General features: G+C 49.4%; 3 protein-coding genes across 4 annotated transcripts; 2 read left to right on the forward strand and 1 right to left on the reverse strand.

Moving 5' to 3' along the window:
* The first annotated feature begins 22,505 nt into the window (after positions 1-22,505).
* Positions 22,506-32,545, forward strand: EPS8L3 (EPS8 like 3). Its single transcript, XM_047082306.1, has 17 exons — positions 22,506-22,536; positions 22,688-22,752; positions 24,105-24,263; positions 24,552-24,701; positions 24,818-24,873; positions 25,277-25,410; positions 25,498-25,613; positions 25,875-25,995; positions 26,083-26,144; positions 26,400-26,474; positions 26,831-26,979; positions 30,056-30,137; positions 30,396-30,430; positions 30,941-31,127; positions 31,333-31,452; positions 31,749-31,822; positions 32,308-32,545. Exons 1-17 carry the CDS (start codon positions 22,506-22,508, stop codon positions 32,543-32,545), a joined length of 1,854 nt encoding a protein of 617 aa, XP_046938262.1.
* Positions 32,546-41,287: 8,742 nt separating this feature from the next.
* On the forward strand, positions 41,288-44,320 carry LOC124515811 (glutathione S-transferase Mu 3). Its single transcript, XM_047084844.1, has 8 exons — positions 41,288-41,351; positions 41,748-41,823; positions 42,176-42,240; positions 42,935-43,016; positions 43,110-43,210; positions 43,532-43,627; positions 43,716-43,826; positions 44,133-44,320. Exons 1-8 carry the CDS (start codon positions 41,301-41,303, stop codon positions 44,229-44,231), a joined length of 681 nt encoding a protein of 226 aa, XP_046940800.1. The 5' UTR covers positions 41,288-41,300; the 3' UTR covers positions 44,232-44,320.
* A 16,834-nt stretch (positions 44,321-61,154) lies between these two features.
* On the reverse strand, positions 61,155-65,837 carry LOC124515940 (glutathione S-transferase Mu 4-like). Of its 2 annotated transcripts, XM_047085019.1 has the most exons (8): positions 65,808-65,837; positions 65,430-65,505; positions 64,920-64,984; positions 64,581-64,647; positions 64,378-64,478; positions 63,500-63,595; positions 63,305-63,415; positions 61,155-61,244 (listed from the first exon to the last, which is right to left on the reverse strand). In XM_047085019.1, exons 1-8 carry the CDS (start codon positions 65,835-65,837, stop codon positions 61,155-61,157), a joined length of 636 nt encoding a protein of 211 aa, XP_046940975.1. The 2 variants fall into 2 exon arrangements, with proteins under 2 accessions (XP_046940975.1, XP_046940976.1); XM_047085020.1 differs by lacking the exon at positions 63,305-63,415.
* Positions 65,838-69,989: the final 4,152 nt, after the last annotated feature.

Here is a 69,989-nt window from a genome sequence, read left to right on the forward strand (position 1 = left end):
GGTGTCTGTAATTCTCTTAACTTGGACTTCTGGGTATTCCTTTAGTAGCAGCCGCTAGACCAGTGCCCGGCACAGAGCATGTGCCCAATAAACACTTGTTAAATGAATGAATGAAGAGAAATAAGGTATTTCTATTAGCTTCTTTAAGTGCTCTCCCTGACTCCCTTGACTCTGCGCTTCCTGCAGCCATCTCCAAAATGCCACTGGGACCCCATCACCCCCACTGGGAGCCTGCAGGGCCTCCCTTCCCCCTGCAGGTAGAGGAAGCACACTAGTGGCCTCTGAGCCAAATCTGGATCACTGACTTCCCCCGTTTGGCCCACACCATGTGTTTTTGTTTTGTTATGTGTTAAATTTGAATTAGTTGCTCAATCTAAAAATAAAAGTGCCCACAGAAAAATCTGCATTTCCAGCTTCTCTGAAGAGTCAGTCAGGCGACATGACAACTGGGTCTGCCTGCCCACCGGACAGTGGCTGGAGCCGCTGGGAGAAGGCCTGCCCTCCCGGAAGCCTCTTCCTGATCCTTCGTCTTCTATCCCTTCCCACCCCGACCCCTGCAGACAGCAGAGACAGAGGCACAAGTCCAAACTCCTACACCAGGACCCCGAGGCCTCAGTGATGTGACCCTCACTCGGGATGAGCATCTCCATCTATCTGTCCTCACTGTCCTTATCCCCGAGGTTCTGGCCACACCATGCTATCTCTAGTTTTAGAGCCCACGCTCTTTCACGACTCTGAGCGGCTGCACAAGTGGGACCTCAGCCGCGGTGCCTGTCCCCACTGTGGGGACTGTGCTGACGCCTCTGCAACATTCGGTCTAGGCTCAAGGCCACCTTGGTGGCAGTGGAGCCTCCAGTTACCCGTCCCGGGTGAACGGCCCCTCTGTGCCACCACAGCCCAGGTACCCACAGCTACTCCCGCCCCTGTCCACGCGCTCTGCATTGCTCCCCGGGCTGTGGGCTCAGGACCATGGAATCACACCTTGTTCTCCCTTTATCTCTGGGATTCCCAGGGCCAGTCTCTGAACATAGAATACAACCCCTTAGCATAGCTCAGTACATGCCTTGAGGGTGTGAATCAAGTAGAAGCCTTTGACATCAAGTGCGGCAGCAGCAGAAAGAAAAAGTCCCCATCAACAAAACGAAATTGAGAAGCCTTTGGATGGTGCCTTATCAAGAGCTGCATTTTGTCACATCTACCCCCAGTACACACACTGCACTGACAGTTCCAGGAAGACACTGCCTCAATCAGGCCAACTCTCGAAAAATAAGAAAAATGGGACATGGGCACCTGGGTGGCTCAGTTGGCTGAGCGTCGGACTTTGGCTCAGGTCATGATCCTGCAGTTTGTGAGTTCGAGGCCCGCATCGGTCTCACTACAGTCAGCTCAGAGCCCCCACTTCATTCAGATCCTCTGTCCCCCTCTCTCTGCCCCTCCCCCACTTGTGCCCTCACAAAAATAAACATTCAAAAAATAAATAAACAAAATGGGACAAGTGTTGTCTTTGGAGTCTGCTAGACACATATTCATGCGCGTGCACACACACACACACACACACACACACAAACACACACACACACAGGCACGCCATTGAGGTCAGGCACGTGTACACAGATGCACAGACATATCCCATGTCGACTACCATCAAGCGTATTTTTACCCACCTATTTTACCTCCAGCTGAGGCCCCGCGCCTGCCTCACATCCCAGGCTTTTCCTGACTCCTCTCCCACCAAAACAGCTATGTCCCAAGTTCTTGGCCTACGCCTACCCTTTCAACCCCGCTTGCTCATTCCGTCACGGAGTCGGCCAGCTCAAGCCTGCAGCTAGCTAGAGATTGCTTTCACACTTGAATGTTGATGGCGACTCCATCTAAAAGATGGGAGCCGTCAGTCTAGGGTCAGATTCTGAGGGGCCTGGTGGGCAGGGTCCGGCTGGGGGAGAGAGAAGGGCCACCAGGAGAGCGAGCGCACGGGCGCACCAGGACCCACACCTAATGGAGCACTGGGTCCTGCTAGGCCCCGGCTGAGATGTGCAACCAGCCCACACAGCCAGCCCCCCCCCCCCCCACTCACCGGCAACAGGGACAGGTCTGCTCCTCATCTGTCTGGCTCTGGCCCTGAAGTCTCATTCTTCACCACCAGCTTCTAAGTGTCATCACCGGCAGTGACGGGCATGACGTTGACAGGGATAGAGGAAATGGGAGCTACTGTACCCACTGAGGCACACCGTACATGGGAGTGGCGTTCAAATGAGCCGTCCTGGCACATGTGTGTATTGAGTGAGGTAACAGTCCTGCGCACCAAAGTGAAACTTGGGGAAGAAGGGGCGGTCTTTCCCACTGCCTCCTCAGGGCGCCCCGGTGGGCTGGCAGAGCCAGGGAGATAACACTGAAGGAGGATGGGGCCCGGGATCTGTCTATAAGTTACCTCCTGGCCCTGTTTCAAAAGGAAGCTCAGGCAGGGCAAGGTGAGTCACTGCCCCAGGCATATTTCCAGGACGGAACCCAAGTCAGCCTGCTCCCGGCCCTTGTCCTGGCTCTGTCCCGTCCCACCTCAGTACCGCTCACCAGGCAGAGAGAGCAGGGCCAAGCCCTTGTGCAGTGCAAGTCTGGGGGGGGGGGGGCATTAGCACTTCCCGCACCTGAGCCCGGGGTAGGCATCCTGGCTCAGGAGACGTGCCAGCCCTCCCGGGCACCCACCCCAACACAGAGAATCTCGGGCTCAGGAGGGTATTGACTCAGAGTTCTGGTTGGCTTCCTCCACTCTGCCTCCTGCTGTTCCAGCTACCATAGCCAATCCCATTAATCACCTTCACTCACCAATTCCCCCAGGAATGTGGCGGTCTCATAAAAGTCAGCCCTGGGTTAAACAAACAACCCAACCTAGGCTTCTAAGTTAGCTGCTGAGAATCTGCCAGGTTTCCAGCCTTTCTTCCTCTGCTCTGCCCTCTGTCGCCCCTCCCCATCCCCCCTTCATTCCCCAACACACCTCAGGACTAGGAGGGAACAGTGTCGCCCTCGTGAAACCACCTTTAGATCAGGGGTAGGTGCGCAGAAACCTGAAAACTACCTCCTCCCTGCCCAGGGCCTCCTCTCTCCACCTGCTCCCACCCCACCACCATCTGTGCCTCCCACTCTCCTCAGGACACACAGGCCCATATTTGGTGTCTCGCACCCCACTCCCCAACCTGGGGCTCTGCAAGCCACCTCTCATTCTGCCCGGGGACCTATACCCACCCTCAATGGAACTGGACATTGTTCTGGGGAGATTCTCCGCAAAGAGATAAAAGACGAGAGGGGTGGGGCCAGCTGGGAGGCTCTGGGAGAGAGCCTCTTCCTGCCCCATCCAGCCTCCCTCCACCCCTCTTCAATCCCCAGGACTCGGCACCAGTAAAGTCCCACTGGGCCTGGCCTGGGAGTAGTAGATTCAGTCCTGCCTCAGGGACTTTTTGCTGAAGAGAGGGGAAAACCACAGCCCTAAGTGCTTATAAACAAAGGCGAAAATACGCATACGCTCCACCCACTCACCAGAACAGAAGAATCCACAGCTGGACAGAAGGATGCACACAGGTAGGGACACATTCCTACTGGAATAAGCTGCATTAAAGGGGCCAAATCTGGAGCTGTGGCTCCTGCTCTAGGGCCCCAGACTTCTAGAGTTTCTCAAGCCACTTAAAATATTTCAGAAGGCCAATGGATGTCCTACATTTAGCCATGGGGAGGCTTCTAAGATTAAGAAAAATTCCAAGCCTTTGCTTTTGGCTTGGATTACATCAATCCAGTGCAGAAACTCCAGCCATCTTGTACTGATAAACATTCTGAGGGTCCATGTACAAGTATCAGATTGAGAAAATGGAGAGAGAAGTAGTAACAACTGCTTGTTTAACAAAATGTTTCCAAACATGGAGTTTGTAGCGGAGGAAAAAATAAAGTGGATCTTAAATGCTTATTTCCTTAATATACAAAGAGCTCCTACAAATCAATGAGAAAAAGATAACTAGCGCTCCCCCAAAACGGGCAAAGGCCAATAACATGGCACTCACCAAAAATTAAAAACAAAAAAAAGTAAAGAAATTCAAATAGGCAGCAAAGATAGGAAAATATGTTCAGCCTTACTCTTAAAGGCATTTAATTTTTTTTTTTAACTGAGATAGAATTTTTTAGCTATCAACTCAGCAAAGACAAAAGTTTGTTAATACCAGTACTGGTGCAGATATAATGGTATGGGCAATCTCATACCCTACTGGTGGAACTGTAAGTTGTTAAAACAGTGTTTCTGGAGGCAATTTGGGAACATACATTCAAATTTTAAACACACATCATATTAGTCAGCTGGCAATCAATCTACAAATAGCACTGTTTGCCATGGCGAGAACTAGACACAGACTAAATGTCCATCAAAAAAGACACGAGTAGCTCAAGTCTGTACAAAGAACTTTGTAGTCATTAAAAATAAAGTGGATACACCTACAGATATTGACATATTATCAAATAGCATGGTTATAACATGATCCCATTTGTATTTTTTTAAAGCACATACAGTGGCTTGTACTACATGTGTTTGTCTATAAAAAGCATATCTTAGAGATAAATAAGAAATTGTTAAAAGTAGTTCCACAGAGAATAGGCTAGAGCTAGGGGCAAGAGTGAGTAGCATGCTTTTAATTTTTATGTACCCTTCTCTGTTATATTATTTACCATCATTTGTATAATTTTTTAAAAGAGGCCCCTGGCAGGATGAGAGTTCCCAGTTTATAAGGACTGGATGACAGGCACCTGGGTGGCTCAGTCGGTTAAGTGTCCAACTCTTGATTTGGGCTCAGGTCATGATCTCCAGGTCATGGAACCAAGCTCCTAGTCAGGCTCCATGCAGAGCATAGAGCCTGCTTGGGATTCTCTCTCTGCCTCTTCCCCACTTGCTCTTGCTTTCCCTCTAAAAAAAAAAAAAAAAAAAAAGACTGGATGAGCGCCAAGGAGGGCCCATGGGAAGGTGTGGGGAAGATTGCACCAAGGCCCAGAAGAGGAGGTTTGGAGGATCCTCTGCAGAGAGAAGGGGAGCCCCGTAAGAGCAGGCTTCTCTTCAGTCTGGAAGAGGAGGTCCATGGAAGGAGGTCTGCCCTCTCAGAACTCTATCCCACTCAAACCGGGGAGACAAATGGAGACCAGGGAAAGAAGCCAACACTTAAATACCCACCCGAGCCTTGTTGGGGCAGGCTGACTTGCCCTGGGGGTCTGATCCAGCCCCACCCCTCTCACCCCGCCCCAAGCCTCCTCTTTTCTCTTTCTCTTTCATCAGAGCCTGGACAAAATCTTTAGAATGTTTCTAAAAGGAAAAGAATAGGGGTGCCTGTGTGGCTCTGTCGGTTAAGCGTCCGACTCCGGCTCAGGCCATGATCTCATGGTTTGTGGGTTCAAGCCCCACATCGGGCTCTGGACTGACAGCTTGGAGCCTGGAGCCTGCTTCGGATTCTGTGTCTCGTCTCTCTCTGCCCCTCCCCCACTTGTGCTCGCTCTATCAAAAATAAATAAAATGTAAAATAAATAAATAAAATAAAAGGAAAAGAATAAGTGAAAAGTCTTGACGAATAGAAAGCTGTTTGAGAACAATTTTTCTTAAGACCTTAACAGCCTGGAGGCCCTATGGGAGAGGAGGACTCCTCTGGTCTTTGTGTGATTCCTCCTATCTACACAGGCCCTGCCTGGACTCCAGGCCTGCGGAGGCAGAGTGGAGTCACATGGTCTTCAACTAGGATGTCAGCTCCTGAGCTTCTTAACTGGGCTGTCACTTTGCTTCCCTGACCCTCTGTCTCTTCGTCTGTAAGTGAGGATCACGGTACCTCGAGGACTGATGTAAGAATCAGAAACAATACGAATAAATATGATAGCACACAATGCCATTCAACAAGGGGTCATTAAAAAGCATACAGCTAACTAACCTTATCGTGGTAATCAATTTGCAATATACACATTTATGAATTCGTTATGCTGTACACCTTCACTTTATACAATGTTACATGTCAACTATATCTCAATAAAGCTGGGGGGGGGCGGGCTGGAGAGCGAATATAACTGTATCTGTTCACCAATATTCTCTGAACACAGCTTCACCTCTGTGCCTTTGCTCATGCTGGTTCCCCTGTCCAGGATGCCCCTCCTTCTCCATCTGGCAAAATCTTGCTAGTGTTTCAAAGCCCAGCTGTAGCATCCCTCCTTTGTCAAAACTTCTGCAGCCCCTCTGCTGAGCAGGCCAGTCTCCCTTCCTCAGAACTTCTGGGCACTTTGTTCATAGCCCTTCCAGCCCTTGCTGTCCGAGTCACCAGAGTCATTTGTCCTGTGGCCTGGGGGCCCAGGGCCATGATACGTGGCTACATGTTGCTGTTCTATCTTTGTGTGCCTGTCCCTAGCCCAGAAGCCACTGGATACATCTTTGTCAGATGCCCACCTGAATGGCTTCCGCTCATTCTGACAACCTTCCCTCCTCCTCTTGAGGGACAGGAGGGAGCAGAGGAATGGGGCTTCTTTCTCCACAAATTCCTGGATTTGGGTGGATTCCCAGGGAGCTGAGGGTACCCCCCAGGGGCCCAATTCAGATACCTCTGGACGCTGGGCCTCTCTCCACCAGAGGGAGCTGCTGCGCATACCAAAGGCAAAGGGGCACAGCTGGAGAGCTGGGCTGAGGTGGGGCCTATGCCCAGAGGAGCGGGTGTTCATCCCAGGGCTGTCCTGTCAAGTCACCCGACCTGGTAGCTTCAGTGAGCATAAACTGGGCTTTCGAAGGCAGGGGCCGGTCTGCCTGCCCCAGCTGTGCACAGCTGGCCTGTTCACTTTGTGCCTGGCGTTCCTCCCTACTGCCAGAAGGGCCACCCCACCCCAGACCCAGACTGAGGGAATGTTGTGGGTCGGTCCTGCCCCCTGCTGGCCACCACGGGAATGGCCCCTCAAATGGTGAGGTGGAAGGGGGTGCAGAGGGAAGGAGGGAAGGGGGCAGTGCCAGGGGCTGCCTGGCCACCCTGCACCGGGATTGTTCTAGAAGATCACCCCAGCCCCATTGTCCTGTGGGTCTCACCATTAGACCTTACTGGATTAAGTGGGTGTTACACAGAAAAGACGAAAAACCCTGTCCTCAACGTCTAGTGGAAGAAAAAAATTGAGATCTTCACCAATATCCTGCATTAAGGTTTCTCACAGGAGACATAAGAAGAGGTGTGCCTTCTCAGATAAGAACCCTGAATCAGCTGAGGGGGAAGGGGAGTCTGGGGAGGCTTCCAGGCAAGAAAGGTGAGGAGGCAGAAGGTGCAGGGAGGTGGGGGGCCCCGGGTACATCTTTGTGGCTGGGTTTGGGGTGGGGAGGGTGTGAAGTGGAGCGGAGGCAGAAGGCGGCGGATCTCAAGTGCCATGGACAAACCTAGAACTTGCTATTTTTCTTAAAGCAATGGGAGCAACTGAAAGATGTACAACCAAGGGAGTGACATGTGTGGATGTGAATTTTAAAAGATCCACTGGGCAGGGGCGCCTGAGTGGCTCAGTCGGTTAAGCGTCTGATTTTTTATTTCGGCTCAGGTCATGATCTCACCGTTCGTGGGTTCGAGCAGGGCATTGGGCTCAGCGCTGACAGTGTGGGTCCTGCTTGGGATTCTCTCTCTCTCTCTCTCTCTCTCTCTTTCTCTCTCTCTCTCTCTCTCTGCCTCTCCCCTGCTCGCTCTCTTTCTCTTAAAGTAAATAAATAAACTTAATTTAAAAATTTCAAAAGTAAATAAACAAAAGGTCCGCTGGGCAAAGGTGGGGAAGGATCAGAAGGAGAATCCTCGGGGAGGAGATCCCACCTGATGGGGCGGCTGTGGTGGAATCAGGGGGGATCGATGTCTCAATTAAGGCAGTAACAGCAGGGAAGGAAAACCATGAACAGATTCTGGAGATTTAAAGAAGAGAAACCCCAGACTCGGTGGCTGCCTGTGGGAGTGGATGGTGGGGCCACAGCTGAGATGGCGACACAGGGGAAGAGCAGGTAGGGGCTGTGGAAAGAGCGGGCTCAGTGTGGAGCGTGTCGAGCCTGAAATGTTTGAGGTTCACCAGCCAAGAGTGACCAAGAGAAGGCATCCAGCTGGGTCAGAGGTGCAGAGGCACTGAGACTCGAGCTGGCAGAGGGAGGCATCTGCAGCTCTCAGACTGTGACTGAAACTGTGGGAATGAACTTGCCCAGGGACAGTGGGTGGGGGAGGGGAGAGAGGCTGCCATGGATCGTCCTGCTCATTTTAGGGCCTGTATCAATGGGGAGACAGGGAAGCAAGAACAAAGTAGAGGCAGCGTGGTTAGTTGAAAGGCACTCACATCCGAGAACATGGGTTCATACCCCAGCTTTTCCAGATATGTAACCATTTCTTTACGTCTCCAAGCCTCAGTTTCTCCATTCATGAAATGGCCCCAGTAGTACCTACCTTATTGTATTATAGAAAGGAAAAGAAATAATTCCCACAAAGTGCATCACACAGCTCCTTAAAAAGAGGTATTCAATAAATGAGAGCCACTATCATGAAGGGTAAACTCGAAGAAGATACGAGGTTCCAGAATCTTCCAAGTATACTAGAGCTCTGGAGTGGAAGCCCGCTTTTGGGCCTCTATGTGCCAGTTTTGTTTTTTGTTTTTTTTTTAACGTTTTTATTTATTTTTGAGACAGAGAGAGACAGAGCATGAATACAGGAGGGTCAGAGAGAGGGAGACACAGAATCTGAAACAGGCTCCAGGCTCTGAGCTGTCAGCACAGAGCCCGACGCGGGGCTCGAACTCACAAACCGTGAGATCATGACCTGAGCCGAAGTCGGACGCTTAACCAGTTTTGTCACCAGCTGGATGAGCAAATCCAGGCAAGATATAGATGTCCCTGAAACTCCCACTTATGTCCCTGAGAAATGCAGTTGTCTGGGCCTCTGTCCTTCCCAAGGATGGGGTTCTCTGTATGGACACTCAGCCCACCTGTCTTGATCCCCTGCCTGGCTCTTCAGGACCTTCCCTGGAACAGCAGCTTGCTAGTGAAAGGGCACAGCAGGGGCCTTGTCCTCAGCCTCTGCTCAGTGTCCGTCCCACCACATTGATTCCCACTTCTCCACTGGGCAGCCCAGAGGAGTGAGGTGGAATGGGAGTTGGGGCACCTGGTTATGCGTCAGACTTTAACTCAGGTCACGATCTCACAGCTTGTGAGTTCAAGCCCCACATCGGGCTCTGTACTGACAGCTCAGAGCCTGGAGCCTGCTTTGGATCCTATGTCTCCCTCTCTCTCTGCCCCTCCCCTTCTCTCACTCTGTCTGTCTGTTTGTCTCTCAAAAATAGATAAACATTAGATCTTGGGTCCCTTTGCGGGTTAAAAAAAAAGTGTGTGGGGGGGGTGTTGAGGCATCAGGAAACCCATTAAGACTAAACTGCCTAGCTCTCCTCTGTGGGGAAAGCTCCCCAATCCAGAGACCACATAGACAAACTTCATCCAGTGAGGTGGCCGTCCTGGCCTCAGTTTGTTCATCTGTGAAACACCAGGCTGGGTCAGGCCATCTCTGAACTACCTGCCCCCAGGACTGTTGTTCAATCTTGTCCTAGGCTTCCCTGTCTGCAATGCACCTTCTGTCCAGCAGAGGGAGCCACCACTTCCTCCCAGCCTGCCTGGAGGCCTCAGCCCAGGGTCAGGAAACCTTTCTGCTGTGCCAGCCTTGTGACATGCTTAGTGCAGTGCCTGGCCAGGGCAAGTACTCAGTAAGCAGTAGCCATAGTTGTCTCCATTTCACAGATGAGGAAACTGAGGCTCCAAGAGTTTAACTCGGTCCCAGGGGTATAGGCATTAATGATGTTCTAGGTGACTCTCTGAGGGTATGGTACTATGTCTAAATATCTGAAGGGCTTGCCTTAAAAGAGCAAGCACACCAGGTGGGTGTTCCGGGGATGCAAGTCTGCCACTGGCCCAGGGAAGAGTGCAGTAATGGTCAGAGCTGGCCGGCCGGGATAGGACTGCCATGGCTGTCTATGAGCACAACTTTCCAAGGGAGTGTCTCAGGGAGCCAGGAATTAAGGGATGGTGGGTCTCTCTAAAGCCCCCTCCAGCCCAGGAGGCCACATTCTGAGAGGACCAAGGGGCCGGGCACAGCGGGTGCCTGCCCTGAGTCACCGAGGCCACTGCCCCTCTGGAGGCTTGGCTCTGCTGGGGCCTTGTGGCTTTGCACACTCTCCCTGGAGCCTGTCAGCCTCAGGGCTAGATAGGCCCAGTAATTGCTCTGCAGGCCCCTGGATCCCAGTCACAGTCCAAGGGGCAGCCCTCCACCGGCTATCTATCTCACTGAAGGCTTGTTCTAGAATCCCAGGCAGGCTTCTCAGGGGAGGGGTCTTTGGTAGCCTCAATTCTGTGCTCTGTTCACAGGGCTGTGACCCCTCCAGCCTACTGGTATGGGCAGCAGAGCCACAGAGCAAGCTCCTTAGGCTCATTCTGGGAGCCCTGTGAGGATGTCTTCCCAGGCTTTTAGGTGGACCAACATTCTGGATCAGAGTTGGGGTGTCCAGGGCCCCTGACCCCAGCTACTGTCCAGTTTCACAGCAGAGCATGGCAGGACAAAGTTCTCTGGAAGGATGCTGCCTGTCTGTGGCACAAGCACACCCCATGGGGCATACTCAGGGGACTGAGTGAGGAAGGTGAGAGATAGTCAGAGGGACAGTGTCTCAGGTCCAAGCTGGTCAGGCAGCAGCCTAGCACTGGTCACTGCCGGGCAACACACTTAAGGCGGGACAGTGCCAACTGGAGGACAGTGGAGCACTGGCTCCCATCAGAACCATTGGGGAGATTGTAAAAAATTGGATTCTGGGACTCCTTCCTGGATCCTCCATGTTGGAGTCCAGAACTTTCCATTTTCAACCAAGCTTCCTAGGGATTACCATGGAGCCAGCATCTGAGAAACGGCTCTAGAGAGATCAAGATGGCAGCCTGCCTGGGTACCCCGCTATGCTAGGGTGGCTGAGGGTGCTGGGGAAAGCCTGCCTGGTGGGGAGACACTTAGGAGGGAATCCAGTCTACTCTGAGTGCTTCTGTAGGGGTGCCGGGAACAGCAGGAAGGACTTACAGGGAGGCCAACTTTCGGGAGCACATTCATGGAGCCCCACCTCTGCTCCAGACATGTGACCCATGTTGTCTTGTGTAATCCTCACAGCCAACCTCAGCCCCTTTGACAAATGATGGACCTAAAGCTCCGAGAACTCAGATTCCAAGGCCAGCACTAGGGTTCAAACCAATTCTTTTGAACTCTAAGGCGCTTGCTCTGTACCCCATAGAGTCCCACGCAGCCTGCACTGCTGGTGAGGTAACAAGCACCCGGTCACCAAGAGGGTCCCAACAGCGGCTGGATGCTGTAGCGGGAACCTTGCTTTGTGTGAAGGCCAAACAGTGTGCGGTGGGAATGTGTGGTGGGGGTGTGAGGGCCAAGAAATCTAGGAGAGGCTTTCAGACTCTGCCCTGGCTCTGTGCTCCCACCCACCCTGACCCTTCACACACACACACACACACACACACACACACACACACACACATCTCCTCAAGGCCCAAGGAAACCTGCACAGACTGTCCAGTGCCTCTTTAATACCAAACATGGTAAGGCCTGGCCCTAGACTGAGACCTAGGTGGCCTCAGGGTGTGGCCTGAGATTCTCAGGGGCACAGCCCAGGCCTCTGGGACCCCTGAGGGCCACGTGGGACAAAGGGGAGATCTGAAGCCACCTTCTAGCCTTCCCTGGCTTCAGGCCACTGATTTCACCCTTCAGCAGTCACCCTCAGGCAGAACAGAGTTCCAGGCCTTCAGGAAGAGTATCTTTCTGAGATATGTTTGTCTTGTTTTGCTACCTTTTTTCTTTTTTCTTTTTTTTTTTTTTTTTTTTTTGAGTTGGGGGAAGAGGGACTGAGGGAGAAGGAAGGAGAGAATCTTAAGCAGGCTCTGTGCTCAGGGTGGAGCCCCACATGGGCAGGACTGGGAGGTCATGACCTGAGTTGAAATCAAAAGTCCAACGCTTAACTGAGACACCCAGGCGCCCCTTGTTTTGTTACTTTTAAAATTCCCATTTATTTTGTGAGGGGTAGAGTGGGAACAGAGAGACATTGATTACAAAAGTAACACACTCTTCAGAAAAAGTTGGAAAATACAGATAAGCATAAAGAAGAGAGTAAAACCACGGGGAAGCGTCCACACAGCTAGAGATACCTGCCCTCTGTTCTTGTGGTGTCTTTCTAAGCCCAGCCTCTTAAGCTCAAACCACACACCCACCATTTAGGGCTGTGTGACCTGGGACTAATTACTTAACTCCTCTGCCTCTTGGTGCCTCGGTGTCTTCTTATGTAAATTGGGGATGAAAATAATAGAATCTACCTCTAAGGTTATTTTGAGCATCCTCTGAACCCCCTAGATGAGTGCCTGTCACAGCAAGTGAGGAATAAATGTTTAGATTCACATGGTGACAATTTTTTTCCTTATTTAGATTCATAATTAAAAAAAATTTTTTTTAGTGTTTATTTAATTTTGAGAGAGAGATGGAGCATGAGCAGGGGAGGGGCAGAGAGAGAGGGAGACATAGAATTCTAGCAAGACCCAGGCTCTGAGCTGTCAGCACAGAGCCCGATGCAGGACTCAAACTCACAAACCATGAGATCATGACCTGAGCCGAAATCAGATGCCTAACCAACTGAGCCACCCAGGCGCCCCATAGATCCATAATTTTTTTTTTAAAAAATTGAGTGTTAACATTTTGTAAGTAGTCCTTTTCACCTAATACTACATCATGAACATTTTCTTTCCCTTTCTTTCTTTCTTTGATTTTATTTTTGGAGGGAGAATTAAAAAAAAGATTTTATTTTAAAGCCATCCCTACACCCAACCTGGGGCTCAAACTCACAACCCCAAGATCAAGAGTCCCATCATGCTCTTCTGACTGAGCCAGCCAGGCGCCCCCATCATGAACATTTTTTATATTTATATTTACATGATTTGCAATGTTTTCTATTTAGATTTACATGATTACAAGTTTTGTGGAGATCCTTTCTGTTTCCATGTATACAATTTCAATGCATTTATTTGTTAATTTGTTTATTTCACAAAACTAAGACCTCATGGTCTCCGCCATTTTGGAGCCTGCCTTTTCCAGCTTAGGCCGCATCATGAACTTTCCCCTACATCCCTGAACCATCTTTTACACGCTGTTGTGAATGGCTCCACTGTGGCCCTCTTGGGCAGTGTATTGAAGAGGAGACAGGAGCAGAAGTATACAATGGAGGTGCTGGCTGAGGCCCCTCCCCTGTACACCCAGGGCAGTCGGCCAGGCAGGGCCAACACAGGACACTGACCCTCTCCCCTTCTCGGGGAGGTGAGAGACCTGAGCTGGGCCCAGGTCAGGCCCCTCCCTGAGATCACAGAGGGCATACACTTCCCAGAGGCTGCCTCTTCTGAAGCAGCCCTCCCAGACCAGCCTTCCTGACAGCCTGCTCTGAATCACAGTCCAAAGTCCAGGCATCTGGTGAAGGGCTTTCCAGACATTGCTGAGGGCCTTTTCTTCAGGGCTGTCTAGTCCAGGTGGAGCTGGGTGAATCTAGGACCCTGGGTCCACCTACTCACCTTCCCCCTGCATCTACAGCTCCATCCCCTCCCTGGATGAGGGAGAAGCCGCAGAATACAAGGGATGGGGGAAGAGGCATGTGTGGGAGTGACGCAGAGGATCCCAGGCTGGAGAGAGACAGGACCAAGTGAGCAGAAGCAGGGAGAGGGGTGCAGAGAAACACCTAGAGTGACATCTTGCTGCTAGAGGGACATTTGAGAAAAGGTGGGAGAAATGAGGCCTGAGCAGTGGCTTAGGGTTTGGGGGTTTGGGTGACAGAGGGACTGAGGGCAAGCTAGGCAAAGGGGGCTGGGGCTGGGATTCCAGGCCTGATGTCCCAGTCCCTGGATGGGGCAGTTTCCAGGGTGTACCTGGGGCCTGGCGTTCTCTCCGTTAAACTCCAGGCCGGGACACCACACTGCCCCCAGAGAATCAACCGCATGCCCTCAAATCACCCTCCCTCCCAGCCCAGGCCCCTTGGCCTCCTCTGCCTGTATAGGGAGTGGGGAGCACAGCATAGTCTCCCCAGGCTGTGGGCCCTTCTCCCCCAGCGATGCCAGCCCTTCCCCCTGCATCTACAGCCCCTCCCATTCTTCAGCAGCTACCCAAGTCTTCAGTCCGGTGTCTCTGCTCTCTCCCCGGTAGCTTCTCCCCAGCAGCAAATATGCCACAACATCTCCCCTCTTAAACACTTTTTTTTTTTTTCAACGTTTATTTATTTTTGGGACAGAGAGAGACAGAGCATGAACGGGGGAGGGACAGAGAGAGAGGGAGACACAGAATCGGAAACAGGCTCCAGGCTCTGAGCCATCAGCCCAGAGCCCGACGCGGGGCTCGAACTCACGGACCGCGAGATCGTGACCTGGCTGAAGTCGGACACTTAACCGACTGCGCCACCCAGGCGCCCCAAATTTTTTTTTTTTCCCCTCTTAAACACTTTTGAACAAGTATCCATATCTCATCCCCTGACCCCACCATCCCATCCCCAGGAGAGCCTCTTGCACCCACCTACACTAATGCTCTCCAGTCGGCTCTGGCCACCTTGGCTCTGGGGAACTGCCCTCCTCAGGCCCACCTGTGGCTTCCACGGGGACAATTACACAGATTCTTCTCGCTCAGTGCCTTTCCCCACCTCTTGGTAGCACCTCACCCAGGTGTCCACTCCTTCCTACTAGAAACACTCTCCCCTCCTGGCTCCCCTCGGAGCTCACAGGCTGCCCCTCAGTCTCCTTAGAAGGTTCCTGTTCATCTTCCCGATCTTCTAGTGATGAGTGCCAGGGCCCAGCCTGAGGCCACTGCCCTTCTCCCACATACTCTCCCCAGGTGGCCTCCTCCCACCTCAGCCTCTTCAGTATTTGCATACAACTGCCAAGTGCTGACCAACAACTCCACAGCCGGCTCTTTACTTCCGCCACTGCAGCAGGAACTTGCCCCCCACATCGCTCAACAGTCTTGCCGCACGGGCTTGAGTGGCTGCATCACGGCCATCCCACTGAGCTGAGCTTCTGATCCCAAGATCCTCCTGCCTTCTCAATGCTTCCACTCGGAGGCCACAGAAGCCTTTCAAACTGAAGCCACCCGGGATGGAACTGAATCTCCTCACTCCTCCCTGGCTCCTCCTTCTCTTCCAGTCTTCCCCACCTCACCAAGGGTCACCATAAGCTGCCTAGTTGTCCAAGCCCACACCCTGAGTCCCCATCGCCACTGCCCTCTGCATCCTCCCCATCACCACAGACCTGTCCCTGGGTCTTCCGGGGCCCACACCCCCACTGCAGCCTATTCTCCCAGCCCAGCTCAGGGATGCACCTAAAACACAAATCAGACCACATCACTCCTCCACTCAGTACCCCCGTGTCTTCCGATTGCCCTTGGAATAAAAGCCAGAGTCCTGGCCGTGGTCTGCAGAGCCTGTATGCTGTGACCACTGCCCGTCCCTGCCTGCCTCACCCCAGACCACCCCAGACCACCTCTCCCCGCACTCATTCCACTCCGGCCCCCGGCTGCCTTCCCAGCCGCAGCACCCTTGTCTTCCCGCTCCCCTTCCATGGGCACTTCACACAACTGGCTCCTTCTGATGCCTTCATCTCAGCTTGAAGCTCCCTCCTCAGACATGTCTTCTCTGATTACATGCATCCAAAGTGTCCTTCCACACCCATGCCCTCAATCTGGTTTCCCACTGGTTTCCTTCCTGCCACTTATCAGGGCTCTGATTGCCTTTATATCTGATCATTTCTTCTGCCTCTGGAATGTAAATAAATGCCAAATGCAGGGATGATATCGCCCTTTATTCCTCTGCCTGGCTCATAGAAGCAACTCGCCCCCATGTGCCAGGACTGGAGGCGGCAGTGGCAGAGATGGGATCTGTTTCTGCAACTGCCCGGCAGCCCCAGGGCCAGGCATCAGCCCTTGGCCATGGCCCCAGCCCCGGAGCTGACATCATCCGTGCAGGGTACCAGCAAGAGCTCTGGCTGGACCCTGCCCTGGCGTCTGGCTCCATGAGCCTGCAGTGCTCTTAGCCGGCACCCTATCCCTTCCAGCCCCAAGCAGGCCTCTCTCCCGAAATAACCAGAGTCCCGCCCTACCTTTCTCACTGCCCTCCATGAAAACAGACCCATCTTTCCTCTAGAGTTCCCCAGCACTGACCAGGCCCTGCTCTGGAGCTTCTGAGAGGCCCTGGGCCAGGGTGGCCTGGAGGGATTCCTTGGCCCCCTCAGCCTAAAACCTGTGCACCTGGTCTGTTCCGACACCCTACTCCCCGGAGGCCTCTCCCCATGTCCTGAGAACCAGCAGTGGCAGGGCCCTTCTGAGGAGGCAGAAGACCAGCAACATCCTTGTCACACCTTTGTGCACAACCACTCAATGATTCCACTCACCGCCAGGTGATGAAGACACTCAGATCCCATCACCTGCCACCACCTCCCTGTCACACACACACCTGCAGATCAGGCTCCGGCCACAGCCAACTTCTCACCATGCCATTGCAGCAGGATTGCCATTCCCTCCACCTGGCATTCCCTCCCCATGTCATCTCTTGGCCCGACTCCGATATGATTTTTAAGAGCCTGCCCCAGCGTTCCCTCCTCTGGGAAGCCTTCCCTGATGCCCCCAAACAGAGTATGGTCCTTTGTCCCTGGGACGCCGCAGTGCACGTATTTGTTCACTAGTCCTTTCCTCTAGACTGTGGCAAAAACTACCCTGGGTCCTCAGGAATCCTAGCCTGAGGGGGACACACCCCTCAACGTGACAACGTGCGCGGTATTGGAGGGATGTGTGTACAAGATGTCTGGGAACCAAGGGCCAGGGTCGCCTCCAGTCCTGGGCAGTGGGAAGGCTTCCAGAAGAGGCCAAGCGGGGGTGCAGACGTGAAGGCATAGAGTGTTTCCCACGGGCAAGGAAGGGATGGGCGTTTCTGGCAGAGAGAAGGCAGGGAGCTGGGTGTGAGGGCTTGACTCGTCCAGACCCCCAGGTCACCCTAAGCTGAGTGTAAAGCACAAGGAGCAGAGAGTAGCAGGGGGTAAGGCCGGGCTCGGAGACAGGAGCCTCCAGTCCACGAAGCTCCTATTCTGTTTAATAGGAAACGCAGCGCCACCTGCGTGCTCAGAAAAGCATGGCTACACATCTCTCACTTGGCCTTGATTTAGGGTTCTGCTGCGAACTAGTTTATCAAGACAGTAATTCAGGGGTGAAATGATGCCCAAAGTAGTCCACGTCCCAGTTTAACGAGGAATGTAATATTGAAAGCTTTTATAAGGAGTTCTTTCTAAATCCTTGAGATCTAATTCCTGAGACCCCCTAGGTTTCCTAGAATTAATCCAAATTTACCAATAAATTGTTAAATATCCTCAACATTTTAATTAGTGTATGTATCTTTTCATACAGCACGAGTTTGAGTTTTATCCTGAGGGCATCAGGGAGCCAGTGATGGGGTTTGAACACAGAGGGATGGTGACCTTTCTGGGTAGGGGCCGTCCTGCGTGCAGGGAGGAGAGAGGACAAAGAAGAGCTTGTGTGGAGGCAGGGAGGTCACAGCCTGCTGTGTTGCTGCAGGCAGACAGTTCGATGTGTCTGAGCTCAGGCCATAGCGGTGAGGTGGGGGCAGATGGATCCATCTGTGGGGACTCAAAGGATGGGGGGCTGGCTGGGTGTGGGCCTGAGGGAGGATGGTCCCAGGCCCCTGCTTGGATGCTTGGCTCGGTGTCGTCCCTCCACTGAGCCGGGAACGTGGGAGGAGAGGCTGGGTTGTTTGGAGGGAGATACTGAACTCAGGCTGCATCCCAAGGTGTCTCCTAGCATCTAGCACGGTGCCCAGGAGACAGGAAGCCCTCAATACGGAGCTGAGGAGTGAATGAGTGATTGAGTGAGTGAATGAATGAATGAATGAATGAATAAATGAATAAGGTCCCAAGCCCTCATAGCCCCACAGTTCACGGAGATGCCCTCTGAGTCCCAACTTGTGGTGCCCCAGCCAGGATTAGCTTGCTAAAGAGTTGCTGGCACCTGGAGCTTTCTTTGTGCAAAAGCATCAGTTGTGGCCCCAAATCCCCAGGCGTGGATGGCCTGGCCTCTCCACCCTCCTCATGTCCCTTTACCCTGGAATGGTTCCACTCTGGCAGACGTCCACAATGCCTGGCACTGAAGAAGCCCTGGGTCCAGCCCCACCCAGACCACAAACGGTTCCTGTCTTAGACCCACACTGCTCCCAAAGGCACCCCCCGACAGGGCCCTGTGGAGTGCAGAGTGGAGGAGGCCAGCTGGTGCTCCTTGTTTCTCTGTCCTGACATTCACGCGCATCTCTGCAGTGGGCTGTGCCCCTCCCTTGTCCCCAGTCCTCTATGTGAGAGCCTCCTGTGCTTGCACTGATGTCAGGGAAGGCCTATGGGAAGGACGGGTCTGTCCTTAGCTGGGTGGGAGCACAGCCTTAGCTGGGCACACGAGCCTGTGCTGGAGGTAGAATGCGACTACAGCCTTGATGAAGCTGGGGCTGGGGCTGGGGCTGGAGGAAGCAACGAGACAGGCTGTCCTATCCTGAAAGAAGCTGGAGGACCAAGAAGCTGAGACCCAGGAAACAGAACAGCCAGGAAGGCCTAGAGGGCTAGTTCCCATGAGGCCACAGCGAGGCGGCTGGCTCAGCAGGCACCTGACCCCTGGGCTCCTAGAGCTGGCTGCCCAGTGGACTCTCGCAGGTGGGGAAGGCCCTGGCCAGGATCCAACCCCTGGACTCCAGATCATCCAGGGCAGTGTTGGCTGGGCTGGGGGTGGGGGAGTCAGCCAACACCTCCTGGGACGGCCCCAGGAAGCCAAGGATGGGTGGGCAGATGCAGGCTCCACTCCCAGACCACAGGAGTCTCCACAGATCCCAACACCTACTGGGTCCTGACCTCTGCCCACAAGATCCACCACCACATTGGATTTCCCTCCCCTCCTCTCCTCTCCTCTCCTCTCCTCTCCTCCCCTTTCCTCCCATCTCCTCTCCCCCCCCCCGCTCCCCTCTCCCCCCCTCCCCTCCCCTGCTTTGTTCCCTTGGTGTCTGTTTACATGCTGTCCCCCTTGTTAGACTGTGAGCTCCCAGAGGGCAGGCAGCCCAGCCCACCCTGGGTGCCAAGGAAGGTTTTTAAGTACAAGGAAGCACAGGGACTAGGAGTATTTCTGAATAGAGACAAAGGCAAGCTTCGGCAAGTTTCTCACCTTTGCCAAAGCCAGCCAGCTATGGACCAGAGAGAGGTCTGAGGGTATGAGGCCGGGCAGGGAAGGAAAGTGAGCGGAAGAAGAAGAAGAACTCGGGGTGAGAGGACTCCCTGCTGGGTGGGAGGAGACAGAAGAAAGGACAGAATGAGGTGATTTGGCCAGGAAAAGCCTCAGCTCTCTATGTAATAGGCACAGTGGCTCCAGTCCCTGGTCCCCAACTGCTCTTACAAGATCCATGTCTTGCTCACAGACACCACCTGGGCACACGTGATCATGTATCCACACGGGCAGCACACGCGCACATATGTGCCAGTCCACAGCTTCTCTGGCGCCTGGGGTCCATGTCCAGCCGCCTGTCCCCTGACCACAGAAGCCAGAACCCCCCGGGCCAAGGGTGCCCTCTCCTTCTGGTCCCCGTCTTAGTGCCTGATGCCGACCTGGGGCCTCAGAGGAGGTACCCAAAAGGCGGGGGGAAGAGGAGGCCACCCCCTAACACCAGGGGCAAGCAGAGAAGGAAGCTGGGAAGCAGGGGTCTCTGGCTAAGTTTGGCACAGCCACAGGTCCAGGCTTCCATGCTGAGTGGGTGGTGGCCTAGGAAGCCTCTACATCCACCAGAGTCCAAAGAGCACAGGTGTGGCTGCCTCATGGCCTCATCATCATAAGGCCCGCCTGCTCACCCAGGGCCCGCCTGGTCACAGGGCCTCTGTCTGTGGCCGCAAGCAGAGAAGCCACTGCCCTCCCGGCACCAGCACCGGAACGTCAGCTCAGACACCAGCCCCCCCAGGGGGACAAGCCTCACTGGAACACAGGTAAGGGTCTGGCTTTCAGGAAGACCATGGTCTGCCCAGCTGCAGGGGATCCCAGGGAGGTGGGAACAACTCAGGGTCTTCCCAGGGCCAAGGTCTCCAGCCCATTCCCAGATGCAGCCCCGAAGAGCAAGCCCAAAAAAGGGTTGGAACTCAGCTGCCCGCTAGCTGGCTAGGAAGCAGAGCAGGGGAAGCCAGGGCTCCAGAAGCATCTCTGGGCTCCTCCTCTGTGACTTCTGTGATGTAGACACCCCTTCCCCGCTCTCAGCCCCTAAATTCAGGGGATACATAGGGAAAACTAGGCTGCCATAGTCCTACGGGCCAAAGCCAGTTGGCTCCCATCTCCTGTGGTCTGGGATCTTGGAGCTTCAGATGGTTCTCTGGACCTGCCCACAGGGACCCAGAGGGACCATCCTGGCATGGGGGGAGGGGAGCAGGGCAGCCACTAATCATGGCCAAGCTCATTCTCTCTTCTTTCACTTCTGGATCTAGAAGCAGGAAGTATTCTAGGTGGGGGGAGGAAGGAGGTGGGGTAGACTGAGGAGGAGGAGCGGGCTTCTAGCACCCCTTACCCTTGGAGGGGGATGAGGTGCTCCCAAACAAGGAACACAGAGCCAGCCGCCTTCTCCACAATCCTTCAATTGTTTCTTAGCAACTGATTTCCCCATCACTTGAGTCATCTTATCAAATCCTCTGCTATTTTCATAAGAGTCCTCATAAACGGGTGTGGGCCGCTCTCTTGCACTTTGCCCGGGATATTTCAGGGTTTCTGCGCAGGCACACCATGTAGATACCTGGCATCCACAAACTTAATACCCCGTCCATGATGCGTACATGTGTCATTCAAAATAGCACTCACCCTTGACCCACATGCTCAGTTAACTCCCACCCCACCCCACACATGCGCATGTCCTGCTTTTACCTTCATCCCATTTCAACATATTTGTATTCTAGAACCTCTCTGTGCCAGGAAGGCACTGGAGAGAGAGTGGTGGCAAGACCAGTCTGTCCTCAGCAGGTCACAGCCTAATGACAGAGGCATACACAAACAATGAAAGCATGGGGTTTGCAGCCAGACAGGGCTGCGACAGGCCGTTCATTCTCCAGTAAAGACTCTCTGGTGACCTCAGGCCTGTTACCCTCCTTGAGCCTCAGAGTCCTCATCTGGTAAATGGAATAATAACGGTACCCACCTGGTGAGTTTGTTCTGAGGATTAAATGAATTGACGAAAGTGAAGTCGATAGAACAGGGCTTAACACACAGAGCCAAAGAAGTATAAGCAATGGTAGATGGAAATTAAATATGATGTTTGTGGGACACCTGGCTGGCTCAGTTGGTTGAGCATCCGACTTCAGCTCAGGTCATGATCTCAAGGTTCAGTTTGAGTCCCGCATGGGGTTCTGTACTGACAGCTCAGAGCCTGGAGCCTGCTTCAGATTCTGTGTCTCCCTCTCTCTCTGCCCCTCCCCTGCTCACACTTTCTCTCTCTCTCTCTCTCAAAAATAAATAAACATTTAAAAAATAATTTAAAAAATGATGTTTGTAAGGGGCATGGCACCAGGCTCACCACCAGAATGGCTGTCTTTGCCAGAGAGAAACAGACAAGGTCGGTGCGGCATCAGGAGGGTATTCTGGGCAGGGGAGAGTGTGGTGGTTGAGGGGGGCTTCACTGAGGAGGTGATCCTTGAGCTGGATTTAAAGGACTGGGTAGGGAGGGGCCCTGGACCAAGGGTTCAGCTAATAGAAAGGTGAAGAGACAGGAATCTTGATAAGACATTCAGAGAAATGCAAATCATTGACAAATCCTTCAAAGCCCCATCATAAACATGCCTACACGTGTGCATGCAAACACACACACACACATACACACACACACACACACACACACACACACACACCCCTCCTAAGTGGGCCCACAGCTTAAGGAGTGACATTTGCAGAACTAGTCCAGGTTTGGACAAGAGGCTTGCTTTGGCAAGGAAGGCTGCCGCACCTGATGCTTTTCCTCCAGAAGCTAGGTGCGCCCCATGGACCTGGCATCTTTCACATCCAGGCCCAAGGCAGGATATGTTCCCAGGTGCCTGTCCACCCAGCTTTCCTGAGCCCACAGGAATGAGCCTTACTGACCAAATGATGGGGAGCCAGGAGCCTGCCTTGGGGCCCCTGGGCCCAGCCAAGATGGGGCTCCTCAGAGAGTGGCATATCTGAAGATGATTCCAGAAAGGCCCCTGGAGCCAGAAGTTTCTGGCCTCGTCCTGGAGGCCCCGGGTCAGAGCCTGGCCCGAGCCTCGGGCCTGGGTGAGGGTTGAACTGCAAGAGCAGCCCTCCTACCCCATTCTGCCCTGGTAGCTCTCCTCCCCGGCCCTGATGGCTATCTCTTTGGTTCAGTGTAGACTCTAGGAGACATCGAACATGTCCCGGCCGAGCAGCAGAGCCATTTACCGTAAGCTCCCCCACCGGTCCCCTCTCCCCTTCCCCCCGCCCCAACCCACTGCCCTCGGGGGTCTCCCTCCCCTCGCTGACTCCCCCCTGTAGTTGCATGTCTCCCCTGCCCTGTTCTTGTGTCTCCATCCCCTTGCTTTGCACCCCTGCAGTGCACCGGAAGGAGTACTCACAGAACCTCTCCACAGACCCCACCTGCCTGCAGCACAGGGTGGAGGTGAGTAACCCTGAGGAGCTGCTCTCTGCCCAGGATCTGGCCTGGCTGGAGGCAGAAATATGTGAGGACAGCGGTCCCTGCAAGGACTTAAACAGCCCACTGTCTCAGAGAAGAAACGTCTGGACTTGAGTTCCCAGGGCAGACACAAACAAGCTACTTGGAGGCTGGCATGGAGGCTCTGGCCCTGCCTGGCTGGACAACACTGGCGCTGTGAGATCTGGTTGCCCGAAGGCCTGTCAACACCGCAGGGAGAGCACAGGCTGGAAGGACGTGGTGGGGAGGAGCGTATACCTGACCAGGCTGAAGTATCTGGGGTAGAAACAGCCCCCGGGCAGTGGCAAATTTAGGCTCTCCGGGAGAACAAGCAGAGAGGGGCACAGGGGCGGTGGTCTGGAGGCTCACAGGGCAGCAGAGGTGGGGCTCCCTCAGCCAGCTGGGCTGGGGCCAGGAGTCCTGGGCTTCATGACAGAGGTGGGGGCTGGGAACGGGCTCCATTTAGGCCTGGCAGGTGAGAGCAAGAGGAGACATGTCCAGGATGCCAGGCGTTTGCTCATGAGGTCAGGGACCCCTGAACATGCAGGCAGCGCGAACTCATGGAGAGGCACTGGGGACCGGGCAGAGAGCAGGGCAGGGGGATCAGGCAGACAGCTGCCCCCCAACAAGGGGGCAAGGGGGCAAGGACAAGGGGTGGCATTTGGATGGGAGAAGGCAGAGGTCTCCTCGAGGAAGGAGAATAACCACAAAAACGTGATCAGAGCAGCCGTGGGCAAGGCTCTGAGTGGAGACAGATGACTATGGACCTCGCCGGGCAAGAATCAGGGAGGGGGCTCTTAATCTTCCTGCACGACTGGGAAGGGATGGACTAGCAGAGGTGGGAAAAGCATTCTGGGTACAGGGAACAGCATGAGAAATGTCAGAGAGGCAGGAATGCTAGGTCAGTGAAGAGAAGGACCAGGCTACGATGGTGGATTCCCAACTGGGGCCAAGGAAGGCAGGGACGGAATCTGAAGGTCCTATATTCCACTCAGAGGAGTGCAGACTTTATTTGTTGGCTCTTTGGAACCCATATCTACCACCATCCAGCCCCTTCAACTGGCCTGGACTGTTAACGGTCATGATTGTCCTTCCTCCAGACTCTGAAACCCTTTCATGCAGCTCATCAGACCCTGACTTGGGGGCCCTATCCTAGCCCAACCTAGCCCTCCCACTGACCCTTGAAGGCTTCTATACGGGGATGGCCTGGGACATCCCTTACAAGGAGGGATGTCTTCCTCCTCTGCTGCCTTTCCACCACCCCACCCTTGCCTACTACAACCTGTGAGCCCCCTCTCCAAACCTCTTTTCCTCCTCAGCACCTGATGACATGTAAGCTGGGGACTCAGAAAGTCCAAGAGCCCAAGGATGCCCTGAAGAAACTGCAGGAGGTGGATGCTCAGGGCCGGGTGTGGAGTCAGGACTTGTTCCTGCAGGTCAGAGATGGCTGGCTCCAGCTGCTGGACATTGAGACAAAGGTCAGCCCTCCCACTGTCCTCTGCAATGGATCATAGCTACCATAGATTGTAGAAAAGCAGGCACCAGGCACGGACTTCACCCTTCCATGCCCCAAAAGGCAGCCAACCGTCCCCATATACAATACACACCCAAGCCTAGGAGGAGATGGGGGACAGAGGCACAGGGGTCAGGGAAGACGACACACCTGCCCCAGGCCACTAGGAGAGCTGGGGCAACCCAGGTTAGGAGTTTCCAGGAGCCACCATGGCTCTCAGGGGCCTCACAGCCCAACTCTCTGTCTGGCCCAGGAGGAGCTGGACTCTTACCGCCTGGACAGCATCCAGGCCATGGATGTGGCGCTCAACACTTGCTCCTTCAACTCCGTCCTGTCCATCACAGTACGGGAGTCGGGCTTGCCAGGCACCAGCACTCTGCTCTTCCAGTGCCAGGAAGTGGGGGTGAGTGACCAGGGGTAGGATTGGGGAGAGAGTGGGTATAGGGTCCATTGACCATCACTTTCCCCCTGACACTCCCCACACACATACATAGCCTGACTGACTGCTGCTTCCTCCAGGCAGAGCAACTGAAGACCAGCCTGCAGAAGGCCCTGGAGGACGACCAACAGCAAAAGTAGGCAGTCTCTGCCCTGGCCCACATCAGGACCTCAGGACTTGGGTCTGGGAGGGCCAGGCCCCGGCCCCACATCTGGGGGAGCCCAGAGGCCTGTGGCCCAACCAACCTGGGCCTGGAACTGGGAAGGGACCAGGCTGGGACTTGCCAATGGGCATAGGGCAGAGGCTAAGGCCAGGACCAGGGAACACTGAAGACTGACCCTGGAGACTGACATGGGACCGACAGGACCTGGAGGGCAGGCGGATGAGGCAGGGTGGAGTCCCGATGGAGACCAGGGAGCAGGGCAGGTGGGGCTCCTGGAGAGAGGTGGTAAAATCCCTCAGTCCTGGGGCAGAAATATAAACAGAGCCTCTGTCCCAAGAACCCCATCAAAACTGTGTCCCCATTATGTGCTCACCAGACCCCAGTCTGGAGCCCCAGGCCAAAACAGATGGAGGGGGCCTCCTCCGGAAAGACCATTCCCTAAGGAGCAGTTACCCCCTCCGGAGCAGGGGCCCTCTCCAGAACAGCCCTACTGGATGACCCCAGAGCACAGTAAGTCTGGGGCATGAGGGCAGATGGAAAGGAAGATTTGGAACAAAGATCAAAGAGCCTCTGGGCCATGGTCCCCTTACATTGCAGACATGCCACCATCCCCAAGGTCCCTGCCACGTCACTCCAGTGCCCGAGAACCAAGCACCTTCACTCTTCCTCCTCCAAGCCAGTCCCCATCCCCCGAGAACCCAGAGAGGGATGAGGTAATTATAGATTGTCTTGGGTTTGCTGAGGCTTTCTGGGCCTGGCCCAAGGGAAGACATCAACCCTTCCCCTGCGCCCAGGAGGCCAGGTGCCAGGATGGCCAAGGAAGGCCTAGGGCTGAGGAGGGACAGGGAGGTTTGGTCAGACCCTGGACTGGGCCTCAGGCTCCTGTTGGAGGTGGGGAGGGGTTGGGAGCAGGGTTGGGCATTCCAGGATGGGCCCAACTGCCCATTCAAGGGCATGGGTTGTTTGGGATCCAGGAGATACTAAGCCACATCCTTAGAGACATCGAGCTGTTTGTGAGAATGCTGAAGGAGGCCCAGGCAAAGAACAGTCATAAGAAGAAGAGACTGGGGAAGAAAAAGGGCAAGGATCAGTGGGGTGAGTGCTAAGGGCTGGGGGAGAAGGGTGGGGGGTGTGGTCCTGGGATCATCTACAACCCACCACCCTTTCCCCCATCCCCTTTAGGGATGACACAGGCACAGTACATTGACTGCTTCCAGAAAGTCAAGTACAGCTTCAACCTCCTGGTATGTGGCTCCTCACAAGTTCCACAGCCCTCCCCTTGCCCCACGCCAGCAGCGCCCTCCTCTCTGGTCTCGTAGATGCCCCAAATCCTTTCCTTCTCTAACTTCACCCCTTAGAACCTCCCCCTCTTCCTCGTGGGACTCCTTTGGAGCGTGCCAGGCTCCCAACCAAAGCTCTGAACAATTATGGGGCCCTGTGGTCCTGGTAAAGGTAGGGAAGGATGACGGGTAGTAGCACATAACGCCCTGTGTCCCCAGGGGAAGCTGGCCATCTGGCTGCCGGAGAAGAATGCCCCTGAGTTCGTGCACATCCTCTTCCAACTTCTACACTTCGTGAGTTTGGGGATGATAGGGTGATAAAGAGAGACAGGCTCCATTAAGATGGAGCAGAGGCCACGGTGGAAGGCAGGGGGGCAGAGGGAGGCTGTGGGGTCTGCACCTTGCCCACCACAATACAACCTCCTCATTGGTCCCAAGATACCATCCCGGCTGTGTGCAGAACCCCTCAACAAGCTAGATGGGCTGGGGTCGGAGCCGGGGGCACCAGGGATCCAAGAGACACAGGAAAGAGCAGGAGGCCTGAGGCTACGCAGCACTGCAAGGGTGGAAGCCAGGGATTCCAGGCCCTTCCACTCCTCCTTAGCCGTGGGGGAGCCTGGGCTTCCTGACACCTTCCATTTCTCCCCTAGATCCTGGCCCAGTGCTCGGAGCCCGGCCTGGCCACCCGAGTGATTTCACCCCTCCTCACCCCCAAAGCCATTGACCTGCTGCAGTCCTGCCTAAGCCCACATGAGAGTGACTTCTGGAAGGGTCTGGGTGTGGCCTGGACTACCAGCCGGTGAGTGAGGACCAGGCCTGAACTGAATCAGGGTGAGGAGCATGGGGGCATCAGGCACGACACTGGAGATGGCAGGCTCTACATTGTCACAAACCAGAAATATCTCAAAACAGATTCAGGGGGGAACCAACATGGAGTTCCCAACTTTTTATTAGACTAACTATAAACAATTTAAAAAAAAACAAAACCTACCACTCACCGTCACCCACCACTGAAGGAGAAAAGAACAATGCTTCCCAAGAAAGCAGAGCTGGCAAACTTCTATTAAAATATTTTCTTAGGGTCCCTGGGCTCAGTCGGTTAAGTGTACCACTTTGGCTCAGGTCATGATCCCGAGTTTCGTGGGTTCAAGCTTCATGTCGGGGTCCGCACTGGAGCCTGCTTTGGATCCTCTGTCTCCTTCTCTCTCTGCCCCTCCCCCTGCCCCACTCACGCTCACTCTCTCAAAAATAAACATTAGAAAAAAACTTCAGGGGCACCTGGGTGGCTCAGTTGGTTAAGCGTCTGACTTCAGCTCAGGTCATGATCTCACGGTCTGTGAGTTTGAGCCCCGAGTCAGGCTCTGTGCTGACAGCTCAGAGCCTGGCGCCTACTTTGGATTCTGTGTCTCCCTCTCTCTCCGCTCTCCCCAACTCACGCTCTCTCTCTGTCTCTTTCGCTCTCTCAAAAACAAACATTAAAAAAAAAAAAAAAAACTTGTAAAAAAAAAAACACCTCAAAAATTAACAACATAATAAAGTAAAATATTTTCTCATTTTTGCCAAGGACAAAGTGGAAACTGTCTCAATCCAGCCAGAACTTAAGAATTACTGACATAAGAGATGCAAATGTAACATCAATAAGGCCTGGCAACCAACAGGCCAAGGGGGTGAGAAAGAGAGATCCCACACTGGTATTACTGTGAGATGGGCAGTGAGCTAATCAGGCCATGGCAGTGAGAGAGCCATGGGGAGTGAGCGGGAGGTGAAACCAGCTGGGATACGCTGAGCAGAGGCGTCAGTGAAACATTCACCAGACACAGGGTGGCCCGGTCCTCAAGAGAGAGGTCCCAGCTGGCTTGTGGGTTTAAGTCAGCACAGAAGTGACAGCTGGAGCCCTCTAGAGACTAGCGCTCCAGAGGGAGCCCAGGGAGCTCCCTTAAATCAGTGAGGCCTGCCAGAGCCCATGAGAGAAGAAGAGACACTTCCATGTGCTGGTGGCCAAAGAGGTCAAGGAGGCAAAGAGAAATGCCAGGGAGTTAAAAGGAGAAACAAAAGAGCAGAGGCATGAAAACCAAGAGAGGAGAGGGTTTGAGAAAGAGAGAGAGGCGTCAACCAGGAAACGAGCCAGCTGTGCTAGTGAGTCTCTTGCCAAATGTGAAGGGTTCTTTTCATTTCAGCCTCATTAGAATTTTTTGTCCAGTCCATCTAAAGACATGAATTATGGCCCAATGTAACTTATTTACCTTATTGTGGTAGAATACGCATTAGATAAAATTTACCATTTTAAAGTGGATGATTTGATAGTTTTAGGTACCTTCTCAGTGTTGTGCAACCATCACCACTATCCATTTCCAGAACTCTCCCATCATGCCAAACAGAACTCTGTACCTGTTCCTCCCTCTCCCCAGCACCTGGTAACTTTTATTCTCCTTTCTGTCTGTTTCATTTTTAAATATAAAGTGAAGTCAAATGTGCCCTAAAATGTTCTCCAATTTCTTAAAATGACCACAAATCAGTGAATGAGTGAATTGAAAGACAAGCACAAAAAAGAGACTAACCAAAAGGATGTAAAAACCCTCAAAAGAGTTGAGTTTGGGCAAATTATATTTAGGTGACTTGATTTTAGGCAAACTGACCAGAAGTTATAAATAACACTAAATGGGGTGGTAATCTGGAAGGAGGGAGACCACACAAGGCCAGTATTGGGCAGGGCATAAAGATAATCTGGGCAGGGCATAAAGACACATTCTTAGAAAAGAGAAGGTCATAGAATGACTGCCAAAAAGGAGTATTAGCAGGGCCAAGGGAAGACTTGAGCATGTTTTTAGGGTAAAGAAAAGGAACCAACTAAAAAGATTCATAAGAGGAAATGAGGGCGTCTGGGTGGCTTGGTCTGTTAAGCATCCGACTTCGGCTCAGGTCTTGATCTCACAGCTCATGGGTTCGAGCCCCACATCAGGCTCTGAACTGATAGTGCAGAGCCTGCTTGAGATTCTCTCTCTCCCTCGCTCTGTGCTCCTCCCCCACACACTCTCTCTCTCTCTCTCTCTCAAAATAAATAAATATTAAAAAAAGATTCAGAAGAGGGAATGATTTATTTGTTCCCAGTGAGTAGATATTTATGAGCTCTTTCCAATGTGCTGCCCACTGTACTCAGGATAGAGCTCTCAAGGAGCTCCCTGGAGTAAGAAACACAGGCACGTGGGATGTGTGTGTAACACAGTGGGAGAGGAGCAGTAACCCGGGCTATTCCAAGAGGAAATGATCACTTCTGCCCCTATGAGGAAGGGAGGGAACTTCCGCAAGCTGAGTGGGGATTCCCCGGGACAGGCAGGTGGAGAAGACTCTTAGCAGCGTGAGCCTGCCCTTCCTGCAGTGGGTGCGGGGGTGGGGGTGGGGGGGTGGCGGGGGGCTGGGAGGCAAGTAGCAGCCCCCACCCTACATTAACCACAGCAGCTCCTGTGACTGCAAGGTGAAGTCCCACACACTAGTTAGCTAAACAGAAAGAGATCTGATGCCAAGAAATGAAAACCAGGTTAGAAAAACACTGCCTGAGGCCCTGAGGGGGTCTTCCAGCCCTAACAGTCTTCGGTTCCACCCCTTTGATCCACATCCCAAGTCAGTGCCATAAAGTGCCTAGTGTGTTCTTCTGGAGTTGATGTATCTGCACTTCACAGGCAGAGGTGAGGCTGGCCTACAGATACTCACACGGTGGGATGCGTTCAGCTTAACTGTGTGCCCCTGTGTGGGTGTCTGGGGCCTTTCATCTGTGCACACGGACCATGACCTCCCTTACCTAGAAGATCCGGCCATCCCCTCCCTCTCCACATCCAACAGCCTGGCACGGAGTGGACTCAGCATTGTTCTCTCCCCAGGGCCAACTGGACAGGCAGTGAACCCCTGCCCTATCAACCCACATTCCATGATGGTTGGCAGCTTCCAGAACACTCCAACCAGGTAAGGGGAGCTTAGCAAAGAGTCCTGCTCAAAGCCCTGATCTCTGGCTACTTTCTGCCCATTCGGTCCAAACCACGGTCACATGACAACTAAGTGGTAGGCGGGGCCACGTGGGTACCCAGATCTGTGTGGTGGACAGGCAGGAGAGCGGATATGGGACAGGTTTGTGTGTGAGTGGGTCTGTGGTCTGATACCCCAGCTCCCCACCGCCATGTTGGCTGACTGCCTGCTCCTGCTCTCTCTGTTCTTTCCCTACAGGCCCCCTCAGAATACCAGGACTCTACTTCCCTCCGGTATGCCCTGAACTTAGTCAGGACTGTATGATTCTGGGGAGGGAGGGATGGGACTGACCCTGTGGATCTGTGGATTCTACATCTCAGAGACCCTCTGGGCTCTCTTTTAGCCAGACATGCGTGTGTACAGCACATCCCTCCCCTACCTCGGGTGAAAAAGCAGTTTTTTTGCCTTCCCAGACTCCAATCCTTCTCGTGATACTGTCCACACATGCCTCTGATTTCCCAGAGCTCAGAGATAAAGCGCTCAGAGGAGAGCTCAGACATAGAAAAGTCCACTCCTAGAAGAGTCTTCAGAAATCAGAGACATTTCAGACCGCTCCTGCCTGCAGAAGCCCCCACCCTAAGCCCCACCTTACACTGACCGGCCATTACACCTCTGTGGCAGCCGAAAAGTCACCACCAGACTCCAGGCAGGAGATATCTGGGTCTCTGGGGCTGGGACAGGGACTCAGTCCCTGAGGCTCCATTCTCTAGTCATCCTGACTCTGTGTGTGGTTGGGGGGGAAGCCCCGCGTTAGGGAGCACCTACTTTGCTCAAGAGGAGATACACCACCATGGCCCTCAGCCCGGGGACCCCAACCACGTGCCCTCCAGCCCCAGACTTGCCAAGCCAGCCCTGCAAATGCAAGTTCTCTATGAGTTTGAAGCTAGGAACCCACAGGAACTGACTGTGGCCCAGGGAGAGGTGCTGGAGGTGAGACACGGGCTTGAGCCTAGAAAAGAAGATGGTGGTTGGTGGGAGCCATAGGGGTTGGTGGTCCAGGTGTGGGGCTGCTGGGGCGGGTGGCCTAGATAGGGAGAAGGAGAGTGAGGAAGGGCAGGAAGGAAGAAACCTTTGTGGGGGTGTGGGGGTGGACAGAAGCTCTGGTGACTGAGGAGTTAGGGGTGATTCTTGGCAGGTTCTGGACCAGAGCAAGCGGTGGTGGCTGGTGAAGAATGAGAAGGGACAGAGTGGCTACATTCCCAGCAACATCCTAGAGCCTCAACAGTCGGGGTCCCAGAGCCAGCCGCCTTCTCGGGTACTATCCAACCTAGACTATCCAGATGCTCTAAGTCGGAGGTGGGGGGCAGGAAGGATTCAATGACAAGCGGAGGAGATAGCCCTGGTGTGATTTAATCAGTAGTGTCGCAGGTTTCCTGTGTGCCAAGTTTATCATGGGGCCAGAGCAGAGATCAAGCCTTGTCCCCACCAGACAAGCAAACCATGAAACGGGATGAGTGATCCAATAGGAGTCAAGAGAAGGGGCCCAGATGATGGGGTTTGTGGGTAGAAATGAGACGAGATGGCCTCTCATCTCATCTCCCCTGATTCTAGGCTCCAATGCTTCGACTTAGCTCAACGCCTGAGGAAGTCACAGCCTGGCTGCAGGCAGAGAACTTCTCCACCATGTAAGTGCCTAGCCCCACAGGGTGTGTTGGGAGAACCTTCGTAAAGGACTCAGATAATAACCAAGGAAGGCTGGAGACCCAGAATATACACGGCGCAGTGCTACCTCTGCTGAGTTAAAGAGAGCAGAAGAACGGGCGTGCCCATGCCCTTCTAGAGCACTGAGTGAGGAGCCTCCGCCTCCGGGAAGGCAGCAGGACCAGAGGGAACTCAGGAAGAAACTCAGCCGCCAGCCACCCCTTCCCACCACAAAATTCTCTTCCAGGGCATTTCTCTGTTCAAACCCAGGAGTTCTGACACTGGTTTAAGCCGACATGGGTATCTTACTCCTTCACCTCCAGACACTGCTCCATGAGTCCTCCTGTAACCCCAGCCTCCAAGCCCACACAGCTCCTCATACGATACTCCAAAATATAGCAAGCCCCAAGTACTCGGGCCCGAGTCCTTCTGCTCTACCACTGACAGCTTCTGTTGTTCTTGTTCCCAGCACGGTGAGGAGCCTCAGGTTCCTGAGGGGGAACCAGCTGCTTCACATGAGACCTGGGGAGCTTCAGATGCTGTGTCCACAGGAGGCCCCACGAGTCCTGGCGCGGTTGGAAGCTGTTAAAAGGATGCTGGGGGTGAGGACAGCCGGGGGCCCTGACCCCCGCGGGAAATGCGCGATGCTCCCTGGGTGGGAACGAGAGTGCCAGGTGGACAAGCCTGCGGGCCCAGCCCCAGGCTAGAACTGAGTGTGGCAGGTACGGGGCGCAGGGGATATTCACCCAGAGGCTCGACTCCACCCGCTCAGGCATGCCTCGAGGCTCCAAGCCGGTTGATGGCATGAGCTCTGGGGGTCCCTCACCTGGCAGTGGCCTCACCTCGGTTGTTTTCTCTCCTCAGATGAGCCATTAGGCACCAACCCAAACCTCTAAGACCAAGACCCTCTCACAAGCAAGATGGCAGATCTGATTCTTTGTGGAGCCCTGAGAAATCCACTCTGAGGTCCCCAGTTTGCAGTGAACCCCACACCCCAGCTCACACAGCAAAGAGGATGAGCAAGCCCGGAGGTTGAGACAAACGTTTCCCCTTCTCGCTGTGTTGAGGGACCCCCCTCTCCCCCAGTTACCACCTATTTATTGTATCTCTTTCCTAAGCCTGGAGCACTAATGCCAGATTTGTCAGGTCTCCGTTCAGCGCCCCCTCCCCCAATAAAAGCATCTTTGAGCTTCGTATGTTCCTCCCTGAAGCTTCTTCTGGGCCTGATGGGGGCCCAAGGCAGGGAGGCGGGGAGAGGTGGGACACCGGGCATGAAACAGCAGCAGCCCCACACCATCCCTGGGCCAGACTGTCTGAATTGAGTGGGAATCGCACTGCAAACCTGGAGCCGAGAGAATTTGAGAATTATGGCCCAAGCTCTCCTTACCCTTTCTAAAACAAACTCCAAAATCAGGAAGGCTATGCTCACCATCTTTACCCTTCTGTGTACACTGCTCCCAGTAGATCCCCAGACACCCAGGAGAGCTGGGGCACCGCACTGCACAGGAGCAAAGGGTACTCGGGCTGACAGCGGTAGGTTCGGGTCACAGTCGTGGGTGATCCAGAGAAGCACTAACAAGCACGGCAGTGGCTCCAGGCTCTACTTGGCAGCTGCCTCTTTTAATGCGACTGCTGCCCCCTCCTGTTGGGTGAGCCAACCTTGAGCTCCCTGCCCCGCTTGCCTCTTTGGTGGCAGAGCACAGGGAACATTGGCCTGGAAGGTGAAAGTCCACCAAATGGCTGTTTGAACTATAGCAACTCACTGCCTGGGTCCCTGTTTTCTCAAAGGTTCAGTAAAGAGTGTGGACTGTTTGTTGGTGGCTTCCAATATTTAGTACACATGGCCTTTTTAAATCTCATAGCTGTCTTGGACTCTTCTCCCTACCTAACAGAGGTCACACTTTTATTGATTTAGTTAACAGTAAGTCTACAAAGATGTGACTATGGGTCAACAGCCTTGGAGGGTTAAGATGTGCCCTTAAGTCTCTCTTTTGTCTGAGCCCCACATTTTACCCTATTTTTAAAATTTCTATACAGATTCCTGGGGCTCTCCATTAGAGATTCTGTTTCAGTGGGCCTGAGGTGGGCCCAGGAATCTGCACTTTTTAAATGTTTATTTTGAGAGAGAGAGAGAGAGTGGGGGAAGGGCAGAGAGAAAGGAGGACAGATGATCTGAAGCAGACTCTGCTGACAGCAGAGAGCCTATTGTGGGTCATGAACCCACAAACCAGGGGATCATGACCTGAGCTGAAGTTGGGCACTTAACCAACTGAGCCGCCCAGGTGCTCCAGATTACCCTATTTCTCGAAGGCCTATGTCAGTCCCTCAAGTTCCTAGCCTCTGAAAATCACCTCTTAGCTGGTAACACTGAATAGGGAAGCAAAAGCTTTCCTTCACAAAAGAGAATACAGGAAGTCTGACTGCCAAGGGCCAAAGTTAACCAGAAAGTTAATTTCTTGGAATGGGCAGAGGGAGATATTAAACCATGGCCCTCTGGGGCTTCAAAGAGCTGAAGGAATCCTAGATGGAGGGAATGATTTCAGGACCAGGGAAAAAAAAAAGGTGTTTTAGCACAGGGCTCCCCAGATGTCCCATCAAAGACTGAGGTGAGGTGAGGGGCTATTTGGACACCCAAGCACAGGGGGACTGGCACAAGTCTCGCTAGTAGGCAGACCTAGGTGTGAATCCCAGGCCCCCCATGAGAACTTAGGCTTAGAAAGGCAACTTAACTTCTCCAAGCATTATCTTCTATAAAATGGGCATAAAACCTATTTCACAAAATTGTTGTGAAGCTTTCATTGGAATAAATTAGCCAACTGTATGAAATATCTAGACTCTTGCCTGGCATATCATAGGTGTTCAAACCATGTTCATTAGGTCAGGTTAATTTGTGACTGGCCTTTTGTGACCTTGGAAGAGGAATCCAGGCATGTTAACTCATGTGCCCCTATGTGTTTGCACTTCTTTCCCTCTTCCTTTTAGTGACGTGTCCTTACAAAAGCCCCAACCTTGGGGCACCTGTGTGGCTCAATCGATTGAGAGTCTGACTCTTGATTTTGGCTCAGGTCCTGATCTCATGGTTTGTGAGTTCGAGCCCCACATCAGGCTCTGTGCTGACAGTGTGGAGCCTGCTTGGGATTCTCTCTCTCTGCCCCTCCCCCACTCGTGTGTGTGTGTGTGTGTGTGTGTGTGTGTGTGTGTGTGCGCGCACACGTGCACACACACACACACACACACTCTTTCTCTCAAAAAAAAAAAAAAAAAAAAAGTCCCAACGTTGGTTCAGCAAACTAAGGGAGAAATGTGATTTCCCACACCCACATTAGGGGGCTGGGGCTCAGTGTCCTGAGAGGCCATGGCCAGAAACCTTCCAAGTAGCTGCCTCCCCACCACCCTCCACAATAGCAATTCCCTGGTGGCCAGAGTCTCAGTCGCTCTGTGGGTGAAAAATGAACAAGCCTTTTATAATTGGAAAAAAAAAAAAAGGAAGATGGTTTTATTGCAGCCTAAGTGAGGAGCACAGCTGCCTGGGACACACAATCTTCCCAAAGAAGAGAGTGCCCCATGAGAAGGAATGTTTAATACAGGGTTATATATAGTTTTTCTGTTACATCAAGAGTTACAAATCATTGTGATGAAGCACATTGCAGAAAATCACAAACTTTATCTTAATGCTTTTAGTATGTGCAAGGTTGCGGGCTTCTGAAGTATGGGAACAGAACTTGGGGAGATTTTTACCCTTTAGTTTGACATATTTCAGGCTATTTGCTAACAAAGCAGACATACAATGTGTGCTCAGGGCAGATAGAGCCCATGCTTTGAAGTTTGGTGAAGTCATTCTGACCTTGGTAAAAGTAGAACTTCCCTGGGAGCCTAGGAGCAGGGCCCCAAACATTGTAAGTTGAAAATTTCCTTTACTATTTCCCCTTTTGATCAATATTCTTTCCTCACAAAGCATTGATGATCAACTTAATTTCCAGGGTGCCTGGCTGGTCTGCCCTGGGTCCATCAAGTCTCTCGTCGCTAGGTGTGAATATATATGTAGTTTTTACGTACAATTCTTCATTGGGAGGAATCTATTGTAACATAAATAATGGGAAACTTAAAAGTGATATATGTTCTCTATTAGGTCTAAATAATAAGCAAACATACTACATGTGCTTGGCTTAGATTGTCTAGTTTTACAGTTGATATAACAGTTATAACAAAGATATGTGGACAGTAAAAGAATTCCAATAAGTAGAATCTGAAGAAACCAATGTCATGTTGGAACAGACTCAGAAGAAAAAATCCAAAGAATCCTTTACATACATTTTGATAAAAGGGTAGGGAAATTTATGAGTATTTATGAGGAAAGATAAAGCATGTGCAAGAAGCAAACATAACATATATTCCCATGTTTCTTTGGAGTGGTGACTTAACCTCAGAAGAAGGCAAAATTCAGTCCCTGACATCAGGTTTTCGTAGGGTAAAGAAAAGGGGCTATGGGCATGCTCCGAGAGCTTGTATAACTTGGATGGGGTCTTAGGCTCATTGTCTCCGGTAAGGAATGCAAGGCCTTGCTGGTTCATAGGCTGAAACCATATCAATTGACCTTGAGTCCAGCCTTCTGCAGAGAAAGCTAGTGAGTTTGTTAGTGGGGTCTGAAAGACATAATAGGTGATTAAGGGGAAACAGTTGTCTGAAAAACAAGTTTTAAACTTTTTGTTAGTTTTAACTTCATTAACCCTATGGGGCACAGTTTCAATTCTTGAGTTATGATCATTCCTTAATCTTGAAGAATTACAACAATAACCATTTTGTCAACGTCTTTATTTCTTTAGGTGAGGTAGGTTTGGGGTAAAGAGCAGTTTTTACAAATCTTAGCTCTAACATGCCTATGTGCTAGGCTAAGCAGAAGTTTTTAATTTAAAGGTCAGAGCAGCAGGGGAAATAGAAGCAACATGAGTCAGACATGCTAAGTTTTTTTTTTCCTGTTATAATTCCCCATTGTCAATCCTTCATTCCATTTCTATGGAACCTGGGTGGAGGTCCATCCTCCATAACTGCTTCAAGCCAAATTAGGATGCAGTAGGGTCTTTGCAATGGAAGGAACTGATGTGTGCAGGACTCAATTTTTGGTCCCTTGTGCTAATGGAGGAGAACTATCTGAGAATTTGGATATATTCCCACATAGTTTAGTACTATATGACATCATTAATTTTATCCCCAAGTATATTTTAAAGAAAAGTAGCAGTATAGTTAAACCCATCATTCCCTCTAAAATTGATCTATATCAACGGGTATCCAAGGGAATAAATCAGTAAACCAGCCCCAGCCACCTTGGAAAGGGAAGTGTGGTGGTCAAGGGCTTCTTATAGCCAAGTGGCTTGCTGCCCGATTTTACCTATATGGATTTTTATTGCCCAAGAGGGGCTCATACAGGTGCAGCAAGTGATGTTAGCCATCATATAGACTCTGCCTTAGCAAGCAATCGAGCAATCAATAAGAGGCATTTTTATGGAAACAAAAGAAAAACACAGGTTAATGGTTGGAACAAATTATAAACCTAGTGTCTGAGTCTCAAGTGCTACCAGTGAGATTTTCAGATGTCAGCTGGAAGCATCCTCAGACAGAGCGGAAATCAGGCAGCAAAAACTAGATGGGTTTTTCTGAATCATAATTCAAATGTCTCTGGTGATCCCAGGCACAAAGATAGTCTACACACGAGTTTTGTGGCAATTTCTCTGAAGCTGACCTCAAGTTGTCTAGCATCTGTTTTTAGGGCTTTAGGGCAAAAGGGAAGTTTTAGTTAAGAGAATGGAAGATTGGAGAACTTCGTTTGGAGAGCCATAGCAAGATATTTGAGGAAACCAGAAGAATTTGGGATCTAGTCTAATTTATAATAAACAGTATTAAAATCTATTATCTATAAATATGTGTTCTTGAAACATATATTCTTCCTATACTCACCCTCATTCTTTTTTAAAAACATTTTTTTAATGTTTATTTATTTTTGAGAGAGAGAGAGAGAGAGAGAGAGAGAGAATCCAAAGCAGACTCTAGGCTCTGAGCTGTCAGCACAGAGCCCAATGTGGGGCTTGAACTCTTGAACTGTGAGATCATGACCTGAGCCAAAGTTGGATGCTTAACGGACTGAGCCACCCAGGTGCCTCTAATCACCTTCATTCTTAAAGATAGCCAAACCAAGACTAATTGGTTTGTAAAACAAGTCCAGTCTTAACAAACTTGGCCTAATTATTTGCATATGCTCAACAAGAACAGTAACTGACCATACAGATTCTTTAAAACTTGCTTTTAAATACCCTCTTGAGACCAGAAGCCAATCTAAATACTTGCCATCAAACTTGCCTGTAACCTCTAGATTTGGGTGAATTCCTCTTCTCAAGGTCCCCAAAATATCCTGAGGTTCTTGGACCTGCCAGGAAGTGACATTCTTTCCTTACAAGTAAGGCTGCTGGGAACTCCACAAGGAAGGGTATCAGGCCAACATTTCCAAGGGGGCTCTATTAGCTTCACAAAGTCAACCTTAATTCCTTAAAACTCTCTGGTCATATCTGACTCTATGCATGTCTTTTTCAAATATGACATTCCAGTCAAAGCCTTGATGATATAACCAATGTTTCTAATGGTGTCCTGTTACAAGGAGAACATATTTTTATTGAATTAATGCAAGTAATTATAATTGCCATGAAAGAAAGTATACTGATTGAGAGTTTCTGAATTTCCGAGGGTTCAGGTAGGGAGAAGAGTTAAATGCCTCAATTTGTTCACAAAGGAATATTTTATCATACTTCTGTAGATCATAGATATCTTAAAAGAAAGCTTCCTCAACCTGAAAGAGCAAACATTAGAGACCCAACAATCTTTTAAGTAAGAGTCATTAAAAACTATAACCATCTTTCTCAATCCATTTATCTCCATGTTATCAACTTTTTTGAATGCTTTTTCTATTCTAGAAATTTTTATTCAGCCTAGTTTTATGATCTTAAAGGTATATCAAATACTTGTATTTCTCAAAAAGTTCCTTTTATGAGTCTCCTTGAAGATGAAACACATTTGGCAAGAGCATCAGAACAATAACTATAAATGACAAAAGACTAAACATGGACATGGTTAAGAATCTGATATGAGAGTTCATTATAATATAGCCAGCAAGGAAATCTGGTTATTTCTGTGACACACAGCATTTCAAGAATCATAATATCAAGCAATGACCTTACAACAGGACATATTAAAACTTTAGGAATTTCACATATTTTCTTTTTTTTTTTAAGTTTATTTATTTATTTGTGGGGGGGGGAGGGGAGCACAGGGGAGGGGCAGAGAGGGAGGGAGAGAGAGAGAATCCAAAGCAGGCTCAGCGCTGTCAGCACAGAGCCCGACACGGGGCTTCCTCTCACAAACCATGAGATCATGACCTGAACCAAAACCAAGAGTCGGATGTTCAACTGACTGAGCCATCCAGGTGCTCCTCATGTATTTTCTAGAACAGTTATAGCATTTATCCATACAATACAGCCTAAGGCTTATTATTTGTTTCACAATACTTTCTGAGTAACTTAACATACCAAATGAACAAGCTTAATTAGTCAAAAAGACTATTTAGGATTTGAATTTCTGGGAACTTTGTTTAAAAAAAAACTCAGAATGTTTTAAAGCTTGTGTCTACATGGGGTCATAGACTGTTACAAAACTTAATATTTAATTACTGTTTAACCAAAGTGGCCATAAGAGATTTTATAGAAGGTTGTATAGCTATCAGCAAAACCTGGCTCCTTTAATATTGAGAAGATTTAGCTTTTTAAAATAACCAAACACCTGATAGAAACAAATATGGAAACCTTGTTTTTCTGGGCAAATAACAAAGAGGAAAAACCTTGTTTATAATTTCTTATCAAGAGCACACCCATAATCCAAGAAATTCTTGTCTTTTTTTTTAACAGAAAGAAAAGCAAATTTTAATTTTATATCAGTGTACTTTAAAAATTCCTTTATTCCTGACCACACATAAAATTTTTTTCAAGGATTCCCCTTCCCAAACTTTCTACAACTTTCTTTCTTATTTAGGTTTTGTCCTAAAATTTCCCTCTCTAAATAACCAGTCTCCTTTCAGGACAAAATTATTTTCTCAGATGCTGCTTCTAGGCTTTCAGTCATCTGAAGAAAGCTTCATGTGGCCCAAAGGAGAAAGTACCCCTTCTCTTCGGAGCTGAATCGTTCAGTCTCTCATATTTCTAGCCAGAAAATTTATTCAAGCCTTACATTAATAATATCAGCATAATGCCAAATTAAAACAACCAACCCATCAACTCCCCCCTCTGGGTTATTCCCACCTAGAGAACATTACCAGTAACCTTTGACAGCTTGAATAAAAGTCAGAATCTTCAACTCAAATTGAGGAGGTCTGGATATCAGAACTCACCACATAGATCTGTCACGTGCTGAGAAGTCAGAGGGGCACAAAGGGCCCATGCTGGTACCGAGCACCAAGTTCTCTATGACACCCCGGATGTTGTCAGGTAAGTTGCTCTGATATCCTGCCGACTATGCCAAGAACTGTCCATGAAAAATGAACAACCTTTTAGAATTACTAAATAAAAAAATAATAAAAAATTTAAAAAAGGAAGAAAGTTTTATTCAAGCCCAAGGGAAGACAGCTGCCCAGAACACACAATCCTCACAAAGAGAGTGTCCCATGAGAAGGAATGTTTAATACAGGGTTATATATGGTTTTTTGTTACATCAAGAGTTACAAATCATCATGATGAAGCACATTGCCGAAAATCACAAACTTTGTCTTATGCTTTTAGTATGTCAAGGTTGCAGGCTTCGGAGGTGTGAGAACAGAACTTAGGGAGGTTTTTATTCTTATCTTTGAAATATTTCTTTTGGGTTATTTACTAATGAAGTAGATGTGCAATGTGTGCTCAGGGTAGAAATAGAGCCCACACTTTGAAGTTTGGTGAAGTCATTCTGACCTTGGTAAAAGTAGAGCTGCCCTGGGAGCCCAGGAGCAGAGCCCACACACATTAAAAGTTGAATATTTCCTTGATCACCTCTTGGGGTTTGTTCACCTCTTCTACCTCCCCACCCACCCACTGCTGCTGGAGAAATAGGACATGAAACTCACTCTCCAGGACTAACAGGGCCCTCACCGCTTGCGTTGTTACTCCTCCAGCCCTGACCGGCACTATTAGCCAAGTGAGAGCAACTCCACCGCGGGGGAGCGCAGAGCCCCATACCCAACAGCCACCTCCGCCGCCCAGCCTCCAAACCCAGAAAGTGTAGAGGGTGCACGGCGCGCGCGCGCGCTGCTTGCGGACACTCGCTGGGGGTAAGGGCGACGGGTGGGGGCGGAGCCAGAGCGCTCGCGTTGGCTCCGCCTACTTACGTGGGCTATAAAGCCCCGTGCGTTCGCAGTTTACCGCCAGTCCGCGAAGGCACGGGGGAAGCATCGTCATGTCGTTGTCCGAGTCGACCATGGTTCTGGGTTACTGGGATATTCGCGGGGTGAGTGCGGTCTCGACCGCAGAGCCACTAGGTCAGGGAGACTGTCGTGGAGGCGGCCGGGGGCTCAGGGTCAGAGGCCTCTGAGAAAAGGGGAATACTCAGGGCCCCCGCGTCTCTCTCCACGGAGCAGCCTGCCCCAGCCGAGCTCCAGGACCACGGGGGCCGACCCCATCCCGCCTCTGGGATCGCGGGCCCCGGAGAGGGCTGAGGATACCAAGCTGCCTTGGCCCATCTCGGGGCGGGCGGGTGGGGGAGAAGGTGGTGGACGTGCCGCTTAACTACCGCCTGGGCAGGTTGCACGGCCTCCACAGCCTTGGAAGGGGCAGTTGGCGTGCGGGGGTTGTGGTCAACTGGGCGCCGCGCAGGCGCTGACCGGGGAGGGGCTTTCTCTCTCAGCTGGCGCACGCCATCCGCATGCTCCTGGAGTTCACGGATACATCCTATGAGGAGAAACGGTACACGTGCGGGGAAGGTAATGCAGCTCCGGGTGTCCGTGCGCCCCAGCGCTAAGCCACTGGCCCTCCAACTGTCCCTGTCTTCCTGTGTCCAGAGGGTGCATCACAGCTGAGTTGGCTGGGACGTCTGCCCCAGTCCCCCGGGAGCGCCCCGCTGTGTCCCTGGTAGGGAGAGATGGAAACATCCTTTATCTGGAGCTGGGGGTCCTCCTTTCGCCATGGTCCCGCTGCGTCAGAACAGAGACCGTAAATAGTTAACCTTGAGGGCCTGGGAATGTGAGGTATTAGGATCAAGTTATTTCCTTAGACCTTCCCACACTCCTCAGGCAGGATGTTAAGGAGGTTGGATTCCACTTCATTCTCTTACAGCTCCCGACTATGATAAAAGCCAGTGGCTGGACGTGAAATTCAAGCTCGACTTGGACTTTCCTAATGTAGGTGGCTTTAGGAGAAAGGGTGGCAGAAGGGAAGGCTGTCAAGTATATCCTTGCTTCTTTCCTCTCTGGTCTAGGGGGACCTAGAAAAGGGGCCCTTAACCGGCATACAATAAAAAGAATTCAAGGGTGCCTGAACTTGGATGGAGAAAAAAATTACATTTTCATTTCCACTGACCACTGACTAAAGGTTAACAATTCCTTCTTTTGTGAATATAGACAATAAGTGACATTGGTTATTAGCCATGGCCGTGACCTTGTCACTAGCAGAAATTGGGTATTTCCATATTCTATTACACATGTGGCAGATACTGTACCTAAATATTATTTGTATGCATCATACTTTGAAATTATGATAGTTACACCTGCTTGTTGTTTAATGCATTAATTACTATAATTTTGTTTCTTTAATGCCTTATAAATTGTGAAAATAAATATAATTTGCTTTATGCATTTAAAAATCTTATTCTGAGAAAGGGTCCATGGAATGCATATATACATACACACACAGAGAGAGATTAAGAATCCCAGCCTAGACTCAAGTGGGGACCCAACTGCTATTTTCTACTTCTTGGCTTCTTCCTCCTGACACAGCATCTTGTCTCTACTGTTCATGTCTCATCTTCCCCAGGAGAGAGAGGCAGGGAGGCAAGAGAGAGTTGGTTGTTCACCTGACGTGTCCTTTTCCTTGCAGCTGCCCTACCTTGTGGACGGTAAGAACAAGATCACCCAGAGCAATGCCATCTTGCGCTACATAGCTCGCAAGCACAATATGTGTGAGTGGGGTAGGGCTGGTGAGGGAGACCAGGCTGGTGGTTCTCCTGAAGGTGGATAATTCCAAGGGTGGTTTCTGGTCCTTTGGCCTACAGGTGGCGATACAGAAGAAGAAAAGATTCGAGTGGACATCATGGAGAACCAAATAATGGATTTCCGCATGCAGCTGGTTCGACTGTGCTACAGCTCCGACCTTGTGAGTTTCCTTAGCAGGCAGGCATCAAGGAAAAGGCCCATTTAGAAACCCAAGCATTAATTCTGTTCCATTCTGGTACTTCTGCTTTCCCACCAACCCAGTCTGTCAGAATGGGAAACAGAGCTCATTTATTGTGGGGGCGGGGGGTGGGGGTTCATTTGTCATATAACTCTGGTGTTGGCCCCTCTTCCTTTCTGTCCTGCCATCCCTACTGAAGGCAGTAAAAGGAAGGCACCTGGAGAGGGGGGCCACTAAATGTCTATCACTGGCCTGTGCCCTGACTATTGACAACTATTCTCTCTCTCTTTCCCTCCCTTCCAGGAAACACTGAAGCCTCAGTACTTGGAACAGCTACCTGGACAACTGAAACAATTCTCCTTGTTCCTGGGGAAATTCTCATGGTTTGCAGGGGAAAAGGTAGGAAGAAAGGAAAGGGAGAAGATGCCTTTCTATCTCCCCAGTGTTAATGAACTCTCCAGAACTGACCATCTTATTGTTTCTCTAGCTCACTTTTGTGGATTTCCTCACCTATGATGTCTTGGATCAGAACCGTCTGTTTGAGCCCAAGTGCCTGGATGAATTTCCAAACTTGAAGGCTTTCATGTGCCGTTTTGAGGTGATGCTCCCTGTACCTTTCCCTTACAAAAACACTCACAAGCTCCCCTGGTCCCCACGGGACCCCACTGTCATAGATTCTTAACACCAGCGTTTGCATAAAGGGATCAATGGTTGGACACTTCTAAACCTTCCAAGTCTTGGGAAGGGCCTGGCTTCTACACCCTAAAGGCACTGTCTACATGAAATGGCAGCCAGGGAAGGGAAGGATGGTGTGGGGCAGACAGTGTGTGAATGTCACTGTTCTGGAATGGGTCTGTTGAACTGGATTAGAGTCTTTATCAGGTTTGGCATGCTTTTCCTTCAGGCTTTGGAGAAGATCGCTAACTACATACAGTCTGACTGCGTCATGAAGATGCCCATCAACAACAAGATGGCCCAATGGGGCAACAAGAGAATATGCTGAGCAAGAGGCGAACTTGCAGTGCTTGTTTTGTTCCATCCTGCCCCTCGGAGGCCTGTACTGTCTCTTCTCTGCTCTTTTCAATAAATAGCATTTAGGCTGATGGTGTCTAGCTGAATTTCTGTTGGGAGTAAAGGCCAGAGGGGAGTAAGGATACGTGGAGCATTTCCAAGATGTGAATCCAATCACTGCCATACTGACAACACCCTGTACCCCGACCGTGTTCAAAGCTACGGGTTCTTGCCCAAGCCTTGAGAGCAAGCACCAGAAACAAAGCTCAGATTGCCCAGTTGTAGAGAACAGGTGTGTTAAATGGGACTGGAGTCCCTGTGAAGATGTGGTGTAGATACCAAGCGAAACTCTGATGGTACTGTGGACTTCATGGAACTGGAGTTCAGAAGCAGACCCTTATATGTGGGAATGTAGTGTGATAAAGACAGAACTTCAAACTGGTGGGTTAACCAATAAATAGGATTGGGGCAATTACTTGCCAATTAGAAATAATAGAGGGGTGCCTAGGTTGCTCAGTTAAGCGTTTGACTCTTGATTTCAGCTCAGGTCATGATCTCATGGGTCATGAGTTCAAGCACAACTCGCCTCTGTGCTGACACTGGGAAACCTGGTTGGGATTCTCTCTCTCTCTCTCTCTCTCTCTCTCTCTCTCTCTTTCTCTCTCTGCCCCTCCCCTGCACTCACTCACTCTCTCTCTCTCTCATAAATAAACATTAAAAAAAAAATAGAACCCTACCTCCCACCATTCCCTAAGACAAACTCCTATGACTACAACCTAAGGCTCAACACTAAACACCAAGCTGTAGAAGTATTGACGAAAATGTAAGAATATTTATGATCTTAGGATAGGTTTCTCTAAGACATTAAAAAAGCCATATTCAAATTGAACATCAAATTCAAAAATTTTCTAAGAAAAAGCACAAATAGGCAAAAGTAAATGACAAGATGACAAGTGAGACAAAAAGTACCCAGTATAAAGACTAAAGAACTGAAAATCATCAAGACTCTTTTTAAAAATGGACAAAAATCAGGGCACCTGGGTGGCTCAGCTGGTTAAGCATCTGCCTCTTGGTTTCGGCTGAGGTAATGATTTCATGGTTCTTGAGATCAAGTCCCGTGTCAGACTCTGCACTCAAAGCATGGAGCCTGCTTGGGATTCTCTCTTTCTCTCCTGTCCCTCCCCTGCTCGCTCTCTCTCTCTCTCTCAAAATAAATAAACTGGGCAAAAATCTATGAACAAAGAATTTACAGAATAGAAATACTCATGGCCAAAAACAACCCCCAAAACCTGTTAAAAAGATGTTTATAATCCAAGAATTGCAAACAACAGTGAGAGACCATTTTTCCATCTACCAGATGAACAAAAATTAAGAAGTTTGTGAAGCGTTGGCAAGGCATTTCCTACTGGCGAAGTTGTAAAATAATATAGCTCCTTTGGAGGATGGTCGTTCGTCAGTATCTTCTAAAATTCAAATCATGTCCTGTAACCCAACAATTTCCATCCTGATACAAACTCACCCCTCACCTAAGGTATGTACTAAGATTGTGGTATTGTTTCTGATGACAAGCAAAGACCCTGTCAGTGCCCATCAGGAGTGTGGAATACCATAAGGGAAGTAAAGAATGAGATTGAACTGTGTGAACAAACATGGAAAGAGCCCCCAAGACACATTGTTGAATTTTTAAACTCAGGTTGCAGATGAGCATGTATGGGACGATAGCTTTTATGTTTTGAAGAAGGAAACCATAAGGCAAGCACTTTCTACAGATACATTTATGTATGTGAATGCATAGGAAAGGTCTGGAACGACACACCCAGCGGCACTTACTTCAGGCAAATGGGAGAAAGGCCCAGGATGAAAGTTAAAGGGGATATTAGAGAGAGGCTAAGCATTTCTTTTTTCTTTTTCTTTTTTTATTTTTTTGGTAAAGCCATAGTACATTGGGGACTGCCTGTACTGAAATGTACATTTTAAAAGGGTGAATTTCATGGCTCCTGAATTCTTGTTTTGTTTTACTGTGCTATATGGTTTTTTTTATTGTTTTTAACTTTTATTTATTATTGAGAGAGAGAGACAGAGCATGAGCAGGGGAGGGACAAAAAGAGGGGGGAGATACAGAATCCAAAGCAGGCTCCAGGCTCTGAGCCCTCAGCACAGAGCCCGACACGGGGCTCAAACTCACAAACCGGGAGATCATGACCTGAGCCAAAGTCGGATGCTTAACCAACTGAGCCACACAGGTGCCCCATACTGTGCTATATGTTTTTTTTTAATTGATGTACAATTAATATACAATGTTATATTAGTTTCAGGTGGACAACATAGTGATTCAACAATTCCATACATTACTCAGTGCTCATCATAAGTACAGTCACCATCTGTCACCATACAACATTATTAAAATATTGACTGTATTCCCTGTGCTGTACTTTTAATCTCCATGACTTATTTATTTTATAACTGGAAGTACCTACCTCCTAATTTCATTTGCCATTCCCCCACCCACCTTCCTTCTGGCAACCACCAGTTTGTTCTCTGTATTTAAGTTTGTTTTAGGGGTTATTTCTTTCTTCATTTGTTTTGGTTTTTAGACTGCACATATACGTAAAATCTTTCTGTCTGGCTTATTTCACTTACATAATACCCTCTGGGTCCGTCCATGTTGTCACAAGTGGCAAAAATCTCATTCTTTTTTATGACCGAGTAATTTTCTGTGTGTGTGTGTGTGTGTGTGTGTGTGTGTGTGTGCGCGCCACATCTTCTTTACCCATTCATCAACCTATGAACACTTAGGCTGCTTCCACATTTGGCTATTGTAAATAATGCTGCTATAAACATAAGGATGCATATATCTTTTCAAATTAGTGTTTTTGTTTTCTTCTAGTGAATACTCAGTACTACAATTACTGGATCATTTGGCATTTCTATTTTTAATTCCTTGAGGAGCCTCTATACTGGTTTCCACAGTGGCTGTACCAGTTTGCATTCCCACCAACAGTCCACAAGGATCCCCTTTTCTCCACATCCTCATCAACGCTTGTTATTTCTTATGTTTTTGTTTCTAGCCATTCTGACTGATACGAGGCATTTCCCTGACGATGAGTAATGTCGAGCGCCTTTTCATGTGCTGGCCATCTGTATGTCTATTTTCTCCTTTATTTTTCTTTAATTTTTGTAATGTTTATTTATTTTTGACAGCAAGAGAGAGCATGAGCAGGGGAGGGGCAGATTGGCAGACACAGAATCCGAAGCAGACTCCGGGCTCTGAACTGTCAGCACAGAGCCCGATGTGGGGCTCAAACTCACGAACCGTGAGATCATGACCTGAGCTGAAGTCGGTAGCTTAACCAATGGAGCCACCCAGGCGCCCTGTCTATTTTCTCTTTTAACTAGGAGAATGCATTCACGTATTGTGTAATAGAAGCTAGTTTTGAGAAAAGAAAACAAACTGAAGGGAAATGAACTCCTGTGGAAATTAGTTTGGCACTCTCCATTTGCAGAGCAAAGTCTTTGAGTCATTTCCAGCCTTCGATGGTGACCTGAGGGCCAGATTACTGTCCCCTGTGGACTAGGATCTCTCTAGGGAGGGAACGACAGAGGGCATGAACGGCCTGGTGATCCCAGGAGGGCTGCCTCAGGAGGGATTAGCACAGACACATGGTATTAAGCAGATGATTCAACTGCCAACTTTTGCCACCCTGGGTAGCAGTACTTAGATATCTGGGGCAATATCTTAGGTGTGGGGAGCCATTGGCCAGAAGAGGTACAAACCTGGAGTTTCCCTGTAGCCTGGTAACTATTGCCGTGAACTTCCATAGTGTGAGTGAGTGAGTGAAGTGTGTCCAAAGGGAAGGGAAGGCTTAGTGGATTTAGGGAAGGCCAGAGGAGTTGAGAGTGCTGTAACTAGACAGAGAATATGACCAGAAATCAGAAAGGGAATGTATTATTTATTGTTATGTAACAATGTTACCACCAATTTAGCAACTGAAACAACACACGCTATTGGACAGTTTCTGTGGGGTAGGAGCCTGGGATTATCTCGACAGGGTCCTCTGCTTCAGGGGCTCATCTGAAAGCTGCAGTCAGCGTGTCAGCCAGGCTATGACCTCATCTCAAGGCTCAACTGGAGAAGGATCTGCTCCTGAGACACATGATTGCTGATAGAATTTCGTTCTTATGACCTGTTGGACACAGAGAGGGATTTACATCCTTGCTGGCTGTCAGCTGGAGACTACTCTTGGCTCCTTGGAAAGGGGGCTCCTTGCTTCATCAAAACAAGTAAGGGGGACGGTCTCCCAGAATGATGGATACCCCAGCCCTATGTAATGTAATCATGGAAACAACGTCCCATCACCTTTGGTGTCTTCTATTAGAGGCAAATCACTGGTTGCACCCACACTCAAGGGGAAAGGATTTCACAAGGGCATGAGTACCAGAAGGTGGGATTATGGGAGACCATCTGTTCACCACAGAGAAAGCAAAACAAACAAACAAACAAAAAACAAGATAATGGCCTCGTAGTCCTCTGAGAGAAGACTCCTGGGAAAGACAGGTGACAAAAGAGAATGACAAAGCAATTAGAAGGGGGAGGTTTTGGGGCACCTGGGTGGCTCAGTTGGTTAAGTGTCTGACTTCTGCTCAGGTCATGATCTCATGGTTCGTGGGTTTGAGCCCAGTGTTGGGCTCTGCATTGACAGTGTAGAACCTGCATGGGATTCTCTCTCTCCCTCTCTCTGCCCTTCCCCCACTCACACTTTCTCTCTCCTTCTCTCTCTCTAAATAAATAAATAAACTTAAAATAAAAAAGCATAGGTCTGTAAGTGAAACATATTTCATATGAAGTCCAGATAGATAATGGACAAATCTCGTGTTCCAACTTTTTCTAGTTATCATGTTTGTTAGTGAAAATCCGCTGAACAGTTCTGCAAAACGAATAATCTTACTGGCCCAGAGAGCAGGGAAGGCCACTGAGAGGAACAGATCCATTCTACAGGAGCTGTAGTTCCCTCAGGCTCCAACCCACCTCTAACACTGATTCTAACACAGGCCAAGAAGAGACTGTTGTCACAATGGGGGCTTCCAAGCCAGGAAGGGGACTGATGCCCTATCATCCCAGAGGCAGAGTCAGTCCACATAAATGTTGAGAAATTAGTATACCGGTGATGGGGTTGTGCAAGTAACATCAATACGAGCTTTCCCACAAAAACAAAAACTTGTGAGAGGTGCTTTAAATTTGGTGGAGCAGTTCTCCAAAAAGTATTCAGGAAACTCATTCATATTCATTGTTGAAAGCTGAGCATCTAGATGAAGGCATTTCCAGTTCAGAAAGAAATAGCTTATGTGATTAAAGAAAAACGAATCATAGAGTTATTTCATTGATGGGGTGAGTGCGCTGGGGGACACTGATGTGTGCGAATATGGATCCGCCTTGAAAGCCAGCTTGAGGGCTGTGAGAATGTCTGGACTTTACACAGAAACTGCACATTCCTGGGGCACCTGGATGGCTCAGCCAGATAGGCGTCTGATTCTTGATATCCGCTCAGGTCATGATCTCACAGTTCATGAGCTCCAGCCCCACGCCGGGCTCTGTGCTGACAGCATGGAGCCTGCTGGGATTCTCTCTCTCTCTCTCTCTCTCTCTCTCTCTCTCTCTGCCCCTCCCTTCCTTGTGCTCTTTCTCTCAAAATAACTAATAAGTATCTTTTCTTACTTGCACATTCCTCATCCTTCTTCTGCAGGACTAGGTGAAGCAATGAGCCACACCACCAAAAGGGACTTAGGGAGTTCAGATGGATGGTAGGGAAGACAGAAGGAATTGGCATTTAGCCCGTGATTTCTCTAATATGCAGATGTGCTCCTGTCTCTCCCCTGCTTTCATTATCCTTCATAATCTGACCTCCACCTCCTTTCCAGCTACATCTCTGGGCCTGGGCCTGCCCCTCCCCCCTGCCCTGGAACACACTGGGTTCCAGCCTTTCTGAATTCCCTAAGGAGAAGCACAGCCTCTGGAGTCTGGAGGCTGCTTAGGTGGAGATCCTGGCTCTGCAAGGTAAACTCTGGCCTCCTGTGCCTCGGTGACTTCTCCCATAAATGAACCCTCCCTCCCTGGGTTGTTACGAGAATGAAGCCAATATTTCTAGAGTGCTCTGAACAGACCAATGTTATGTAGGCAAATATGAATTATCCAAAAGTCCCATGTTCTCTTTTATCTTCACGCTTTTGTACTGGCTGTTCCCTCTGCCTGGAATGCTTGTGCTCCAGCCCCGTCGGTCTGCCCGATGCCTATTCATCTTCTAAGGTAAACCTAGAAGTCACCACCTCTGGAAGGCCACAACTGATAGATAAATCCCATGGAAATGGTTAGTGATGGTCACCTAAGATTTCTGACTGCTTTCTTTTTGGGAAAGCTTCACTACCCTCTTGCACTTAAGCATAGCCTTGTGACTTGCTTTGGCCAATTAAATGCAAGAAGTTACACACATTCTCCAGGCAAGAGCTTTAAGAGTCAGTGTATGAGTTGCACATCCACCTCCTACCTCTGTGCTGCCTCTGTGAGCAGGTGCCAAGCTGAAGTCTCCATCAGTCTGATAGACGACGAAAAGCAGGGCCCCTGCAGACCACATCGGGCATGAAGCATGAGTAAGAAATAAACGTATGTTAAACCACCGAGATTTGGTTTAGGACTGACACTCCTCCACCTCCCCCAGGCAAATTTAAATGCCCTTCTTAAAATCTGTTCCCTTAGAATTCAATGTTTTCCTCGATGAACTTACCACACTGAACTCTAATTGCTTGCGTAAGTGTCTGTCTCTGCCACTAAATTATAAATTGCCTGAGAGCCGGGACTGTGTCTTAAGCAAATTTTTATAGTTAGTGCTTGTATAGAGCCCAACACAAAGCAGGCATTCACAATGCATTGATCCAACTTTGTTCTAATTAAAATTGGAAGGAGAAGAGGGGTTTCCTTCAAATAAGTGCTTAATACTCTCAAAAACTTTTCTCCAATCTCCTCTGTTCTGGAAAAATGGAACGTCCTATTCTTAAAACAGGTAGAGATGGTTCAGGTAAAAGTGCTTGAAGTCAGGCAGAAGTTCAGGTTCAGAGAGCTCTCAAGGACTAGCAAAGAACTCCAAGGACAGAGAGTGGGTTATATGATTTCAGAGTCCAGCTTGTTCCTTGTTGAGGCCAAAGTGGAAGGGAACATTTCCGCAATCCAACAGGGATAGGCTCTCAGTGTCCTTTTGACATTTTCTTCTTCTTCTTTTTTAATGTTTTATTTATTTTTTGAGAGAGGGAGAGAGCACAAGCGGGGGAGAGGCAGAGAGAGAGGCGGACAGAGGGCTCTGCACTGACAGTAGAAAGCCCAAGTTCGAACTCACCAACCTCGAGATCATGACCTGAGCTGAGGTCGGATGCTCAACTGACTGAGCCACCCAGGCGCTCCTCTTTTGGCATTTTGAATGGAAATAATTACAGGTGACTCACATGGCATTTAATTCAGAAGAAAAGATTAAATAGGCATGTGTATATTTGAATTTCAAGTGAATAGGTGCTGCCCTGTTGCCCCACATGGAGACAGAGGGCCAACGTAAGGTTATTAGCAAGGAGTGTTTTTGGTGGTGCAGAGGGATTGAATTAAAACAAACAGCATAATGTTCATGTTGTGTTAGAAGTCTGAAGGAAAAGTAGAATAGGTCTGTATTTTATCTTCCATGGTATAAAACATGTTTCTAAACTGCATTGATAGATTTTTTTTTTTACCTGTGACTAAAGCTCCATGTGCTTCCTTCCAAAATTACGTTTCAAATGCAAAGAGAACGAGAAAAAAGTAGGGAACGCAGGGTGGCAATGGGCCTTTTGGACAGAACTGTGCTTTATCAGGAGACTGTTGGAGCTACCTCACAAAGTAGAGTCTGTCGGGAAAAGCCAGATCTGATTAACTAGGAGTATGACAATTAGCATTACAGGAAGGGTGGTTCTGGAATCCATAAGGATTGGCCCCTCTTATTCTCTGCTTCCATGTCTTGAGTCACAATGTAGCAGTCAGCCGTCTCTGGATATCCATTTTCAATAAAGGTTTCACTCATCATGTCACATGAGTTAGGAAAATGCAGGCTAATGAAGTGGGATGACAGTGAACCTGAAAGTGTGGTCAGCAGAGGGATGGAAACAAGAGCCAATCCAGGGAGTGCCCTTGAGGTTGCTGAGATCCAAGTAAAAAAGCCTTATTATGCAACATCTCTTTGAAATCCTCGAACAAAGAAGGGCATCCTATGAGTATTAAATAAATGCGAGATGTAAATAAATGCAAACAAATGCAAATGTAAATACATACTAAAGAGCTTATCTGCACTTATTCTGAGTGCAGACTGTTTTCTACGACCTTATAGAGCTCACCTAATTTTCTCTTTTTCCTACCTCCCATTCCCTTACTAATTTATATAGGGTGGATTGCGGGTCATTGACATTACACTTTAGGAAGTCATTTTCAAAATACCAATCTGCAGGCACCCAGGTGGCTCAGTCAGTTAAGCATCCGACTCTTGATTTGGGATCAGGTCATGATCTCAGGTCATGAGATCAAGCCCCATGTCAGGCTCTGCGCTGACAGCACGGAGCCTGCTTAGGATTCTCTCTCTCCTCTCTCTCTGTTCTTCCCCCACTCATGCTCAAGCTCTCTCTCTCTCTCTCTCTCAAAATAAATAAATTAGCTTTAAAAAAAAAAAGTATCAATCGCACATTTTTCAGAGATCTCCACCTTGGAACTGGATGCAGTTGTTCCTGTCTGGAGTAATAGAGGGTGAATGTGTTTTTGTTTGTATAAGGGATGCTTGCATTATGTTAGGCAGGAGCATTTTATGGTGGTGGCTATTGTTTGGAAATGCACATATGGAAAAGAATATGTTTACATTAGGCATCTATCTTCTGCATCTTTGAAACATCCTTCCCATAGGTGGGGGGTTTCTCACAGTTTAAGTCCCATCTCCCCACGATAGAGGACTGCTAGTTGAGTCTTGAGACCCATCTCCCCAACTTCTGTTGTCACAGAGCAGTCCATTTCTGCTGGGCACATTACTTCCCGGGCAAAAGACATCATTTCCAATCTGATGAGATTCTAGCCAACAAAGTAGAAGTTGACGTGTTATACTTTACTTCCAGGAAGTTTCCTTATGAGGGAAAGAGCAACCCCCATTCCTCTTTCTTCCCCCTGCTCTTTGGAATGCAGATGTGGTGGGGCTCTAGCAGCCATTTGGGGCCATGAGGTGACACACAGAATGGATATCACATGCTGAGAATGATAGAGCATAAAGTTCAGCTAGGTCATTTAGGCTCCTGTGAAGCCAACACAACTGGTGTTTGACTGTCTATCTCCAGATCTTTTTTTCCATGAAAATAAAAACCTGCCCTATTTAAGCCACTGTTATTATTTAGTTATATACAGCAGAACTTAATCCTCATTAGTCCAATTGCTTTTCCAGCCCTGCTTGTGGCTGAGGCACAGGCCTGTGACCCAGGCTCTGTTAAATACACACAGTGGTGCAGGACTTCAGTTCTGAAGAAGCAGGCCCTGAGAACTGATTTTCCAGTATGGGTAGGAGTGGAGGGATCAGGGTTTCAGAGGCAGCAGTGGGGAGACCCTGGCGTCTGCTCCCACATGTCAGGGGTAGGAGCTCCAGTGTCTGAGCCCAGCAATGGCTGTGGGGCTTTCTCTAGAACGATCCCACATGTGGTTAGGCACACTTCCTGGCTACCCAGCTTCCAAGGCCAACTCACTGGCCCTCTCAGGGATCCAGTGAGCAATCTGATACCTCTAATAATAAATCATTTTCCTGTTCCAGCAACAAGGAACCCAAGGGATATAGCGTTCTCCTTAGGTTTGTCAAAAATGGGGTACCTGGTTGGCTCAGTTGGTTGAGCGTCCAATTTCGGCTCAGGTCACGATCTCCCGGGTCGTGAGTTCAAGCCCCACGTCGGGCTCTGTCCTGACAGCTCAGAGCCTGGAGCCTGCTTCTGATTCTGTGTCTCCCTCTCTCTCTCTCTGCCCTTCCCCTGCTCATACTCTCTCTCTCTCTTTCTCTCTCTCTCTCTGTTTCTCAAAAATAAATAAACATTAAAAAATTTAAATTCTTGATATCAAAAATAAAGATCTTGTGTTTCATACCTTAATCTCTATCCTACCTGCTTTAAACCACTGGCTTAAACCCAAGGTTTTTCTTGGACTTGAATTTAACTTTTATCCTCACTTTTCTGGGTGTGGGAGTGACTATAGTTGGCCAAAATCCATTGTTCTGTCAAAATATGGGTCTACCCTCATGACTAGGTATAGCCACACAACTGAATCTCGTGAACGGAATGTAAATGATTGTAATGCATGCAATTTCTCCCTCACTTGCACAATGGGAAGTTGCTTCCTTGGGTTTTCTCTATTTCCCTTCCCATATTCATGATACAGCTTCAGCTGAGGAGTGGATGCACCCTCGGGGATGGCCAAGCCACAAAATGGCTAGGTCCCTGAATAACTTCATGGAGCAGGGCTGCCTCAACAGCCTGGCCCATTGCCCCATGAAACATGAAATGAGAATAAACTTCCATGCTCTATAAGCTGCTGTCTTGGGGTCTCTATCAGCTATATCTTCCTCTGCTAATACAATGATAACCAAGGAATACTAACCAGATGACTGTAATTAACAGCAACTGATTATAGATACTTGTGATGCCAAGACACCCATGTAGGCAGCCATGTGCTCAGAGTGTCTTATTTTCCCATTCTAGAAGGGGAGGATACACACTGAATGGTGTATGAGCACCATCACAGGTGCCAAAGAATCCCAAGTCTTGGGACCTCTGCTAGATCCTAGCCACAATAGAATCATCTTTTTTGGTTGCCTCCGTCTGAAGTACCTACATTCAACTGCTTCTACCCCAGACTTTAAAATGTATTATTTGGGGGCAACTGGGTGGTTCGGTTAAGTGTCCGGTTTCAGACCAGGTCATGATCTCGTGGTTTGTGAGTTCGAGCCCTGCATCGGGCCCTGTGCTATCAGTGAGGAGCCTGCTTCGGATCCTCTCTCCCCATGTCTTTCTGCCCCTCCCCTGTTCATGCTCTCTCTCTCTCTCAAAAATAAAATAAAAATAAAAATAAAAATAAAATAAACTAAAGTCAACCTTACTTCCTTAAAGCCCTTTCGTCATGAGTCTATGTATGGCATTCCAGTCAAAGCCTTGGTAAAATAACCAATGTTTGCAATGGTGCCCTGTTACAAGAAGAATAGATTCTCATTGAACTTATATAAGTGATTATGATTGCCATGGAAGAAAGAATACTCACTGAGACTTTTTGCATTTCAAAGGGTTCAGGTAGAGAGAAAAGTTAAATGTTTCAGTTTATTCACAAATGAATACTTTATCACATTTCGGTAGGTCATAGATCTCTTAAGAGAAAGTTTCCTCAATCTGGAAGAACGTTAGAGAACCACTGATATTTCAAACAAGAATCACAAAAGCTAGACTCATTTCTTCTGAATTCATTTAGTCTCATGTTACTAATTCTTGTTCAGTTTAAATGCAGCTTTTAGTTAGTTCTGGAAATTCTTTCCCATTTCAGTTTTATGATATTAAAGATATCAAATACCTGTATTTGTCAAAAGCCCTTTTTAGCAATCTCCTTGAAGATGAAACGCATTTTGTAAGAGAATAAGAACAATTATAAATACAAAAACCCAAAATGAACACTGTTAACGACGTGATGAGAGTTCATTATGATGCAGTTGACCAGGAAATTCAGTTACTTCTGTGACACAGAACACTTCAATAATCAGAATATCGAGTGACAACCTTATACCAGAACATAAGATACCAAATAAACAAGCCGAATTAGTCAAAGAGACGTCAGTTTAATTTTAAATCTCAGGGAAGTTTGTTAAAACCTTAGAAAGATTTAAAGCGCACGCCTAAATAGGATTATAGGTAATCAAAGACCTGATAAAGACAAAGACTAGAAACTGGTTTTTCCAGGCAGACAAAGAAAAAACAACTTTGTTTACATTTTCTTGCCAAGTACAAACCAAGAGTTCAAGAAACTTTGTCTTTTGAACAGAGAGAAAAGGAGAATTTCAATCTTATACCAGTATACTTTTAAAATCCATTCATTTCAACCTTAGTCTGTCTTGGCCACACATAAAATTCCTTTCCAAAGATTTCCCTTCACAAACCTTCTACAACTTTCCTTTTCATTCATTTTTGCCCCAAGCCATTTCCCTCCAAACAACCAGTCTCATTTTAGGACAAAATTACTTTCCTTTACCTTCAACAAAAAATGTATTTCCATTCCTTATGTCCTTTGTAAGAGTTGCTTCCCTTATTTCCATCAGTCTTAATTACATTTAGCAGAATTTTGCATTCTTAGAAACCTTAGTCTCCAGTGAAAACTAAGTAGTAACTGGCTGTGAACTGTTACACCAGAATTCCTTAGATGGCAAATTCATGAATCAACCAAGCACAAAAGATGTTCACCAACAGACCCAAATATCCTTAATTTCTCTGCAATAAGAAGTCAAATGCAGATAAACCTTATGTTTGTAATCAATGCTTTGGCACTTTATCCTATTTGGAAAAGACCTAGAAGTCCAACGAATTCAATCCAATTTGTCATCCAAACAAAACTTTAAAGTTTCAGGTTACCAAAGACTTTGAAAGCTATCTTCACAATTACCCATGAAAACTTTGAGACAAAATTAACCATCATTTTAAATTGTCTTTTTGCTAACAGATTGCAAGAGAAATAACACCAGCTTATTTGACCTTTAGTTAACCTTGGTAGAATAAAAATTTCATATTTAAGGCTGAAAACGCTAAAGGCATGTTTATCTTCATTACATCCACAAACTTAAATCAGGTTCAAAACCAAATTATGTTCCACCTGGGTCCACTCAAAAGTCAATCAGTTTGTTCCCCATTGGTAATTTTTACCCGGGGCTCCAGTGAGGCAATCTGAAGTGGGCAGTCCAAGGGGGGTGATTTTCACTCCTTGACAGGAATGGTAGGAGGAGAAGCCAATGGTGCCAGAGGCACCCAGGACAGTACAGGAACCAGTTATATAGGCCATACCCAAGGTGGTATGGAAACAGGAGGAGGAGGGGGGCAGGCAGAAGAGGCAAGTGTCTGCCAGAAGGCAGAGAAAGAAGGTTCCTGGTTCTAAACCTCATCACCTCAGACAGATGGGCAGACGACATGTTTTTATTTTTGTTTTTTTTCCACTAAAGTGGCAATACGTAGTCCACGTCAGGCCAGAGAAGACAGGAAACTTCCCCCAAAACAAAGTGTCCCCTTCGTTAGAGATGGCCTGTTTTCCCTCCAGCCACCTGGGTTCCATCAGGAGGAGGCCTATTTAGGTAATTATCATCCAATATATCAGGAGGGAGTTGACTGGCCTGGTTAGTGACCAAACATTTTCTGCAAGAGGCCCTTAGATCCAGGTCCTGATTTAGAGCGCCCGAGGCCTGGATCTAGGGTATCTCCATCCATTTGCCCTGCTTCCTACAGAAGAGATCTAACTGATAGATCCTACTGAGGTCATGCAGTGTTACAGCAGATTGGTCCTTTTCTAAATTTTGCAATCTGAATTGATTCCAGTGGGTTAAAAGACATCCCAAGGGAGAGTCCTTGGGGACTGAAGAAGAAAGAAGGTCCATTACCAAAATCCCCCCAACTCCCAGCTGGCATCCCACGCAGGGTATGTCAGAGGTTCCCTGTGTCAAAAGCGTCGAACGAAAATCGCTGTTGCTCACCATCCCGCTGTAAAGGCCCCATAGGAGGGATGCTAGTGTCCCCTCGCTTCCCCATTGCATACTAGGCTACAGATGGGTGCCTGGTGAATGGGCTGAAATACCATGCCACGTTGTGTCCAAGTCTTGCAGTGAAACCGTGCTATTGCCTTGCCTTGAAGGTTATGCTATTTTTTAAGCCATGGAAAAGACTACAAATGTTTTACAAGGGACAATTATCCAATTCTGTAGTTTAAGTAGTTAGTAGGGAACACTGACAGAAAACAGTACAGACAGAAATCCATCACGGTCTAAGCAACATTCCAACCCATGTAGTCTCTACAGCCAACTTCTCTAGGAAACGGTCCCTGGTTGGGCTTTAATTCAGTTGGGCACTAGTTTCCGCCAGCTCCAAGTGGAAGTCCCGCTGCCAGAAGTGGCCAGACCAGAGATGTGGAGGGGATCACATTATACCGATGAGGAGGAAACCTCATATGGGAATCTTGAGATCGGCAGCAGTGTTAGCCACCTGGGTGGCTGTCTTGTGCCCAAGACAGACAACTTTGTATAAGGACAGGAATAAAGAGAGGGCATCAGGTTTCTTATTACCTTTCTGGTGATGGTACTAACCTCCAGCCAAAAGGCAGGCTTTCTCTTCCCCATAGCGTAGCCACAGGCTAGAGGATTACAGCCCGTGCAACGCACATGAAAGTGTTCCAATAAGACCATCCTCCTTGAAAAGCCCCTGGAATGAAAGTAAAGGGAGAAGAGAGGAAGTACTCACCAAGTTCGCACCGAGGCTCAGAGTCTAGATGGGAAGACTGAGTCCATTCATGGTCACCAAATGATGTGGAAATGTGGGGATTCAGAGCCGACAGCCAAGAAAGAATTCTTGAGACGTCTTTGGTACAAAAAGGGGGTTTTATTGAAGCACGGGGACAGGACCCGTGGGCAGAAAAAGCTGCATTGGGGTTGTGACGGATGACAGATTATATACCTTCAGGTTGGAAGGGGGTCAGGGATAGCATAAGTCTCTAGGAATTTGGAAGCAAGGTTTCCAGGGCCTTGAGGGGCTAGCTGTTGTTAAGGTAAGGTTATTTACCATTGTCAATGACATAGCCTTGAGATAGTGATTTGATGTTGAGACCATCTGGACGGTACACAGGACTAAACCCAGTCAAGGTCTCTATATAAATTTTTAAGATTTGGCAGGTGGGTGTGGAGATCTACTCGCCTTGCGGCCACCCAAGACAAACCTCATATGTAAGATCCCATGCTCATGAAACCTGCCACCTACCAACCTGGAGTGACCCGCCTGTTTCTTCTGTCTCTCCCTGCCCTCCTAGTACAGGGGCCAGTCTCAGATTATATCTGGGAAGATCCCGAGGAGCTTGCAAACTAACATGCTACGATGACAAGGTAACTGTGACAGAGACCATATGGCACCCAAAGCCCAAAATATGTACCATCTAGCCCTTTACAGAAAACATTTGCCAACTCCTGTTCTAGAGCTACATCTATTTTACTCAGATTTAGTATTTTTATTCTCTCTACTGATCTTTTAACTTAGTGTCACTCCTAATTTCTGTTACTTCTTTCCTTTTTATTCGTATCCTTTCTTGTTCTATTGAGAGATGTCATGTGGACCAAGAGGCAAAGATGAAATAAAACAAAAGCATGTATTCAGGGTCTCAGAACTGTAATTCAGGGAGCACAGGCTTGGGCAGCAACCCAAGTTCCCTTACGGAACAAAAGTCAAAGGTTTTAAAAGACATTTATATGTGTTTACAAAGAATTGTGATTGGTGTTGGTGGCAGAAAACTAACGTTGGCTGAATATAGTTGGTTGCTAAGTCTATTACTGAGCAAAATCTCTAACTGAAGAAAGTTGCAGGCATTTGGGCAGAGTCTGGAATCTTTGCAATTTGGCCCAATTCAAAGTTTATGATTTCATTAATGAGGATGTGCATAAGGTCTATCTCCTTAATAGCCTCCTCACTGCATTTTAAACACGCCCCCTTTAAAAAAATTTTTTTTTAATGTGTATTTATTATTGAGAGAGAGAGAGAGAGAGAGAAAGCAGGAGCATGAGCATGGGAGGGGCAGAGAGAGGGGGAGACACAGAATCTGAAGCAGACTCCAGGCTCTGAGCTGTCAGCACAGGGCCCGATGCAGGGCTCAAACTCAGGAACCGCGAGATCATGACCTGAGTCAAAGTCGGACACTTAACCTACTGAGCCACCCAGGTGCCCCCAAACCCCTTAACATAAGTGATTACATTTCACTTCACCTTTCACAGTTGTTAAAAACACAGAGGAAGGGTATCTAAAGCATGGAAAACACCCAGGAAAGGGTGACAGAATGTAGTCAGCCAGGATCCCAGACTATCAGTGGACTGCCCAACCCCCAAGAGCCCCTGAACCACAACACAGAGTACTTACTACAAGCTCCCAAGAGGCATTCCATGAATGCTGAATGAAATAGGAACCCAGACACAGAAGAGCCTCTCTCTTTTTGTAGAGACCCCACGCAGAGGCACAGAAGTATATGAAGTAGAGATACAAATGAACAAGAATCCTTAGGACCCTACATGCCCCCTTTCTGGGCACCACACACACATCCCCATTAACCAAGCTGGCCCAATGCACAACAGAAAATGGGACTCGCATATCACAAAACACAGTGGGGCCTGAATCAAACGGCCAGGAGTGAAGAAGACAAGATGTGTCAGGGGTGAGTAAGGCTTTACTGGGGATCAGGCTGGGCTGGGCAGGGACACCCTGGGGGAACCAGGAGTACACATCAGGCCATATTGGGCTTCAGGGCAGTGCCGGGGAGCTCGGGGCTGAGCACTACAGACCAGGAGCCAGTCAGGCTCCTGAAAGTAGAGCAACCACCGAGGGAAGAACAGTCTGGCTGGCTCTAGCACAGGAGGGCTGACATTGGTGGGGAAGGGAATGTGCCAAAGTGGAGAGCCGGTGTCAAAGGGCCTGGATGAAAACGGAACAGGGAGAGGGAAAAGGGGGGCGCCAATAAGGTATTTCATGGGGACAGAGGAATGTAACAAAGGACAAGGAAGCAAGCAAGCTGTTCGGGGAGACAGGGCAGCCACAGCTCTGGCTCTTCCCTCCCATCGCCTCCCGCGCAGGCCTACTTGTTGCCCCAGAAGGCGATCTTTAGAAACAGAGGGCCTGGGAGGAAGCGGCTGGACTTCATGTAGGCAGAGATCTTCTTCAGGCCCTGTGGGTGGAAAAAGAAGGCCCACCATCAGGATCTGCTGCCCCGCCGGGGCTCAAGCAGTCCTACTGAGGCACATCAAGTATGGCACCAGTCCTGGTGAGGTCCAGTGTCAAGACATAAAACAGTCTTCCTGTCATCCACAACTGGCCTAACTTACATCTTCCAGCTACCTGTGACCACTGTGACAAATAAGAGCACATCTGGAGACTCTACCCTGTGCTGGGGGCTGTACTTCCACCGGAGATGACGACACAGGTGTAGAACCTCCACTAACCACCCACACGAGAGGTCCTACTCTCTCCGTTCATCAGAAGGCAAGCTGACAGACACACAAAGGGCTCCAGGGCCTCCTCAGGCTCCCAGGGCGAGTAGGGGGGAGGGGCTCGAGTGCAGCTGCTCTCTTTCCGGGTCTGTGCTCTTTCTGCCGCCCCCCTCCTCCCCACCCAACCCTCTCAGGAGGCCCTGTCCCTCTCTGTCTTACAAACACCCTCCTTTTGCCAAGGGAGGCTCCCGGCTTCCCAGGGTTTGCCACACAGGGAACCCCAGTACAAAGGAGGGATCAGAATGAGCCCGGGCAGCTGGCACCAGAGGCCAGACCTCACCCAGTGACTCAGCAAAACCTGCACGAAAGGGAGAGGCTAGGGAGCGTGACAGTCAGGCCAAGCCAGACCCTGATTACCCTCTCTGAAAGGAAAAAGTCCAACTGCTTGGCCTGGTACCTGAGCCCAATGTCATGGGAACCAACTACCTCCTCTCAGTTCCTGCTGCAGCCATTGGGCAGATGGCACTCGGGGATGTCTGAGCACCATCTTCCCAAGACATGGAGGGCCCAGTGAGTTCTAAAGGACTCAAACATCCTGGGACTGCCTGTACCGAGCAGGCCACACACGGCAGCCCACAGCTGTCTTTGTCCTTCCTGCCAGCCGGTCCCAGGAGCTCTGGCATAATCCCCAAGCCCAGTCACCCGGGCCCAGAACCAGGGCTGATACAAACCAGCTGAGAAAGCAGATCTCTCGATGGGGACTGGGAAAGGGAAACAGACTGCGGGCTGAAAATCCTGCTGGACGAGTGCCCCAAATCCCCACATCTCTCATAAAGCAGACTCTGTGCCCTCCAGCGAGTGACGAAGGGTGACCGGTGACGTCAGATGAGGCCCAGGCTGTGCACCCCCAGCCTCCACTTGGTAGCACCCACACCACACGGCTCGGTGTTCCTGTGGTCCTCGCCTGCACTGAGTCCCAGGACGCTGGCTGCGGGACCCTTGCTTCCCCACTGTGCCTGACACAGTGCCTCGCGCACAGCACAAGATCAGGTCAGCAAAGAGGACTTACAATGAATGGACCCTCCCATCTCTGACACAGAATCTTCGGTAATTGGAATGAGGAAGGAAAGGGACACACGGAGGTAAGGGAAGAAGAGTGCCCCGCCACAGAAGACTCAAGATGAGCTCCTTCCGCAGGGGCCCCCACTTATGTCCTCACCTCCCAGTACCAGCTACACACCTGGGGTCTCAGCGCAGCCCCACGCGGGGATCAGGTTGCTGCGAAGCTGCCCGGAGGCGCAGAGTAAATGTTGTCTGTGTCCTTCTCATGCAGTATCAGCCCTCCCCCGTCTCCACTCCACTAACGCCAGCGACACGCACACTCCTGAACATCGGCTGCATTCACGTGGTCCCGAGCGTGTGACCCGGACAAGTAAAGGTCCAGAAGCGTACCTTCTGGTGCAGGAAAGGGAGAGACACTCACTGCAGCCCATAGCAACCAGCCACTGCCTGGGAGCCCAGGACAGCCTGCACTGCCTCTGTGACCTTCAGCAAAATGACTTCTCCTTTCTGCCTCGTTGCTCTAATCTGTAACGTGGAGGTGACAGCGCTGCCACCATGCAGGAGTGTCGTAAAGATTAAATTTCCCACGATATAGGTAAGATGTGAGCACAGTCCGGCATAAAGCAAATCCTCCACACATCTAGCCATTGTTTCTTTTAGTTTAAGACTAGGAAAGGATCAGAGAAAAGACAGAAGACAAATGACAAATAACTAGTAGGGAGGATAAGGGAATCACCTCAAAGCGGGCCACGAACTCTTTCAGGTTGGGGAATGCGTCCAGAGACTTGGGCTCAAATATGCAGTGTAGGTCAAGGATGTCATAAGCCAGGAAATCCAAACAGGTGATCTAAGACGGGCAAAGAACAAATGAGCACCTAACTCTGAAGCTGGGAGAAATGACAACCCCCATCCCCCAAAGCATTCCCCTTACCTTCTCCCCTGCAAACCAAGGCCTCTTCCCCAGAAACTGTGAGTACAGCTTCATCTCGCCTGGGACGGACTCCAGATACGCAGGCTTCAGTCTCTTCTGAGGCACAGAGGAGCCATCACCACCCTCAGGCACAGACTCTCTGGGCAGATATGCAGGGCTCCCCTGGGTTGTGCATGATCCCCAGTGCCCCCACTGGAGCTGGGCCATTGTCCAGCCTATGAATTCTCCAATCTGTGTTCAGCAGACTCCTACTGGGCACCACCTCCCATCTGGGAGAGGCAGAGGGAAGGCAGAGAACAACACCTCACTGTTCCTGAATTTGTCACCACTCATCTTCAAACGCCACCCGCCCCCCGGTCCAACCCAGGAGTGCTGTGAGAGCCTGGCAGAGCTCTGGACTCAGGCATCAGGAAGAAGCAAAGAAGACACAACTGAAACGGCCTAGTGGAAAGGTATTCTATAGTCTACCTTGTGGGTGATAGATAGGAGCAGCACTTGAGCAGTTTCTGGAAAGATGTAGAATTTGTGAGATTGAGAGAAAGAAGAGAGAGGTACAAAGCCCTGTGGCTGCCCCTGAGCTGCCTGCTGCACAAAGATGCTCAGACTTGGGGGTGTCAGGAGACAGTGTGAGCTAACAAGGCAAACACACTGTCTAGGTACTAAATTTCCAACTTGGGGACTGGACTCTATCTTAAGGTTAGCAAGAACTGAGTCAGAGTTTTCATCTAATGCACTGAGTTAAGAAGGCCACTTTGACGACAGTATAGGGACTGGCTTGGGGATCAGAAGCTCCACGGGGCTCAAATGTCAAGTAGAGGGATCGCAAAAGTCCTGTCAAAATCCGGCCCAGCCCAGCCTGGTCCAGGGAAGGGACTTACAAAATCAGGGCTGTAGCAGACCCTGGTGAGCTGATTAGAGGCGTCCGTAGCTTGGTTCTCCAAAATATCCACATGTATCATCTCCTCTTCTGTCTCCCCACCTTCAGTCCACACTAAAGGAAACTCACTGTCACCATTTCACCCCAGGCAAGCCCAGGGGCATGGCCACCTCTTCCCCGCATCCCGTCCCCAGCCCCACTTACACAGGTTGTGTTTGCGGGCAATGTAGCAAAGGATGATATTGTGAGCCCCATCAATTAAGTAGGGCAGCTGCAAGGGCAATAGGGGCAGGTGGGTAGGCCATGGGCCCCTGCACCCCCTCCCTTGAACAAGGGCACTCTCAGTGCCTGGCTCATGGTAGGCACTAAATCAGCATATTGCAAATGATTGACCGGGCTGGTACCTAGAGCATGGCGGAGAACCAGGAAGCTGAGAGCCTGAGAAGAAGGCAGCAAATCCTGAAACCTCTGAGCTGGGAAAGCAGATGGCAGAGACCCCCACCTCCTCACTTGTCCCCACATCACTCTCACCCCTGTACCTACATTGGGAAAGTCCAGGCCCAGCTTGAATTTTTCATCCAGCCACTGGCTTCTGTCATAGTCCAGAGCTGTGGTGGAGAACAGGGAGTGAAACAGACTCCCCAGACCCCACCTCCTTTGGTGACTGGGGGGTGGGGGTGGGGATGAGGAGTCAGTGGCAAAGCCTCCCAAACAGGTGGATCTGGAATCTGGACTACTAAGTCTCACATTCCATGTTTGGGGACAAAGAACGCTTATAAGACTCTGGAACCCGAAGCAGCATCCTACAAAACACTTAGGTAAGTCCTAAGGGGAATCCACCCGATTACTGATTCAGGGGCTCCAGCACCCTCCTCTTCTGTCCTGCCTTGGAAGGCCAAGCTGCTGCACGGCTCAGAGGAATTAGGGAAGGGTAGGCCCTGCTCCAGCTGGGGCGAGTGGCAGGGGTGAGCAGCACATGGCCAGGGCATGGGGGGCTTGGTCACTAGTCAGGAGGAGCCGGGCACAAGTCAGAACTCGACGGGATGCCATTACCATCCCCCATCGTGTACTTCTTTCCCTCATAGTGTGAGTCTGTGTAGGCCAGGAGCAGGCGGATGGCGTGAGCCCACTGGGAGGGAAACCCGAGGGAAGACATCAGAGAAGTCCTGACATCCTGCTTTTCTCTGCTGCGATAATCTCATTCAGCTCCCAGAGCCGCCACCCGCGCGCGACACACACACACACACACACACACACACACACACACACAGGGACTCAGACACACGCCCACTTGAGAAGGACGGGTAATGGCTGAAATGCAGCCGGCCAGGAGTTGGAACCTTCTGGGAGTAATGGCAGCTGGCCCCATTTTCTGCCCTCGCGCCCCTCCTCTCCCCACCCCTACCCCCAGCCCGGTGCCCCCTCGCTCACCCCATGGATGTCCCAGTAACCTAAGATCATGGTGGCTGTCAGCGTTTCGTGGTCTTAGGATAAGGCCCAAGCCGAACTGAGCTAGAAGTTGACCCGCGTGCATGCGGGGCCGGGGCGGGGCCTGACTGCGCCCCTAGGCCCGGCCTGTGCTCCGCCCCGCCCCCCTTCTACCTCCTTCCGCTCCCAAAGGAGGCGACAGCGACCGGAGGCCAGGCCAGCTGCAAGAGGACCTAGTGCGTTGTCCTCCAGTCGCCGGGGTGCAGTAGTCTCGTCCGAGACTGAAGGCCACCGGCCTAGGGCGCCCCGGTTCCCCACAGCCCCGCGGCTCCCGGCCCCATCCAGAGCTCTGTCTCTAGTTCTGGGAGCTGGCAGGGCACCCGGAGACTAGTCCGGATCGCAGAGCTCACTCCTCTCCCTCTTTCCCGGTAGGCATCGCTTGGCTTCGGCCCTCGGCTGCTCTGGGATCCTCTATCTAGTTAAGGCCAAAGAGCAGTATCCCTCATCCGGAGTTTGCTACAGCAGCACCTGTCCCGGGAGGCCCAGGAGGCCCAGGATTCGGGCCTGTCTGAAAACTTCTCCCTGGACATGTCTTGGAGGACAGACTATCAGTGATGGAACTACCACCCAGGACAAGGGGCAAAGAATAGGAAATGTGGTCTCAGTGTTTCCCAAGGGCCCATCCCTTCAGTCACGTGGCTGGGACTCAGGCTCAAGTGGAAATGAATCAATTACCCTTATGTCTGAAGTTGTGAATCTGAATCCAGAACCAGTCCCGGCAAAGGGCAGGGTTATGAGGTGCAGCCCCAGAGATGTCCTGCCAGCCAGCTAGATGTCCCTCACGTGGACAGCACAGTGACAGGGATTGTGCTGGTCACAGAATGTGAGTGAAGGGGGAAGGGAAGGCACCTGTCCTGCCTCAGAGGGCAGCCAGAGGGGGTGGTCAGCATGAGGGTGGAGGACGCCCCACAGGACCACACTCAGGCTGGCCCTGCACACCCGGGGCTGCCTAGGTCCATGCATTCCAGCCCCGGCCCTAGCTGTGACCCATGTGTGCTTTTCGTATGTCATGGCGGCCCAGGTGGCCTTGAAGTCCTTCTGTGATCTGTGACATGTGGCACAACCTCCACAGCAACAATATCCTAGCTGCTGACATTGCTCTTTGAAGGTAGAGGACTCTTTCAGAACTAGGCGAGTAGGACAGAGCTTGGCCTGAGGCTCACTCTCCTTTGTATAAACAAGGTTTCATGGAGAAGTGACAACAGAAGAAAGGAACCTTATAACACAAATGGGTTACAAGTGAAAGCACAGGTTGGTGCACTACAGAAAAATAAGCTTAAAATGAACACTTTGTTAATTGTCCACAGTGTGACCCCAGTATTCAGTAAGGATTTCAAAGTACCAAGATCGAGTGTGGAGCGGGGAATGAGGAGGACACAGAGGCAACACCGAATTCCTATTAAATTACCGAAGTCAGAGGCCTGCCCATCTCCACTAACTTGAGGAGCTGGGAGAGAGTGTCGCCCGAGGCAGGAAGAGCTCAGCCTCTGTTGCACGTGCTCCCCATCCATTCACCCCCTTGCCAGCAGCAAGTCCTCCAGGTCTGGGTCCAAGCTCAGGATGCAGCCTTTGGGTCAAGGTGAATTCCAGGTAAGTTTGCCCACAGGGAGGCGATGGTGGTCAAGGGCCAAACACACATAAGCTGGCTCTCTTAATAGTTGTGTTTTCAGAATACATTAAGGAGTTGTCATTTTGAGTTTTATACATCTTCAGCCTGGAACAGCTGAACATTACTAGATTCCACCTAGAAAGTTACACGTGGAAGTTAACAAGACACAGAATAATAACATGTAAAATGGGTAGAACAGACACTGTTCCATTGGCATTCATCCATCTGGCCATTCCTTTATTGGCAAACAACCACCGAGATGCTGTCAAATAGTAGACCCTGTGAATGAGACAATCCTGGCTGTAAAACTGGAAGTCCTGGGCAACTGGGAAGGGAAAGATGTTTTGAGCTATGGGACACGTTCCCTGTGTAAACTGAGAGACAGTAAGAGAGAGAGAGGTGGAACACAGGAGAAAGAGGCATTGCCTGGCAGAAAAGGACACTGAGGAGACAGGAGATGGGTCCAGAGCTTGCATGGCCCCTTCAGAAGAAAAAGAACAATTCTGCAGAAGGAGGAGGAGGAGGGCTGGCCTGGGTGCGCAGGGCCCAGAGGATCATGCCAATGGATGCAGTGGGTTGGTGCAAGGCAATAGGGAGCCATGGGGAGCAGGGAAGCTGGAGAGTGGCCTGAAGGGAGTGAGTGTAGCCAGTTGTTGCCAGGCAGAAATTCAGTCCCGGTATTGCCACATCCTCTGGATTTGTATGTGTTCTCTCCTGATTTTAAAATATTGACAAGTTCAGTTTTAAATTCAAATTGTGTCAAATTTGGCCTAAGGGACTCTAATCTGACTTCTGGATTTCATTCCATAGTTGCTTCCAGCTCTATTGCTAATACGCTAAGCTCTCAAAGTAAATTTTAAAAATTCAATAAAATATAGCCTCAAAAATATAAAATGACACATTAGAATTAAATACCAACAGTGGTTTTAAAATAAATTGCTTCATGGTAATTTTTTAAAGTCTTTTAAATATTGTCTGAATAGGGGCGCCTGGGTGGCGCAGTCGGTTAAGCGTCCGACTTCACAGGTCACGATCTTGCGGTCCGGGAGTTCGAGCCCCGCGTCAGGCTCTGGGCTGATGGCTCAGAGCCTGGAGCCTGTTTCCGATTCTGTGTCTCCCTCTCTCTCTGCCCCTCCCCCGTTCATGCTCTGTCTCTCTCTGTCCCAAAAATAAATAAACGTTGAAAACAAAAAAAAAATTAAAAATAAATAAATAAATAAATAAAATATTGTCTGAATAAACTTCAGATTTCAAGATATAAAAACCATTTTTTAATCTACAAAGGAAAATGTCAATCATGTTTCAGAAGACGCTGCAATAGTGGAATTTAGAAAATAAATTTTCTAGACGCCTATTGTGTTACGAATGAAGAGAAACGAGCTAAGGCTTCAAGAATTTAGGAAGGATTAAAGTTCAAAATAAAATGTGGAATTCTATTTATTCATGTTTCAATCTTGGTACATTTGGTGTTTCTAGGAATGTGTCCCTGTATCTAGGTTATCCAATTTGTTGGCATACAGTTTTTCATCATATTCTCCTATAATTGTACTTCTGTAGTATCTGTAGTCCTGTCCCATTTTTCATTACTGAGTCTAGTATTTTGCAGCTTCTCTTTTTTTTTTCTTAGTCAATCCAGCTAAGGTTTGTCCCTTTTGTTAAGCTCTTCAAAGAAGTTTTGTTAACCTTTTTGTTGATTTTCTCTACTGTTTTTCTATTCTATTTATTTCTGCTCTAATCTTTATTTCCCCTCTTCTCCTAAGTTGGGTTTATTTTGTTCTCTTTCTAGTTCCTTAAGTTGTGAAATCAGGCTATTGATTTGAGATCCTTGTTTTTTAATGTAAACATTTACAGCCATAATTTTCCCCTTAGCACGGCTTTTGCTGCATCCCATAAGTGTTGGTATGTGGCACTTTGATCTTCATTCATCTCTCAGGATTTTCTAATTTCCCCATGTGATTTCTTCTTTAACTATCAGTGGTTTCAAATATGTTGCTTAATTTTCACCAATTTTCAAATTTTCCAGTTTCCTTCTGTTACTGATTTCTGACTTCATCCCAGTGTGTTTGAAGTGGAATGTTGGTATAATGTCTATATCTTTTTTTTTTTTTTTTTTAATTCTTGGGACTTAATTCGTGGCCTGACATATGCTGGAGATTGCCCCATGTGCACTTGAGAAGAATCTGTATACTTTTGTTGCTAGCTTGAGTGTTCTAATACGTCTGTTAGATATGTTATGTTGCTCAAGCCCTCTGTTTCCTTACTCATCTTCCATCTGGTCGTCCTATCCAATATTGTGTGTGTGGTATTTAAGTCTCCAACTGTTGTAGAACTATTTCTCTTTTCAATTCTATCAGTTTTGGCATATATACATATATGTACTCTCTCTATATATGTCTGTTATTATTAGGTGAACGGTGTTTATAATTTTTATATTTTATGTCTTCTTTATTGAATGTTTTTAAAAGTGTATTTATTATTTATTTTGAAGGGGGAGGGGCAGAGAGAGGAAGAGAGAA

Source organism: Lynx rufus, unplaced genomic scaffold (genome assembly GCF_022079265.1).
Source record: "Lynx rufus isolate CCGP_SWC_20201006 ecotype Redwood Valley unplaced genomic scaffold, mLynRuf1.p SCAF_2, whole genome shotgun sequence".
In the NCBI taxonomy this organism is placed as follows: Eukaryota; Metazoa; Chordata; class Mammalia; order Carnivora; family Felidae; genus Lynx; species Lynx rufus.

Coding starts and splice junctions, on each gene's coding strand:
- EPS8L3 (XM_047082306.1), top strand. CDS start 22,506: ATGTCCCGGCCGAGCAGCAGAGCCATTTACC. Junction 25,996..26,082: donor AAAGGGCAAGGATCAGTGGG/GTGAGTGCTAAG, acceptor CATCCCCTTTAG/GGATGACACAGGCACAGTAC. Junction 31,823..32,307: donor GCAGAGAACTTCTCCACCAT/GTAAGTGCCTAG, acceptor TCTTGTTCCCAG/CACGGTGAGGAGCCTCAGGT.
- LOC124515811 (XM_047084844.1), top strand. CDS start 41,301: ATGTCGTTGTCCGAGTCGACCATGGTTCTGGGTTACTGGGATATTCGC. Junction 41,352..41,747: donor GTTACTGGGATATTCGCGGG/GTGAGTGCGGTC, acceptor TTTCTCTCTCAG/CTGGCGCACGCCATCCGCAT. Junction 43,017..43,109: donor AGCTCGCAAGCACAATATGT/GTGAGTGGGGTA, acceptor TTTGGCCTACAG/GTGGCGATACAGAAGAAGAA.
- LOC124515940 (XM_047085019.1), bottom strand. CDS start 65,837: ATGATCTTAGGTTACTGGGACATCCATGGG. Junction 64,479..64,580: donor TGCCCGCAAACACAACCTGT/GTAAGTGGGGCT, acceptor TGTGGACTGAAG/GTGGGGAGACAGAAGAGGAG. Junction 63,416..63,499: donor CTTGGTTTGCAGGGGAGAAG/GTAAGGGGAATG, acceptor TGCCCGTCTTAG/ATCACCTGTTTGGATTTCCT.